Here is a 59,100-nt window from a genome sequence, read left to right on the forward strand (position 1 = left end):
AGGAAGTACAGGCGCTGGTGGGCTCTCTTGGCCATTGATGCCGTGTTGTGGCTCCAGGACAGGTCATCGGATATGTGCACTCCCAGGAACTTGGTGCTGCTCACTCTCTCCACTGCAGCACCGTCGATGGTTAGTGGAGCATGCTGGGGGCGCACTCTCCTGAAGTCCACAACAATCTCCTTCGTCTTCTCCACATTCAGACGGAGATTGTTGTCCTTGCACCACGTGGCCAGGCGGCTGACCTCGTCCCTGTAGGCTGTCTCCTCGTCGTTGTTGATGAGGCCCACCACAGTCGTGTCATCCGCAAACTTTATGAAGAGGTTGGAGCTGGGTGATGATGGTGAGCAGTCATGCGTGAGCAGAGTGAAGAGGAGGGGGCTCAGCACACACCCCTGGGGGGCCCCTGTGTTCAGCGTGATGGTGCTGGAAGTGTTGTCGCCAACTCTGACTGCCTGTGGTCTCCCCGTCAGGAAGTCCAGCAGCCAGTTGCACAGGGAGGTGCTGATCCCCAGTTTGCTCAGTTTATTGGTAAGCTGTTGGGGGATGATTGTGTTGAATGCTGAGCTGAAGTCGATGAACAGCATTCTGACGTAGGAGTCTCTGGTCTCCAGGTGGGTGAGCGCTGTGTGGAGAGCAGTGGAGATGGCATCATCGGTCGAGCGGTTGGGCCGATATGCAAATTGGAAGGGGTCATGGGTGGGGGGGAGGGCAGCCTTGATGTGGTTCATAACTAGCCGCTCGAAGCACTTCATGAGGATGGGAGTGAGTGCGACCGGGCGGTAGTCATTGTGGCAGGTGGGGGACGACTTCTTCGGGACCGGGATAATGGTGGTGGCTTTGAGGCACGTGGGCACAACAGCCTGGCTCAGGGAGGTGTTGAAGATGTCCGTGAATACATCTGTGAGCTCCACAGCGCAGTCTCTCAGAACACGGCCAGGAATGCCGTCGGGACCCGGGGCTTTTCGTGCGTTGGTCCCTCTGAGGGATCGCCTCACGCTGTCCTGGGACAGTGTCAGCACCTGTTCGCCGGGAGGTGGTGGGGTCTTCTGTGCTGGAGTGCTGTTGTCTGCCTCGAAGCGGGCGAAGAAGTCGTTCAGCTGGTTCAGCAGAGTGGTGGAGTTCTCGCAGGTCTGTGGAGTGGGCTTGTAGTCTGTGATGGTCTGTATCCCACGCCACAGGTTCCTGGTGTCACTGCTGTCTTTGAAGTGGTTGGCGATCCTCCTGGAGTGCTGTCTCTTGGCCATCCTGATGCCACGTGACAGGTTGGCCCTGGCTGTCCTCAGGCCCAGCTCATCGCCAGCTTTGTAGGCAGCGTTCCGAGCCCTGAGGAGCCTGTGGACTTCACCCGTCAGCCATGGCTTCTGGTTGGCCAGGATGGTGACAGATCTGGTGACAGTCACGTCATCCATGCACTTCCTCATGTAGGAGGTAACAGAGTCTGTGTACTCTTGGAGGTCGGTGTTGTTGTTGTAGGTGGCCGCTTGTCTGAACATGTTCCAGTCAGTGTTGGAGAAGCAGTCTTTGAGTGCCTCTGACGACCCATCAGGCCACACCCTTATCTGCTTCTTGACTGGTTTGACGACTTTGACAAGAGGCCTATATGCGGGCATTAACATGATAGTGGAGTGGTCCGAAGCTCCTAGGTGGGGGAGGGGGTAGGCTTTGTAGGCTCCTTTGTGTGTGGTGAAAACAAAAAAGTTAATGTGTCCATGGAGATGTGGAAAAACACTTTTCGGGTTGGCGTTAATGTGTACATTATTCTGAAAATAAAACAGAATACAAATTAAAAGTGTCTAAATAACGTTACATTGGAGAAGTGGAGAGAAAATGAGAGCTCTAATTGTCTCCCACAGAAGAGGTCATTGTACCGTGCCATCCCAGCATTTGCGAGGAATCGTGCAATCTGAGTTGGTGTTGGCGGCTCAATGTCACACCCGATATTTGAAGAGGAAAACAGCAAGTTAAGCAATTAGAACACATTGGTAGAAAAAATAAAACACACTGACTCGTAAATTAAAACAAAATAATCGTAATTAATGTTGTGATATTATCCTATTCTTATTATCACATATGTTTTATATTGTATTTTTTAAATTCATACTATGTACAGCGCCTTGAAGGGAAAAGCCGAAAGGAAAAGAAGTACTATGTACAGTTTTTAATGAAATATTTTTGTGCAGCTGTACACTTTAGTCTTCTGTCATTTCTTTGTACATGCAATACTACGTTTTTTTAGCCTCCACCCCTTTCAATTTTCCTGCTGTAGATTGCAAATTTCCTGACTGTGAGCTATTAAGGGCTTTCTGATTCTGATTATTATTATTATTATTATTATTATTATTATTATTATTATTATTATTAGTAGTAGTAGTAGTAGTAGTAGTAGCAGTAGTAGTAGTAGTAGTAGTAGTAGTAATAGTAGTAGTAGTAGTACTATTATTATTGTTACTATTGTTATTATTAGTAGTACGTAGTAGTAGTAGTAGCAGTGGTAGTAGTAGTAGTAGTAATAGTGTTTGTTTTAACGCCTGACACACATCGAGATTCTGCATTCCGATGCACGTCCCTGTGAAGTGTTAACCAACTCATTGGTAACAACTACCTGGATAAAACAAAAAAACTTTGATTCAGCAATAGATGATAATATATTAATTTTAGTAAATTCACTTTAATTTTACTAAAAACTAATAATAATAAAAACATATCTGAACTGTTGAGTAGTGCTGATTGGTTCATGAAATTCAACAGAGAACCATTTTTGTGCCTGAATCAATGAAATTGACATTGACGAACTGCGTTTCGTATTTCCTTGGGGAGTCTGTGGGATATAAAAACGTGGTTGATGAAGTGAAACATTTATGCATGAAACGGTAAGCATCAATACACATGTATCGCCAGTAGGAGGTACTAATGAGATCAAAAGTTGTTCGCCGTCACATTAGAGTCGCACCAGAAGAAGAAGTACGATAAGCCAGGCGGAAGCATCGCGAACACAAACAATTAATTACCTTTATCAAGTTATTCAATCAAGTCTTACAAACATTTCAACAGGAAGCAAAGGTGCAGTAGCAAATTGCTGTTTGCGTTTATAAGGACGACTTTTTGGGTCGTCCCCCGGAGAGCAACAGAAGTATCCGTCTGGTAAGCACACTAGTTTGCTAACATTAGATTGAGTACAATACCTAAGTGACAGACATTATAGTTTGCTTATTTGACGTGTTTTTTGGTTATTCGTTTGTCGTTTATAAAACGGACACGATTAGTCGCGTATCTGGAAAAGATAGACGCAATATTCTTAAAACGGACCAAACATCTGCCGCAAAATTTAAACAAGCTAATTTTAATAAACATCATTTTGCAATCGTGATTGTATGCTTAAATAAGCTCAAACATTCCCATGAACCGCTATTTTTGGTAAATGTATTATTTGAATGCCTTTATTTTTACTTTTGATTAATTTTATGGATGATATTATTTTCGTAGTCTTCCTGTCTGTATAATGAATCGTCGCTTGTTTGCATGCATTCTTGCTACTTGTGTGTGAACAAGACGACATACTATTGCGTCCGTCGAACATTACATGATGAACGAATCACGTTTTATTTTAATTGTATTGGTACTCGTCTTTTTATCTGCTCTTGTAAGTAGTACAGATTGCATGAATAGGTTGCACAGAATGGTGTCAGTGACCTTTTTTGAAAGTGGCAGCTGCTTGTGAGACTGGTTAATACCAAGCTATACCACTTTGAGACACACTTATGAAATATAACATTTGGTAAAATTGCTGTGAATTTTTGAGTGCAAAATTACAGCACAATAATTATAAACACATGTAGCGTTATCGGTAAAATAAATAATTTGCGATACTTATATAAATCGATTATCATTACAATTATGAAAGTATTTTAGTGGTGGTCCAAGTTGTCATGCATTTTATGCCTCTTTCGGGGTCACTCAAATGGGTACAAAGTCCAAACAAAGCATCGCTCGAACCCCCCATGATGTTAAAATGACTTGTTTGTGTCCAAGCACGAAACAGGAGCTTAGAATACACAATGTAAAAGATAGTTATTTAAAGTTAACTGGTTTGCATTCAAATTTGATCACTGCAGTAATCTCAATGGTCTGTTTCTATTTCTTGATCTATTCACATATTGGTGGTGTAGCTTCAGTTACCCAAGAGATAACAACACATCACTTTGTTCTGTTCAGATATTTTGACAATTGTTCAGAATGGATCCTGCTCTTCTGAGGGAGAGGGAGCTCTTCAAGAAGAGAGCATTATCCACGCCGGTTGTGGAGAAAAGACCAGCCGCATCAGATTCTGGATCACACAAGAAAAAGAAGCCCAAAATAGAAAAGGAAGGCTCATCGAGTTCTAAACTGAGTGCTGGTGAGTGAATCATAAGAAAGTACATCTGCTTGTATTGTGTTTTAAACTTTTAAAACTAGCAGTGTTAGTCTTTGCACTGTCCAGAGATAGTTAACAGCAATGTGAATGTCATGAATTTAATGTGTTTTTGACTTATGTTTCTGTGCAAAGGTGTGTGTAAAAGTAATTTAGACCACTTTTCAGTGAAGATTTGCATGTATCTTTTTATTGTCCATTGTATTCATCACTGCTTCTTCAACATCCTCTCAACTGTATGGCAGTTTTTCAAAGCCCTAAATGCTTTTCCTGCGCCGTGCTGCTTCTATACCACCTCGGTGTGCGGTTCTGATTCAATGGAAATCTCAGTCACCACATTGCTGCAATTGAGTGGCTCCACCATCGGTAGTTCTTGTTCTTCTTGTTCTTCTTCTTGTTCTTCTTCTTGTTGCTGCTTCTGCTGCTGTATTTTTTCTTTGGCAAAGCAGCCACAGTCCAGGTGCTCATAGAGCAGGGCCAAGGCAGCCAGAGAGAGCACGGTGAGGATGAACAGCAGGATGATCACGAAGCAGGCCACATTCCAGCCTTGGTGCATTGGGGCCTGGGAGAAAGGGATGGATTCTGGCTGCCATTGCAGATTGTTGGTGGTGTTCGTTGTTGTGATGTTAGCCATGGTTCCTGAATGAAAATAGAAGTGGAAAGAAAGTAGTTGTCCAGATTGCCTCTGGCTACAAGACAGGATTTGTAGATGGGCCCCATCGATCTATCAAGCGCAATATCAATCCAAAATTTGGAATTGTAATTTATTCATCAATTTCAATATTTCTGTTGCGGTTTTATAAAAGTGCTAACTTTGACTGGTCGCAACGTGGAACTGACGCTGAGATTTGATAGCATTAAAGCATTTTATAAATACATGCTGTATTTATGCTCGAGAAAGTAGATACACATGGACTTTGAATATTCTGGGGGTCCTGCAATTTAATCGAAAATGACAAAAACCCTGGCACTGGAGTGGCTGACTGATGCACTTGGTTTATTATTGTTTTGTATGTGCTGTTTTGTTTTTTTTACATTAGGTCTGACTCGTATGTGGCTCAACTAGGGAAACCACTAAAATCCGACATTAGCCTGCTTCATGCATCTGCATCATGAGCCCCACCCCAGTCCTCAAAAATGCTCTAAATCCATTTGTCTAAAGACACACATGGCAGTTGTCTCTCACTCATGCACCGCCTCCCATTGGCTCTGTACCTCACAGCTGTCTCTCCATCATTAATTTGTCAGAGAAGGCTTGAGTTTCCACCCCGACGTGCACGTTCATCCTCGGTAGCTTTGTTGAAGAGTCGGTGTTTATTTTCTCGTCTGTGTGTTTCCATCTTGGCTTAAATGTTTCAGTAGGGATGGCTGGCATTCATTCTTCCTCCATCTTTGCGCGTAGTTAAATATTACTCTGGGTATGAAACCTCGTTGTCTGAGAACACCCTGCACGCCACACATTCCATACCATGTTCATCTAAAAGCAACACCAAATTTAGAAAAACCCACCTCTTTATCTGGTGTTGCGATCACGCAAGTCAATGGATGCTCGCTCTTCCTTTCGCCGCCCCAGCTATGTCCTCTCCTCCGCTTCCTCCCTCCCTTTGCGTTCACCCCGCCTCTGAGCTCTCTTGCAGCACCCGCTGCCGCTCCTTGCAGAGCCTCATGGCTCAGAACCGTCTCCTCTCCCTCATTGGCTCTTTCCCCCTCGCTTTGTCTCTGACTCATTTGTTACCCGACCTGTCACAATTTCAGCGGCCTGCCATTGAGCGGCTTAACATTCGTAGTTGCTCCCGCCCTCTTTGTTCAGCAATCATGAATCACTGCATCTCTCTGCTCTGATTGGACCGTCTCTGCAGTCTGCATGGGCTGCGTTTTTTTTTCTCATTGGCCTCCCGGAACAAAATGAGAAGACGGCTAACACAGAATACATAATTCTATGAGTGAGCGAAAAGTGAACTATTGCATGATATAGGATCTTTCTTTTTTTTTTGAGAAATCACATTTGTTAAATCAAAGCGTCTGCTGGTTGCCATCAAATAGACACTGGTTTTGCATCCACTGCCCCTCCCCCATTTGAATTTTTTTAGCCTACCATTGAGCTTTAGTTAAAAATCAATTCAAGTACCACTAATATCTATCCACACTAAGATTCCAGATTTGATATCCTGTATTTTCCAGACTATAAGGTGCACCCCCAATGAATGGTGTATTTTTAAATAGTCAGATGTCACCATCATTTTCCTTCTTTTGAATATCAAACATGAACATAGAAATAGCTGAATAGTATGTGTGGTATTTTCTGCATTTTTATTAGCTCAAAAATATTCCAGCGTTTTACGAGTTTATCACCATACAATAATAATTTTCAGAGATGATCCATCCATCTCTTGAGGCACTAAATACAAAAACAAGCAGAAAATGCCACATCTTGCATTACTAATCTTAGTGCCAAAAACAGAAAATTATGGCACAGTCGAGGGGGAAAAAAGTATTGTTACGAGATTATTGAAATGAAACACCATTTTATATATCCCAGCATGGACCCTGCACTACTTCTTCTATATATAATTAACATTCCCTTCCCTATTTTCCTCACAGACTCTAGCAACGGTAATTTCAACATTAAGACAAGCTCTGGCTACAAGTTTGGTTGTCTTGCAAAGATAGTCAATTACATGAAGGTAAGATGGAAACTGTTTGACATCGATAGCGACTCGATATAAAAGTAATATTATATGCAACATACCCACTGACACAATATTAAGGTAAGATCCAGTGGAAAAATTTGCCAATAATTAAAATGCAGGTATATTATGCACAGTTTTGATTGATACTATCAGAGAGGTAATAATTTCAAGTATTCCTGAATTCATATTCCAGCCTTGTGAAAATTGTTTTTTTTCCCTCAATCAAACAAGTAAAAGCTTGATTTGCTGTTTGAGTCCTCTCTGATTTTGCATTTTAGGAACATTTTTCCCCTCTGGGGACACAAACAGCTTGGTTATCATGCTGTTGCCCCACAGAAGCATCCCATAACTTTTGCTTGCAATATGGACATTTTATTGAATTGAAAGTAGATCTGATTGGCCGGATTGAATCCGCCTCTATTTTGCATGTGATTCACATTTTTTGGGGGGTGGGCTGTAATCTTTTTATTTCACTGATCGATCAATGAAATAAATTCAAAGCCCGCTTTATTGTCAAATACGCTCTTTGTACGACATACAGCACAGATGAAAATTATGATTGCTGTACAAAACCTGAAGTTACAACACATGAATAGGTTCTTCATGGAAAATTTTCTGTGTTTTGGGAATTTTTTTATGTTTTGAAAGCAGCTGCATTGTTTCTAAAAAATACGTTTATGCTTCTGTAGTTTTAAATCTGTGATATGAGATGAATGTGTCCATCTTGGTTTTGGTACTGAACTGAATTTATTGTTCAATTATGTTTTCACAGACACGACATCAGAATGGCGACACTCACTTCCTAACATTAGATGAAATTCTGGATGAGACTAAACTACTCGACATCAGCATGAAACAAAAGCAGTGGCTCATGACTGAAGTTTGTATTTTCCAAATACCCAAAGTATTGTCGTTTATCACTTGTCTTTGCTGAGTCCTGCAAGTAAAAATACTAACACCTTTCTTTATGCTGATTCTTGGACCTTGTGCATTCCCTTCTCGCGGCAGGCTTTGGTCAGCAATCCAAAAATTGAAGTGAGGGATGGTACATATGGCTTCAAGCCCAAGTACAACCTGAAGGACAAAAAAGCTTTACTGAGGCTGCTGGACAAACATGACCAGCTGGGCCTGGGAGGAGTGCTGCTTGATGAAGTGGAGGAGGGGCTTCCCAACTCGGCTAAGGCCATCACGGTAATTCCAATCAAACTCCCCCTCATGATGGTAATTTCCTTGAACAGCAAATTGCATTTTTACCATGCTACACAGAAATGTCCTATTTTCAGGCATTGGGGGATCAGATCACATTTGTGACAAGACCAGATAAGAGGAAGGTTCTGTTCTACAATGATAAACACTGCCAATTTCTGGTGGATGAAGGTCAGTGGTTTTACATGTCACTTTGTGCAATCAATTTTTTTCATTGATTTCAGTAGTAACAATTCAAGAAACGTTTTGATCCGGTTTTCATATAATTGTCCTTTTGGATTCATACAGTTCCAAAATTAAACTTAAGGAGAATAACAGTTCATGCTTTTCATCCATCATTTTAAATGCTTTTTGAGCGCCTTGCATTGTTGCAGTCTCTTAATGTACTTGATTCGCTGGCTTTCAAAGAATCTACTTTTTTTCTCAGATGAAGCCCCCGTTCTACCACAGAATGGAAAACGGTTTTAACAATGACTATGTTCAGTACATGCAACGTATTTTGTTAAATTGTTAAAAATCTCTCATTGTAGAATTTCAAAAATTGTGGAGGAGTGTTCCAGTTGATTCCATGGCTGAAGAGAAGATTGAAGAGTACTTGAAAAAGCAAGGCATCACTTCCATGCAGGAATCAGGGCCAAAGAAAGTGGTCAGTATCCTCCTAGTTTTTAATCAGTTTGATCTCAAAATCCCACGTTACTCCTAAGTTACTGACGAAAATACGTATTGTTCTTTCAAAACTAAAAAAATGAAATTATATGCCTGAAATCTTTAATATTTGACAGAATAAAACAGTATAGATGGTCACTTTATGGAATATCGATTGGACTTTAACACTATAGGTAGACATTGTAATTTACTATTTGTGAAACTACAAACGCTACCCAACTTAAGAACAAGATACGTTCCGAACGGTCGTTTGTCAGGTAAATTTGTTTATATGTTGATTCAGTGCTATATTTTGTATGGAATGTGTATTTAAAGGGCAACCGACGTCACTTTTTTTTTTTTTTAATGACATCAGAAAAACGTTTTATAGCATCGAAAATACCCAAAACACGCAGTATATTTTTATTCAAATGCAAAACACCAATAAAAATGACTGCAATAAAAATGGCAACATTGGGGTAAAATCTCTTGCCCAAAAAAAGAGGCACAAAATGGCGACCTCCTGTGGCCACCTCCGTTTCCACAGGCTGATGAATTCCTTCCATGGAGTTTGGACTCCCTCTTCTGGCGGCTTTTGGGTGCAACCCAAGGTTTTCAAACAAAACAGTGCGGCAAAATACATTGACGTGATGGACGGACGCTACAATGCGTCTTTTTTACGGTCAGGAGGCGGTCCTTTACTGACGTCACGTATGCCATTTTGAGGCAACATTGGAGTGAAATGTCTCACCCAAAAAGAGGCACAAAATGGCCACCGAGCTGTTGTGAGGAATGAATCAGCCCGTTTCCACAGGCTAATAAATTCCTTCCATGGAGCTTGGACGCCCTCTTCTGGCGCAACACAACGTTTTCAGATAAAACAAGTACAGCAAAATACATTGACGTGATGGAAGGACTGCTACAAAGTGTCTTTTTTTCGGTCAGGGGCGTTCCTTTAGTGACGTCACACACGGACTCGTCACCAACTCAAAAACAAGACTTCCTGAATGTTCAGCGCGAGTCTTAAAACGTAAAATATAGCTATATGCAGTGGTAGAAGTCATTTGAAGCCATTTTACAAATTATGGACACAACTTGTCCGGAGACGTCGGTTGTCCTTTAAGGTTCATCTAAGTATGTTTAAGGCTTGTATAAGTTGGTTTGTACTGAAAAATAAACATTTAATAAAATATATGTACATGTTCAACTGGAGAGAATACTACACATGTGAGAGAGACGCACAGTATTTACATGTCCTTAATAAGATACATGAAATTTAACTTCACAATACAAAATGTCACTTATAGCATCTCTGTCCGAACATTTTTCAACATACCCGCAAAAATGTTCGTATGTACTGTTGTTCCTAACTTGAATGTTTGTAAGTAGAGGACTGTGGATTTGCAAGCATCTTGAATAGTTACTGTTGCTCCTGTTTGTCAACATCCACACAATAAACAGATTGGCTTCCAACATATTTAACACTGCCTGAGCCAATCGTCACTTTAGTAGTTCAAAAAAAAAATCAACCCAATCAAGGAATATCCATGGTTGGACAAACGGATTCAATTATTTAATAATTGAAGTAGCACCTCTCTTAATTTGACAGTCGGTGTTATCATGATTCAAATGATTATAAGACTGCACAAAAAATGACACCATTACTCAGAATGCCATGAGCCCATCACTGGAACTTGCAAAATTATCAAAGAATAATTTGAAGCCAACATTAAAAGATGCTGATTGGCCCCATTGGTTTTTTGGGAGGGCCCCAATCTAATCGGCCTGAAGCTGGAAAAGATAGATTTCTGAGTCCATCTGCCTCAAGAGGTTCAGCCAACCCCCTCTCCGCTGAAGCTTCAATTGCCTCTCATATTTTGCTGGAAATGAATGAACAACAAACATTTGTTGTAAACATCACTGCCAAGCATGCACTGACTGTTCTGATTTTCTTGCAGTTACCAGTTCAAAAGAGGAAGAAGCAATCTGGTCAGCGAAAGAGACACTTCAAGACCCATAACAACCACTTGGCAGGAGTACTGGAGGACTACGCAGATGGTGTGCCGGTCAAAAAGTGAAATCAAACACTTGGAATGCGCTCAGCTCAAATACTGTATTAGCTTATTCTGCTCCTTTTGCGCCCCTTGTGAATAGTGACTATTTCGTGGTATCCATTTTTGCTGTTGAGCCAGAAGGATGCTTGAAAACAGGATTTCAATCTTTTCAGATAAAGCCGTCATTGAAGGGGGCGAACACCACTTTACAAAGAAAAAAGGGTGAAATGTGTGTAAATAGCTTTTCATAATTATACTTTAAGACAAAAGTGTGTGTGTGGATAGATATTTTCAGAGATGTTTTTCAATGCGGTTATATACTTATAGTTCACTTTCAAGAAAAAAATATGTGATGCGTAACAGATGTCATTCCAGCATGGATCATATTTGATTTCAACATGAGCTAATATTTCAGTTGTTTTACTTTGCGGGGCCATTCCATCTTGCTTTTAATACATACATTAAATTTCTTTTTAAGGTCTCCTAAAATTTCTGGTGTGAAGCATTGTAGGATTTGTAGAATTAAATATGCACTCAGATATCTGACTGATTAGTCAACTATGTAGTTATAAATATAATATACTAATTGCTACTACTACTACTAATTTCTAATAATTAGGTCTCTCTTGCGTTTAAATATTGAATTACTGCCCTGCCTAATTTGGTTTAAATTGGGCAGAGAGCATCCATTTTATGTCCTCTCCAGAAACCTTCGCTGTTGGTAAAATCCAAAGTTTAGATTTATAATGAAAACAGTGCAAGTCAGACAAATAATCATCAGTATAAATCTTTGTTTAATTTATCAGATCATATTGTTTAGCACAGAGAGCGGTATAAAGGTTCAATGGTTTGTAGAATATACTAGCAAGGAAAAGTACTAATGGGAATATTGTTGAGAAATATGTACATATGTCATTTCATCTTGACCTACTTCATATTTTGCTATTAACAATTCCAACGTTGCTGGTTTAACTAGCAGCGTGGCTGGCTTTAATGGTTTTCTTCAAGTGATGGTAATTGGGCAAAATCTTCATTAAGAAATCTAGTTGAAGTGTTTGAGGCTGAAAGACAAAAGAAGAAATGTTTATGCAGGCTGATGATTTTTTTTTCTTTTTAACAACCTTTTTCAAAGCAATCCCGCCAACCCATCTGAAAATATGTGCACCCATATACCTGTGGTCTCTCAGTCTGCACCCGCCTCATACATCCAGAGCCATAAATAACTGTGTTCTCTGGTATGACCTCGCAGGTGTTCACCTGGCAGAAGGCGCCAATGATGCAGCCACTGGTTAGGATGACATTTCTACCTACATCAGCTAGACGATACAATAAAAGACACAGATTAATTTCGACAAGGTACAATTAAAAAAAATATATTTCCAATCAATGTATGGAAAATTCACCTTTTGATTCGATAACATTGTTGTCGCCAATTTTGAGGGCTTGTGACACTGCAGAATCGGTCAGGGCAAATGTGTAATGTTTGGACAGACAAAAAGCTTTACAAATGTCAATTGTTCAGAAAGATAATGCCAAAGATAAGGATACAACAGCCAACTTCAAATACATTATTGATGCCAATGGTCATTGTCTTTGGTTCCACGTCAACATCTGGTGTGATGTTTTCTGGATAACTATTAAAACAGAGAGTGTAAAATGGGTTTCTGCGATATATAAAAAAAGAAATAAAAACTACTGTAGGTTGTTTTCTAAATAATCCCCCCCCCCATTTCTTTATTCCCTAATTTGATACTGTTTTCAGAATGTTATATTGATAACTACATAGGTGACTAATCAGTCAGATGAAAAAGGGTTTTGACAGCAAGCTCCCCCAATAATCTCTGTCTTCCCCTTGATAAATGAAATATTCTCATCCTGATTCAAATTTGGTGCCAGTAAATGTTGCAATTAATTCAGATATAGATACAGTATATCGATGTGAGATATGGCTATCTGAATATTATTTGTAAATATCAAGCTACAGTTGGCGTAAGCTACAATTTGGTACAGGCACGAATGAGTGGACAGGGGGTGATTGCAGTTAGACAGATTTTTATTTTGTCTGTTTATTTTTTGTTTTGGTTTACATCAGTCGTGGCTGACATCCGGTGTCACCTGTTAATGATGACGGCTTGTTCCTCGATCAAATTGCCTTCTCCGATCACAATGGGCCCCGCTTCTGCAATAATTCGTGCTTTTGGGTGAACTACGGTCCTTGGGCCTGAGTAAGTGCAAGAGAATATAGTGTCATCGATACATCGTACCGATAATTGTTGCTACATTTTTATCAACCGTGAAGTTGCTTGTACGCCATACGTATCAATCTCTTACCTATAGTAACATCCCCTTTGATCTCACTTTCAATGCACACCACAGCCCCTGCTGCAATCTTAACACTGCAAAAAACATAACATACACGTTAGTGAAAACAGACGAACAACCGAGCGTTGTTAATAAACTATATACAGTGTAAACGCCCAACTTAGCTACACGTTAGCTACATATCGGTTTAGTCATGTTATTGTTTGACCCGAGCGCTAAATAAGGTATCCCGCGTCGTGTATTGGTAGGTTTTCCTCGCCCTTACCTTTTCTGTGAGTTTTGTTTATCTGCCATTGTGCGAGATTAAACGAGAAGTGGTCTATTCCTTGACACTCGACTGCACTCGATAATCGACTGGACAGCCTTACCATTGAACTTAAGGAGCATGCGCAAATTCTTCCCCTCCTAGGCATGAACCCGATTACCGAACCACTCTTGTGCAGTGGATGTGCTCATCACTGTTATATTTAGATGCACACAAGCTGCAACACCTCCTGACACGCAGTTTGATAATGTCAGTAAAATTTAGTCGATGTTATCCACACTACTACGTTTTAGATTGTCCTTGTGACTAATTAACAAACAGCAACGCGTATCGATAGTACGCAACACAAGCACGTAATGCAATGCCGATGTACTTTGACCCTTCTCACTTCCACTAATACCCAAAAACCGATAGAGTCGGAAGTGATATTTGTCTGCCATGGGAAGAAGGAAGATAAACAAAAATATTTGGGAGGCAACTTCAGTCTCCGCAGTTAAAAAGGTACACGAGAGTAAAATGGCAAAATCGAAGGATTATAGCATGTTTTGCTACCCAGTTCTTGCCTCACTAATAGCCATTTGTGTAGCACCACTGAAAGCTGAATTGTCATCCCGTAAGTATATTCGGAAGAATTAAAAGTCGCGTTGGCAATTGGAATGTCAGGGTTAGCACGCTAATAGCCAGTTAAATCATATCAGTGTCCGCGTGGTTTAAATATCCAATTCGTCTTCTTGATAGATCGTTTTATTTCACCAATTCGATATATTTACAAATTAAATACATCCAGATAACATGTTTAAATTGGCACAGTAATTGAGCCGCGTCTTTGCATTCACGTAATTCTTCAAAAGCGACCTTCAGACTTTTAAAATTCCCTCTCGGGGCTGTTTTAAATGAGCATGTGACCGTGCAGCCGTCACAAAGCCAGCCCACGAGCTCACATGCTTCTGTCTTGAAGGCATTCCAATGAACCGTGTCATGTATCTGTACTCATTTCCCCACCACCATTAAATTTCACAGCCGTTTCCTTTAATATATTAGTCAAAGAATGCTAATCGGAAGTCGCTTTGGCGTGGTAAGTTACAGTAAATTTCTATCTTACTTTGTTTTCAGTTTTAGAATATCAAAAAGGACTTTCTCTGAAATGTGAAGCACACAATTCCAATTGCACGCATTGTTAAATGTACTGGTTCGAATTAGATTTTATTGATATGATTCTTTGTGCTAATGAACACGAGGGTGTGGCCAGTTGCAGAAGACAAGGAGGAACTTCATCATCAGTGTATAATTGGGACTCACAAACGCATACATGTAAAGTGGATGTCATTACTCATGATGTGCTTCTGTGTCTCTCTCTACAGTTAGATCAATTCAGTCCAAACAACACTCAAAACTAAAAATGGATGAAGCTTTTTTGACAGTCATCAGTCAACTGGATACAGAGGTGGCAGTTTCCTGGGTGTCACAGCGATGCTATCAGGTACGTGTATATCCACATGCACTTAATTGTCCAAATCTGTACGTAATTTCTCTTCTGTTTTGGGTCTGTTAGTGCCTTTATCAACAGCTGGGGGTGGTACCTGCTGTGACAACCCCAGGCCAGCCGAGCTCGAAAGAGTTCATTGTGAGCACACAACATGAAATTACACTGCAAGTCAACACCACCAATGTCAGCCTCGATTTCTGCTCGTAAGTTGGAGAAACCACAATATTTGCTATTAATAGAACAGTAAATGGATTGGGAAAAAACAATAATCCAAGTAACAATAGCAATTATCTTGCTTGTTTTTCTATTGCTCAAGAGTAGGCGTAACATTCTTCATTCATTCCTCCTTATTCCATTCTTTGTACTTTTTTGCTGGGGAAAGCTTATTTATTATATCATTTGCCTCTTCACCATTTTTGCATGATGTCACAATCAAGTTTTCTTTCATTCGCAGCGTCCCGTTCCACTTTGGGGAGCAGGGCAACTATTCTCTATGGTTAAAAAATATGAATAACTCGGCATTCAACTGCTCAATTGTGACTAATGCGGACCCAGTAAATAGTTACATACGTAAGTCAGTATTCACTCAGACGATACTGTAAGCGTGATTTTAATTGTTCATGCAGTGTAACTCTTGTCCTAAAATCTGTACAGCCCTGTTAGTGGCATTCCTTATCTTTGCTGGGCTGGGATTATTGACCGCTTTGGGAAGAGCGATATTTGCGTAAGTCATGTCATGATATGTAAAAATAAATGGCTGAATTTAAATATATTTTAATGTGAAATGGAATTCATCACAAAGTATTTATCTCTTTAAAAGACTTGATTTAGTCCGGAGCTTCCTCTTCAGAATTAGGGGTAACATGGAGACAGAGAGGCTGATCAACTCTGTGAGTATTTAACCACATACTTGTGGTTTTTTACCTTCATTTCCGGCAGCATGATGTGTGTACTCGATTTTGGTCATGGAATTAGGTCACATGTTTTCAGTGCTGCTACTATCGCAATGTTTCTCTCCAGGAGCTGGGCTCCCCTGGCAGGATTGTGATGCCCGTGACCGACAACATTCTTCCACCCCCACCTAATCCCAGCAAGAGGCTGCGATCTCTTGACACATTGAGAGGGTAAAACTCGCTGTCTTATTTTGTGTCATGCTCCGCACTCGTCAACTCAATTGTTGTTGTGAACTTGTTTTTTTTACCTCTTGGCAATGTACCAGAATAGAGGTGTGCTTGGCAAAGGAATGTACCGACTGAATTATTTCATTAAACCAGAAGTGTTAATTATCAATAATTTGACTTGTGCTGTCATGTGAATCACTTCACAGGATCTCCTTGATTATTATGGTGTTTGTGAATTATGGAGGAGGGCGTTATTGGTTCTTCAGACATGAAAGCTGGAACGGTGAGGATTTGTTGCATTGTCTTTAAATACCCTCCAAAAACCGATCCTTAGGGACTCTTTGCTCTTTGTTTCATTGCAGGCCTAACTGTTGCCGATCTGGTCTTCCCTTGGTAAAGATTCAAGTTTCAACCGTCATTTTCATTTTTTTAAATACACTTAAAGGACAACCGACGTCTCCGGGCGTGTCCATAATTTGTAAAATGGCTTCAAATGACTTCTGCTCAGCGTATTTTACAAAGATTCCACCGCATATAGCTGTATTTTACGTTTTAAGACTCTTGCTGAATATTCCGTAAGTCTTGATTTTGAGTTTGTGACGAGTCCCTACGTGACGTCACTGAAGGAACGCCCCTGACCGAAAAAAAAGGACACATTGTAGCAGTCCTTCCATCACGTCAATGCTTGTTTGGTCTGAAAACCTCGTGTTGCACCAGAAAGAGCCAGAAGAGGGCGTCAAAGCTGCATGTAAGGAATTTATCCTGCCTGTGCAAACGGGCTGATTCATTCCTCACAGGAGCTCGGTGGCCATTTTCTGCCTCTTTTTGGGTGAGACATTTCCCCCTAATGTTGCCTCAAAATGGCACAGAATAAATTCTTTAATCGATTGTAAACAGGTATGCTTTCCTCTTCAGTACTATTTGAATCATATTCATAACTGGATGTGCATGTTCTCTGAATCTGAAGCCATTATTTTGATTCTCCAGCAATGCAAGACGTCTTTGCGTGACGTCACGAACAGGGGGCGGGACTTTCTGAAAATGCCCAATTCGCAGCTCAATTTTTTGCAGAATTTGGACACTTTAAGTCATTTTTATTGGTGTTTTGCATTTGAATAAAAATATCATGCTGCGTGTTTTGGGTATTTTAGATGCTATAAAACGTTTTTCTGATGTCAGTTAGGAAACAAAAGTGACGTCGGTTGTCCTTTAATGTTTTTGTTTGTCACTCACTTCTCTTTTCAGGTTTGTTTTCATCATGGGAACATCAATCGCACTTTCAATCAATTCCATGCTCCGTTCAGGCTCCAGACGTAGTTCGCTGCTGAAGAAAGTGGTGTGGAGAAGCCTGCAACTCTTTATTATTGGCGTCCTCATCATCAATCCCAACTACTGCCAGGGATTTTGTGAGTTGGATCTTGGGAGTGTTTTTGCTACTCGGCTGCGTTCACCTGTGTAAAAAAATTCTTCTCCGCCCCGCAGTGTCATGGGACAACTTGCGGATCCCGGGTGTGCTGCAACGCCTTGCCTGGTCATACTTTGTTGTAGCCTGCCTGGATCTGTTGGTGGCAAGGGCTCATCTTGACATCCTACCAACGGTTAGTCAAGTTTATACACACTTCAAAGTTACAAAGGTGTAAAATACATGCACCATATTTTCCGCTATATAAGGCGCACCGGAGTATAATGCGCACCCCCAATGAATGGTGTATTATTTTTTTTTTCCATATATAAGGCGCAGCGGGCCATAAGGCGCACCTTCAATGAATGAAAAAAAAAATCCAAATATAATATAGAAATATATAAAAGTTTTCCAAATACAAGGCACATCACGTTACAGTAAAGGTTGGGGTTACACACTTCTTCTACGGGGAGGAAATGGAGTCAGTGGCTGCTGACAGTCGTTGCAATACCTGTTGTGGCTCCATATTACTTCACTTATCAGGCGCACCTGCGTATAAGAAAGTTAGCTAGCTAGCTAATAGTTGTTTTAGGTTCATCCTGTCTACTTGATATCCAATTTAAAACAGATTCTTATCTTACAGACAGTGTCGGTGTTCAAAAACATGTCAGGTATTAGAACACCGACAATACACTGTCTGTAAGACAGTGTATTATAATTATAAGATAAGAATCTGTTTTAAATTAGCTAGCTAATAGATAGCTAGCTAGTTAGATAGCTAATAATAATAATAATACATTTCACTTATAAGTACCTTTAAAAACTCTCTCAAGAACACCCTACAGTCACAGGATATTTGTTCTGCGGGTGAGCAGCGGCAACCACAAGCGATAGTAATGACAGACTTAAATTGCTCGCATGCACATAGTTGTGGCTTTAGTGTGTCGGTTATAATTTAGTTTTTGTATTTTGTATGTTATTTATTGAATTCTATTTAGAATTATATTTTATTTATTATTTATATATATGCCTGTCTGTGACTATTAAAGTGTCCTCTCCGAGCTCCGAAAGGCACCTGAAATAAAATGTATTATTATCATTATTAATTCATTCGATCCCATTGACATATAAATATTTCTTTTATCTGTTTATTTATTTATTTGTTTATTTATTTATTAATTTATGTTTAGTTAGAGCTAGATAGAGCTAGCCGATCCTGTGACCTTGAGTGTTTTGAAAGCTGCTTATATATACAATGTATTATTATTATTATCATTATTATTATTATTAGTATTAGTATTATGCGCAGGGTCATCTTTTGAAGAAAATTTCAGCTTTTGGGTGCGCCTTATACACCTGAAAATACGGTAATTGCGTCCTGACTGCGGTAATGTTTCGTTGATATGTGTATGTGGAAATATGTCTTTTCCACAGGATGCGTGGTGGTACCCCTGCATTGATATATTGCTCTACTGGCCAGCCTGGATCTTTGTGCTCCTCTTAGAAATCTTTTGGCTCTGCCTTACTTTTCTACTTCCTGTACCTGGTTGCCCAACGTGAGTTAAAGATGGCGGGGTGTGTTTTTATGTACAGTTTGGCTCGTTGTGTGTGTCAGGTAGTTTTTATGTACAGTTTGGCTCGTTGTTTGTGTCATGTCATTTGTGGAAAGGATGGATCACTACTACTAAAACGATTGCTTTTGCCTGGTTGGTTTGTTATTGGCACACCTAAAATGTTGTGACCCAAAACTTTTACAAGTGAAGATTAAACCAAAAAATAACATAAGAGTGACTTCGCCAAATACATTTTTAGCAAAAATCGAGACCTGATTTCACTGAAAAAAATCAATGGCCAATCCGAAATTGACTGTACACACACCTTTCCCAAAATCTGACACATTTTTCGGGCTGCTGTAAAGAGCGGATACATGTTTTCAAAGCCAAACTTTGCTATGTTGAAAGGTTTTTCAATCGCATTTATATTGTTGTGAATTATACCCTCCCCTGTCCTTTCTTTGGGAACAGTGGCTATCTTGGTCCAGGTGGGATTGGGGACATGGGCATGTATGTAAACTGTACCGGCGGGGCAGCTGGTCTTGTTGACCGCTGGTTGCTCGGAGAAAACCACATCTATCAAACACCTTCTACAAGGGTGAGTGAGAGACAAGCACAACTGGCTTACTACAATGGGCACTTAGCTGACACTTGAAAATATTCTCAATGCAAACGTTGTGGACTAAAGTTATTTTTCCATCAAAGGTCATTTATGCCACTCACATGCCATATGATCCTGAGGGTGTTCTCGGCAGCATCAACTCCATCGTTATGGCTTTTTTGGGGTTACAGGTACAGTACATGTATTGTGATACTGCCATTTAAGCGAGAACTGCCCACAATGGTTTCTGACAAGAGAGGAATGCATATTTGACAAGTCACAAAGCCAAAGAAGGAAAAAAAAAATCACCCAGCGAAGGGTGTCTTGAATCTTTGCAAGGTAGAATTGAATACAAAGACCATCTTGTCCTCAGCTGCAAGTAATGGCTCCTCTAAAAAGACGACGCATCACACAGATACAGCTGAATAAATTGCTTCAGAACAAAACGTGCCTCTTTTGAGGAACATCCAGCTCAAGCACTAAAGAGGAACACACTAATGAGTGAAGTGTACACAATGTCTGATTTCCATTTGTTCATTTTCAGTAAATTGCTAGAATCCTCTCCCCACCCCACTCAATTAGTTTAGTTAATGTTGCACCTTTATTTTTCAGAACAAAAAGGAACCAAGAAATTTCACAAGAAACTACACTGCATAATGTTTTAACCATTGTCTGTTCTACTTTCTCAGGCAGGAAAGATCATTTTACATTACAGAGATCTTCATTCAAGTATTATATCGAGGTTCCTCGTTTGGGGTCTCTTTTTGGTGAGTACTTCGGCTTTTCTAATGTTAAACCCAGTTATTTTTTCAATAATGGCAGTATTTTAATATGATGGAACAGCAGTATTTTTTTAAATGGGCAACTATTATCATGTATTTTTCATGTAGCCCAATTTACAATTTTGCTTATGGAACACTGTTAACTACGCCCGCACAGTCATAACTTCGTAAAATATTGCAGTACTGCAATGCATATTGCGAACGTGGTTCTATCTACAGGACAAATTGATATAATCTAACAATATTTTGTGTCACACATAGGGCATCATATCAGCTGTTCTCACTAAGTGTTCCACAGACCACGGATACATACCTGTCAATAAGAATCTATGGTAATTATGATGTTCTTATGGTCTTTATTTATTTTTCTAACCAAAATACTTCAGTACAGCATCATCGTTATTTCTAGGTCTCTGTCCTATGTGACAACACTGGCCTGCTTTGCCTATGTACTGCTTGTTTTGGTCTACTACACCATAGATGTGAAAAAGTGGTGGTCTGGAGCACCATTCTTTTACCCAGGTGAGAACCGCACTCATTGTCATTTAGCAATGTAGAAAATACAAGCCACTTAATAGACTTTTCTAGCCAAAAATTGGGTACACTTGCAAGGTCTTATGGCATGTGTTGCGCAATTGCTGTGGCACACATTTTGTCACAGGAAATTGGAACCATAAAAATCACAAAGCAAAACCATTGCATAACTATCTTGTACCTATTTTATTTTATTTTATTTTATTTTATTTTATTTTTTAAACCAGGCATGAACTCCATCCTTGTGTATGTTGGCCATGAGGTGTTTGAGGACTACTTCCCCTTCCGCTGGCGCATGGCCAACACTCAGTCCCATGCTGAGCACCTCACCCAGAACCTGGTGGCTGTTTCTCTTTGGGTTCTCATCTCCTACGTGCTGTACAGGAAAAGGATATTCTGGAAAATCTAAGAGGTGCTATGATTTTGGACTCAGCTTTGCTGGCTTAATCTTCTAAAATACCTGGAATTGGAAACACGGACTCAACCACATCCGGGCTGTATTTGGAAAATCTCTATGACTGTTCTGTGCGCATGATCTTGTTTCTGAATGTTTTCCTATTTTGCTCACATTCATACAGTTCAAAGGACACAGAATGGTTTTCGACATGGCTTTATATCAGCTGAGCTTTGCTAAATATCTTGTGACTCAGGAAGTACTGGGACCAAAATTGATATATTGGGAAATTGATGATGGTCAGTTATTCTTTTTTTCCCTTTCGACTAATAACTGACTTTTAATCCCTGATTTTGCACAGCCTGCATGTATGAAAGTAGTCACCTGTAGCTGTATAGTCCCTTCTTAGGCCACTTGGACCCTGGTAACCTTCTTGTCGTCATCCGACTGCAAACATACACCCTCACATTTGATATTTTTTACTGTATTTAATGTAAAACTGAAATGGTTTGAATGTATAGTAATGAACCATTTGCTATTTCATACCTCAGTAATGCCGTAAATTCTCCACAAACGTTGAGGTAATTTTGGTATTCAAGCTCACTGCTTTGTCTGTTGGGTTTTACAGCCCTTTGCTTGACTGTTTTTTCCCCTCCTCAGGCACCCAAAAATAGTTGCCACAAAATAAATTAACTTTGGTGCTGACACACTTGATAAGTTAGTTTGTTTTTGGTTAGTCCATGAACAAAGGTTTTCGAAAATCGATCCAATTCATTCTGCCTGGACTGCTTTTTTTTGGCTAGGTGCTTTTGCCGAGTGCCTTCTTAAATATTGTTTGGTCATGCACAAATCCCATTGCTGTCAATTATATTACCTATTCATATATTTGATGTTTACAATGCATTTGGCACGTTTACATTAAACTGCATCTTATTTAAATGCATTTGATTTCTCATGTGCTTGCTGACTGAGTCATTTTTGCAAAATTAATGGAGGTCAGTTTTTGTAGAACATGTGAGCAATGCTGTTTTTATGAATATATATATATATATATATATATATATATATATATATATATATATATATATATATATATATATATATATATATATATATATATATAAATAAGCGTTTCAGATCACATCATTAATTAATAACTATTCCTTTTTAATTTGCGCATTTGACATTTACCCCCAAAAATCGAGAGCAGATGCACTTGTTTAAGTCAATGCCAAAAATCCGCATCACGGGGGACATGTTACTCTTATTACGATTGTTGGTTTCTGTTTTGAAACTCATTATAAACCTTTTCTGAATGGAAACAAACGGTTGGCGTTGTTTTGACCATGTCGACCCCCTGCCACATCCACATCTTTTCTATTATAAACTGTACAGTTTATTTTTCTTTAACTTTCATTTTTTTCTTGGTTTAACATTGGATTTGCTTATTTAGATTTTTTCACTGTTGTGACCGGTGAGCGTGTGTGATATCTAGCCGATGTCCTGTGTTAGAACACGTCTCCATTCTTGTTTCGTTGCTCAACACACCGTGGGAATGTAGACTGTAACGTCCTTGAAAGGAAAAAAAACAGATGTGTGAGTGATTCTTGATCTCGCGATAATACCGAGCACTGTCAGTGGGTGTCTATTGTGAGAATTTTCCTATTCACGCGCGACTTTACAACTTTCCCACGCCTGTTGTTTGGGCGGCTCGTCGCGGCTCCTGCCTCCCTCACTTTCTCACCATTAGTTGCCCTCCTGTCAACTCCCGAATTTGGATCGCACTCCTCCTCCTGCCTCTAATCTGGTTCTGTTAGCCCTGGTGGTATGGTGATCGTGGGCTCGGTGTGGGTTGCCCTCAGGAGGGGTCTCGCGATTATTCGGACAGGGAGGGGGGCGTTTTTTGGAAAATGGCGCCCGTTGTTACCGGGTAAGTGGTGATATTGTAGACTAAATGTTTGCTTGATCTATACTGGTGTATCACATCTTGGTTCGCGTAATTTTGAGAAGGTTCTGTGCTCCAGGGAGGTGCTCAAACAAAGTTCTTGCGGCAGTACCTGCTGCGTGTGTTCGTACAGTGTCAAATACAGTATGTCAACATAGCGAGAGACCCTAACGTGAATCGGGCATGCATGAATATTAATGAGGTTCCATGTGTGAAAAATATTTTCCCATTTACAGTACATTTTTAATACTATTCTTAACAAGTAACTTTTGCCATTCATATCGACTCAGTTATAGACATATATTTGAATAATGTCTTCATTTTTTGGTTACAATACTATGACTACATGATCATTCTTCTTGTCGCGTTCACCTTACATTATTTTTTAGGAAGTTTGGTGATCTGTGTCAACCCCAACGTTTAACAAGGTAAACTAAATGTAAAAAACATTTTATGATTGTTACTCTGTTAAACTCCAATTATGTGCAACCAGACCTCATAATACAGAGCGCCGTGTGTAATGTTTTGACTACCCCAAAGAGTTAACACGATCTTCTATTCAGGGAGGCAATGCGAATGTACTTAAAAGAAAAGGATGATCAAACAGTCCTTATTCTGCATGCAAAAGTGGCACAAAAGTCCTATGGCAATGAGAAAAGGTATGTGCGTGCCCGCGCGTGTGTGTGTACTTAGTTTCATAAAGAATGCTATGCTCGTCCCCATGTTTTTATTATTTATTTATATGGGTAGGTTTTTCTGCCCTCCACCATGCGTCTATCTGCTGGGAAGCGGCTGGAAAAAGAAGCTCGACACGATGCAAAAGGAAGGCTGCACAGAGCAGGAGGCTCAGCCCTGTGCTTTCATCGGGATTGGCAACAGTGAAGTGGAGATGCAGCAACTCAATTTGGAAGGGAAGGTGAGAACTCTTGTGCGAAAGAAGGTACTGTAGGTAGTCTGCCTACAATGTTAAGTACTACTACATTTATATACTCTAATGTACTACATATACATAATCATGAGATTCTATGCCACTGCATACTGCACAATAATAATAAACTTATATTGATGACTTTGTCTATTTTGCTTGCACTTTGGAAAGGCGGAAAAGATTTACGTTGATGACAATTGTAAAAAGAAGCAGAACCAAAACAAACTTCACAATTCAAAATTTCCTCACCGAGGGCTCAATGTCACCCTACGTTTCACTTCCACTGCAATAACTGGTGTTTTTATCCCCACACTAGAACTTCTGCGCTGCTAAGACCTTGTACATCAGTGACACAGACAAAAGGAAACATTTCATGTTGTCTGTGAGAATGCTGTATGCCAACAGCGCAACCATCGGAGCTTTCCTCAGTAAGAGAATCAAAGTCATATCAAAGCCTTCCAAGAAGAAGCAGTCCTTGAAAAATGCAGACTGTGAGTATGAACGTATACACAATATGCTCTTTTTGCAATTGATTCAATGGAGTACCTATTCGCGTCTTTGCTGCGATGTCCACAGTGTGTATTGCATCGGGAACAAAGGTAGCTTTATTTAACCGCCTGCGATCACAAACAGTCAGCACCAGATATCTACATGTGGAAGGAGGAAACTTTCATGCTAGTTCCTTGCAGTGGGGGGCCTTTTACATCCATCTCCGTGAGTCCTCCTTTCCAGTTCGAATTGTCTGTTCTGTCGAATTCTCTTTCTGTTCTCTACTTGCTGTTTTCCAGCTTTGTTTCATGTCATGATGTCATCATGATGCTTTTTCTCATTTTCTTCAGTGGATGACGATGAATCTGAAGGGGAGGAGTTTGCCGTGCGAGACGGTTACATTCATTACGGCCAGACAGTCAAACTGGTCTGCTCTGTAACTGGCATGGCACTGCCCAGATTGGTATGCATGTGACTTCACGTACACTCAATAGACAAAATAATTGGCTAACCTGGCCAACCTTCCGCGAGGCAAAATGGACGACAAATTATTTTTTTGAATGCGTATGCCTGGTTATATCCATGCGTTTGTAGAGAAGCGCATTTCTGAGGTCAAATCCGAGTCACTGTCTAAGGAAACAATCTCCATTATTGTGGTTCACAGTCTTCTATACCTTGACAAAAGCAAGGATTGTTCAAAATGAGAGATTTAAACAATTGTGTCTCTAATTTCTCCCTGATTTATTCATTTCCCAATAGTTTTGTCCATACAGTATTATTAGAATGTTGAATAACTGATCTTACCATTGCCGTGATGCGTGGAGCATTTGGAATGTTATTTTTCAGGCTAAGTTGGTCGCTATAATACAGCTGTGTGTATTTATTTTTAATGATTTATGTAAGATCTTTCTTGAACACTGAAGGTTTTCATTGTACAAAATGTTTTTGTAGGACAACAAATTAAATTTTGATAAAAAACAAAGAGGTCTAAGCTAATTAAGCAACATGAAGTTACGGGTTATACCTTATCTAACTTTTTTTGCCCATTCACTGAATTTAACGACATTTGATTGGAATTGGATTGGATTTACCTTTATCTGTCTCGCAGTGGAGAAATTTACATTTCACTGCAGCAAAGTTATTAAAGTAAGAGAAAAGGAATGAAAGAAGTAGAAAAACAAAGTCCAGGAGCTGCTGGAAAGGCAGACACTCTTGAACAAAAAAAATGATGATTATAGTACTGATGTGTCTGCTTAACGTGACCCCCCCCCCCCCCCCCCCCCGCCCTCTTATTTCTAAGGTCATCCGTAAAGTGGATAAGCAGGCAGCATTGTGGCATGCAGACGACCCGGTGTCCCAGCTCCATAAGTGTGCCTTTTACTTGAAAGACACGGAACGGATGTACCTCTGTCTTTCACAGGATCGAATAATTCAATACCAGGTAGGCGGCTGAAGCAAAGCACCTCAAGTTGGCCTGATTATGATATACAGGCATTTCCAACGATGAATAAAACGTTCAGTCTTCACTTGGTGGAATATTAGGCTGCTCAACAGTGCTTTGACGCCAACTGCAGGCAGTTTAGTAAAGTTTATAAATAAAGTGTGTCGCTATAGTGCCATCTTGTGGCAATTTGATGTTTTAGAAAGCTCAGAAACACAATGATATCATGGCTTACGAACGCCTGAGCTAAGGGACTTTTCACATTACAAACATTGAATTCTTGAGAATATAATCTTGGCATACGAATTGGTTTTCGGGAAACACACGGAGCGCCACAATGGCTGGTGGACTAGTTTTCGGCGGAAGTACACCAAACCACACGGCCCAACAGCGCCACCGTGGTTGCCGGACTATCATGGTATGTTATGGAGTGCACACTTGCTTTTTTGGGACCGAAAAAGACCCCACCACAGGGTAGTGTTAAACTAAAGAGGACACAAAAGAAAATTACGGTTGAGCAGAAGAATGAGATCATCGAAAAACACAAATGAGGTGTGCGTTTGTGTGACTTCCCAGTACCAGTATGCTAAGTCGACCATTGCTATATGTGGTTAAGGGTGTTTCTGTGTTGTCTAAGCAAAGGTCTCAGGCAATAGAAGAGGTTGAAAAACTTCTGTTGATTTGGGTTAACGAAAAGCAGCTAGTAGGGGGACAGTGTGTGAGGGTGTTATCGCCGAGAATGCACGGCAACTTCATCGTCAAGAGGCAACTACATCAACAACCATCACAAAGGTAAATAAAATGACTTTGTTATACGGTGCAGTTCATTTCTTTAATTACAATAGAAGAGCACATTTATTATACATGAAATTAGTATATTTTGTGAAGTTTTAAGGCTTATTTAGTAGAAAATTGTGTTTTATGGGGACCTGGAAATGGATTATTCTCATTTTTAATGGTTTCCTATGGGAAATTAATGTTTGGAAAACACACTTTTCGCCTTACACACACTTTCTGGGAACCAATTAAGTTCGTAAGCTGAGGTATCACTGTAGTACTTTTTTTGTAAACAGGTTTAAGAAAAGTGCAAAAGGTGAATTTGCGTGTACTACATCGTGAATAGACGAATAATATATAGTACTTTACACTGCTTTTTTTCCTTCGGCGTCCGCCTGAGTCCGAGCGTGTGTGTTGGGCGACCTCTTCTGGCCGTAACTGAGAGCGATTTTTCACAGCTGTATTCTTTACGTGTGTTTTCTTTAACCCACTATATAAAATATAAATCGATGATAATATGAAATATAAAACGATGACAACGACACTAAAAGGTAAGTATAACATTTATAAATGAACTGTACAGCAAACAGTTGTATACAGGGATAGTTATGCAGTAATAAAAACCGATAATATGAAATATAAAATGATGTAAACGACAGTAAAAGGAAACTATAACATTCATAAATGAACTGTACAGTAAACAGTTTTGTATACATTACTGGTACAGTTATACAGGAATAAACATTGATAACATGAAATATAAAATGATAAAAGTGACACTAAAAGTTATAGAATTTATAGATTAACTAAAAAGTTTGGTATATAATAATATTCAATAGAGATCGTTGCTTAAAAAGAACAAATTGACATATAATCCATATAATCCTGTCATGTAAACGTCATGTCAGTCATTTCGACTGGATTTCGAATTACGACTGTTTGACTTACGACCGTTTTGTCGGAACGGAACCCGGTCGTAACTCGGATGTTAGCTGTCTATGGAAAAAGTTAAAAAATACACCATTCATTGGAGTTCGCCTTATACTCTGGTGCGCCGTACACATCGGAAAATACGGTAGTTTGTCATATTTATATTGGAAATACTGTACCATTTAAAGCATTCACAGGACAGAGGGGCAGAAGGTAAGCATACCCTTTGATTAAATAACGAGTTGAGTTCACTTGACAGAAATAGCCTTCAGCCATATATCAACCTAAGTGTGAAATGATTTATGGCTTCAGGCTGCGCCATGCGTCAAAGAGGAAAACAAGGAGATCATTAATGACGGCGCCTGCTGGACCATCATCAGCACAGACAAAGCGGAGTATACGTTCTATGAGGGCATGGGACCTGTTTCCACGTCAGTCACTCCAGTACCTGTCGTGGAGAGCCTGCAGGTGCGCAGACATACACACACAAACACAAAAAATAATATAATGTATCTATTATGGATTTATATTAAAGGATAATTTGCTTTTTGTTGCCTTGAAGTAATCTTTTTTTGATGGTTGTGTCATTTCAGTTAAATGGCGGAGGTGATGTGGCCATGTTAGAGCTGACTGGGCATAATTTCTCCCCGCAATTAACGGTGTGGTTTGGAGATGTGGAGGCAGATACCATATATAGGTATGTTAGTTTTAGGTACAAATTGACCATACTTACAAAAAAAGTTAGTGATATGCGTTCAGGTTTTGTCTCAATGACAAGGGGAGGGGTGGTGACAATAAGGCGCTGGTCAGACCTATGGCGAAGTTTTTTTCTTTCCACGAGGGGGGAGCATTTCCTTTTTTTCCATGTTAGCACCTTGTCGCTTCAGCTGTTGTTAAAAAGCTATATAAACCAATATGTATGTTTTGCATTTTACGGGTAACGTCCGACTTACGACCGGTTCGACTTACGACCATGACCTCCAGACCCTATTTTTAACATTTTAATTCTACGCTTGGCACCGCAACGCACTAGCAGGCCGGCAATGCGTATGACAATTTTGGCCAGCCAGCCAGCATCTCAGCCTCGCACAGCAATGGTGATGGCACCAGAGGGGGGAGTCTGCGAGTCATTCAGTTTCCAAGTCTCTATTCAACATTTTGAATGTATTTCGACTTACGACCATTTGGTCGGAACGGAACTCGGTCGTAAGTCGGATGTTACCTGTATTTTGGACAGCCGCCCTCATTTCCAACTCATATAACTCCAGACCCATATAATTTAGGAATTCACTCTATGTTATTTTCCCTTCCACAAGGAGGCAGTATTCCCCTTTTTGTGTGATGTTAGCGCTTTGTTCCAGCTTCAGCTGTTATAAATTTAAACCAATATTTATGTATTGTGTTGCTTTTTATACAGCCGTCCTCATTTCAAGCTCAGATAACTCCAGACCCATATAACTTAGGAATTTAGTCCTTTTTTCTGATGAAACAAGAGAGTGTACGGTTTCTAACGCTGTATTGAATGTTTATGTAGTGCTAAAACTCAATATTCTGTGGGTCCTGGAATTCAAGTGACAATGACAAAAACCCTGGCACCGGAGTAGACATTTTTTGCACATCTGGCAGTGAATGAGTTAATATCTAAACATGTATGTGTCTCTGTGTGTGTGTGGTCTTGAATCCGGACATTTTTGTGATATTCATGTCTCTTTCAAGATGCGGCGAGATCATCCTCTGTGTGGTGCCGGATATTTCGGCTTTCAGAGAGGGCTGGCGCTGGGTCAGGCAACCAGTGCAAGTCCCGGTCACACTGGTCCGTAACGACGGAATCATATATGCCACCTCCCTCACCTTCACCTACACTTCAGAACCCGGACCCCGTCCTCACTGCAGTGTTGCTGAGGCCATATTGAGGACTCACGCCAGCTCTTCATCAACAGCATCAGCATCCCAGACTTCTTCATCTTCACCTTCCTCCTCACTGGACGCGCTCACTAATGGCCAGGTGGTTTACCATAGTTGTGACTCAGGCATGCTATCGGGGTCATCTGCCCTCTCCATGTTGTCATCGTGATAGTCATAGCCAGCGTGTTATTTTTAAATATGCATAATGACCAAACCCATTTGGCGTTTCTGAGGAGGACCTTTGAAAACGCTTGAAGGGAAGTGCAAGTTTTTGGGTCCATCTAGTGGACTATTTTGGACTCACTCTTTGAGGCAGGATTCAAGGCAAAGGCATTTTAGCTGTTTAAAAACCACAAAGACAAATGATATCGCTCATTGCTGTGTGCAAGGAATAATTGCGATGGCAGTTTTTGTATAGAAATAGAGTACAGTCCAAAATATTTGACTTTTTGTATTCCTGCTTTATTTTACAAGCTTTTTCAGAGGTTCAGTTTACATACCATTCAACACAGAAATGTCACTCTTTTAAATCTTACAGAAATGTAATTTTGATTACATTATTTAGCAACACGAGCAGGACAATATACCATATTTTCTGGTGTATAAGGCACACACCCAATTAACTTGTTCACTGCCAGACGTGCAAAAATGTATCCACTCCAGTGCCAGGGTTTTTGTCATTGTCACTCGAATTCCAGGACCCACAAAATATTGAGTTTTAGGACTACATAAACATTCAATGCATCGTAAGACTCTATTCTTTCATCAGGGAAAAAAAGAGTTAATTCCTAAATTATATGGGCCTGGAGTTATATCATCTTGAAATGAGGGTGGCTGTCAAAAATACAATGCAATACATACATATTGGTTGATATTGCGCTTTAACAACAGCTGAAGCTGAAACAAAGCCCTAACATGGAAAAAAGGGAAATGCTGCCCCCTTGTGGAAAAGAAAAACATAGCCTGAGGCCATGGCCAACACTTTATCATCACCCAAGCATGGAAAAACAAAACCTGAACAAATTTGGGAATGGCGCTCTACGTCATATTTTCAGTTCCTGAATTCGTGAATGGCAGTGAATGAGTTAAAAATCCTGTGTGGATCTGACACAGTTTTAATGTACCTGCATTTTTATTAATAGTGTATTTTCAACCTTTTTCCACATCGTACTATAAGACCCACCTACAATGAATGACATTTTTTAATATGTTTTCCATATATAAGGCACACCACATCATAAGGTGCTACAGTAGTGGCTGGTGTTGCGTTTTATATACAGTATTCCAGCATGGACCGCGCAGCACTTTCTTTACAGTGGAAAACGGAGTCGGTGGCTGCTGACAGGAGTTGTAGCTGTTGTAGCTCTTCACATATAAGGCACACCGCCGTATAAGGCGCGGGGTCATCTTTTGAAGAAAATGAAGGCTTTTGGGCGTGCATTATACACCGGAAAATACAGTACGTATTTGAAAATCTCTTTGTATGATTCAGTCACTGCACATTCTAAACAATAATAAACATTGTTACATTGAAACCTCTGTGGTAATTCAACGAAAGCGATCACGGATGCGATCATTCATTAGTGAGTCCTGATACCGAAAGGCTGCATAGTGTAAAGTACAAGCTGTGGGTGATCATTTAGTTTTGTTCTGCAATGAAAGCCATTCATTGTCATGATAATCGTACTTTTCCGCAGAAATCGGCCGATCATGATTTAGCGGTCGATCGACCTACTGGCGCATCATTAAATTTAACAAATCTCTTGTTGTTATTACTCATTGGATTTGTGTTCCTATTCAAGAACCTTAGCACACCCTACTGAGCTCAATGCTGCAGGGCCCCTATTGGGCATGGCTACAGGTCAATGTTGTGCCACTATATTTAAACCGGGAAGACATTGCTGGAATGAAACCGTATACTTTGTTAGGGTACTGTTAGTGCGGCTGTGAGACTGTTTGCGTCCTTTTGCGCTATTAATGTACCTGCTTAATCATTTAAACTCGTTTGTGGAGCATGTCTGCTGAATTTAATTTCTCTCTCTCACACACACAGCACTAATAGCTATTCCTGTTCTGATCTCAAGCAAAAGTTTAAAATAGGAACTTTTTATGCCACATACATCCGCACTATAATTCGAAAGCAAATCAAAGACAGGTAATAAGTATACGGCAGTGACCGGAACAACTGTGTACGACATTTCTTTTCATCCGCGACACATTTGGGATGGGGGTTGGCGTATGAGGAAACCTAATAATGTGATGAGACCCTGCTACTGGACTGAGACGGAGAGAGAGAAAGAGTCAGAGGGGCGTATTGAAGTCTTCCCACGACTGTGAAAGAGGATTGAAGGATTGGATTTGTGTTATCATACAAAATTGATCCCAAGTGAACACGAGGAAACAGGATTAAAGACATCACATGTTCATCTTCAACCACTGGATTTTTTTCTCGTTTTTGTGATTTCCATTTAGGTCTTTAAAATGGAACAATTTCTGGATTCACCCTCATCAGCTTTTTAATATGATCTATGGAATAGAACTGATTTTTCTGGAATTCCAATAGGCGACGGTTTAGGCACTGTGCAGTTGCCCTCGATACCTGAACGTTTTGTTCATCCCTCAGTCCGCCTTTCTTTTATTTATTTTTTTATCAGGAGTTTCTCAACTTTCGACATGCTTCCTTTTGACCTGTTTTTATTCCTCATTTTCCCTGCTGCTCTTTTGGTCGCTGCTCAAAATGCCGGTGATATATCAAGCAACAGTTTTCTGAGTGGGGGTACAGGTTTCAATCCAGGGGGTAAGTCGACTGAATGAATCACACCGTAATTCCCGTAAAACATCACTAACACAGTACTCTGTTATGTTGTTGTTTCGATAGCAGTAATTCCTGACCTTTATTGAGCCGAGTTTGAAAAATCACCACCAAACTAAATTGCTCAAAAAAGTGGATGCTTATGACAGTTTCTGCAAATTTCCCCATTGTGGGACGAATAAAGGTTTTCTGATTCACCTTTTTTTCCCTGTCATTACATTATTTTTTCAGTCACCATATTTTCCGGTCTATAAGGCACACCCAAGCCTTGATTTACTTGAAAAGATGACCCTGTGCCGTATACGCAGGTGTGCCTTATATGTGAAATATTGAGCGACAACAGGTCTCACAACTATGCTGTCAGCAGCGAGCGATTCCATTTCCCCTTGTAGAAGTCGTGCGTACCCTCAGGCTCTACTCTAGCGCCTTATAATGTGGTGTGCCTTATATTTGGAAAACGTAAATATTTATATATTATATTTTGAAAATATTTTCCATTCAGGTGCGCCTTAAACCACGGTGCGGCTTATACATTGGAAAATACGGGTTTGGTTATTTCTGTCACTATACGTTGCTGACATAGATGGACAGCAACACATTATCTGTTAATAAATAATTGTCTCGCCAATTAAGTCAAAGTTCAAAAGTTAAGCAGAAACCAAGGGAGCATGTTTTGGTCGTGTTATATGTTGATGAACAGATGGAAAGATGATTTAGCAAATAATACCTTATATAACCTCATGTCATTGAGCATTAAGGTTGATGTTTTATTTATTATTTTATATTTTATTCAAAGTACAGACAACGGTAGTATTTTGTCACATGGCATATCAGGAGACCTTTTGACTGTGTCTCTCTCGCAGACCAAAGCACATAGATATCTGAGTCACGGACTTGTAAAAACAATAATCTGCTGTTTATTTTCCACTGTAATATTTTAGTCATCTGTATTCAGATGCTAATTTCAGAACATGCAGTGCCACGCCGGTCCAAGACGGTTTATTTTGATAAGTTGAATGATTCTCCAGATACACATTCAGCAAGTATTTTCTAGAATTCCAGTACAATGACAGACAAACTGTCTCCCTGTTACAACATCATATTTTCTTCACTTCTGTTCCGGACTTTATTTAAATTCTACAGGATTTGATTTTGACAAATAAATACTGTACCATATTTTTAGAAACAGAAAGCCTTTTATAGTCCCACAATGGGGACAGTTGCAATCTAAATACAGCAGCAAAATTGAAACAGATATAAACAAAGTATTCAATGCATCATAAAAATAAAATAAAATACCGTAGTTTCCGGAATAACAGCCGCGACTTTTGTCACAAGCAGTTTAACCCTGCGGTTTATGCAACGATGCGGCCAATTTATGCATTTTTTCTCGTGGCCGCCATAGGGCGCTCGAGTACTAAAGGTAAGAGTGAGACACGGCGAATATATGTGCCGAGGAAGACGCAAGTTAATGTAACTATGTAACTACGCGTGTGAATCGTGCATTTAAAGGATAACCGACGTCACTTTGTTTTTTAACGGACACCACAAAAACGTTTTATAGCATCTAAAATACCCAAAACACGGAGTATGATGTTTTTAGTCAAATGCAAAACACCGATAAAAATTGAGCTGCAAATTGGACATTTTCATATACACACATAAGTGTATATGCGTATTCTTTATAAACGTGCGGCTTATAGACAGGTGCGGTTTATGTATGTCCAAAATGTTTTGTCATTTAAAAAATGTACTGGGTGAGGCTTATAATCAGGTGCGCTTTTTAGTCCGGAAATTACTGTAAACAAAATAGTAGAACGGAAAGGGATTTAAAAAGAGTTAGCGGCTGCACAGAGGGTGCCATGATGGGGGAAACTTTCACAACAGGTGCAGCTGTAACAAAGCACTTCACCTAATAGTCAACACAAAGCAAAATAATAATCACAACAGGAACATAAAAACATGGACAGTTGTGCAATCTTAACGACTTTCCCCATGTACTCTATGATGTTTGATTACAAGACGAACACTTTATTACATGATATGATACAGTATTTACCGTACAAAACAATGAACAACCTTACTTGGCGGTGTATTTTAGGTGGTACTCAAGTGATCTGAACTATAAGCGCAACAAAGTCGGATCTATTACGTGCATAAAATTATAACAAATATCAACAAAAGTCAATCATCTTTTTTTGTGTTTTTTTTTTTTTTACAAAATAAAAGAAAACTCAATCTGTTGGAGAAACACCAACAGAGCAATCATCTAAACAATGCGGTCTGTCAATTTGAGAAAATATTTCAATGAAAAGCAAGTTACAATTGCAAAACGCAAACATTATTGCAATGTTGTTTTCAAACAAAAGAACCAGTCACTTTAAATCTGTTTTTTTTTTTTTACTTTGCACATGCAATACAAAACACAAAGAACACTATGTCCTGCCAGTCCAAAACACAGCAGGAATATGTTCAAACTTCCGAATGAAGCAATCAATTGTGGATTAACTGAAAACATGTCGTACGCTGTACAGTAACCATGTAATTTATTTGTGTTTTGGACCCGTGTAGACCCATGCATGGTGGTGTCGCCACCGTGTATAAGTGAAGCCGACCGTTACAGCCTGGAGGCTCTGCAAAGCATCCATCAGATGATGGATGATGACAAGGATGGAGGGATTGAGGTGGAGGAGAGTGTGGAGGTATGTTGTTTTCTCATCAGAATCAGAAAATCTCATCCTTCCTGAAATAATTTCATATTGTCACTAAGTTGCAAGAGACACAAGCGATTAAAATCAATGATGAAAAATTAATGATGACAGGTGCTTTGGCTGAAAAAAAAAATGCTACTTTAAGGATAGCAACAGTCTAATTTGACTTTTGGCTCTTTGACAAATATACTAATATGATTTGCCCTCATACATTTGACACTCTTAAAATATTACAACACACCAACCCAGTCATCTAAATATATTTGTTTAAATTTCATATTGCACTTTGGACATTCGTGTCTGTGACTTTAGCGATTGGCCTTTCACCTTCCAGGATGGACTTTCAAGTTATGTTATACACAGCCTCGGGTTACAGTTGCCGTAGAGACGTCAAGAGAGTGACATAAGCTCCTCAGAGCTCACTCCCGAGATGTCTTCGGTCATCAAAGGGAAGCCTTCATCTTTATCCAAGGCTACATTTCAAGACACTATGCAGACAAGTTTCCGTATCTATTTTAAATACATCATCAAAGGATGCCACACGAGGTCACCCGGAGCAAACATGTCCGAGGTGAGGGAACAGATAAAACCCCTATGATGAGACAAATTACATAAGCCTCTTTGAGAAGGGTAAGACTCCCCTTCCACTTGCCCTCTGTGGGTAGCACTGAGGGGGTGTGGGCATGCAAGTCACCCAAGTTGGTGAGAGCATAGAAGCATGTGGGTGATGGAATCGGTTCGGACTGCTGTTGTTGCTCCTCCGCATTGTGACGATCGAGACAAGGTGGCTCTCGCAGGAATAGCCCAGGACTTCAAGATGGCGCCGCATGAGTGGCTGCGTTTACAGCAGTCCCTGTAATTTGTTTTTGCTGCTGTGAAATATACATTTCTCAATTGTGAGACCAATAAAGGCTCATCTAATCTAAAAAGAGGTTATTCATGCTATGTCAATGTCAATATGTGCACATTATCCAACTACCAAAGCAGGATTCAAAGCGTGCTGTCATAATATTGCATATCAATCGGAAACAGAAATTGCATTTATATGAAGCATGGAAAGCAAAGGTGTTGGTCCATATATGCAGCTGAAGTTCAGGAACTTGAAAATGCTTCTTCAGCCAAGTCTAAATGTACGCTGACAATTGGAGGCACGTTGCTTCCATGGCTCCACTCCTCAATCTATACTTAGAGTAGAATGCTAAAAATAATCCTTTCCAGTCAAACCTGGACACACAGTTGGGGATCAGGCGCATGTTACATACCCGGTATGAAAATAAAATGTAAAATGTATTTTTTTTTTTGCGGGATGTAAATTAGGGTATTTTTGACAAAAAAAGAAAACAATGGAATTGAAGCTGATAATTTATGACGCTGTCTATATTTTGCCAAGTCTAAAAAAGATTCATATGTAAATATGTAACTAAACAGAGAAACAAAATAAATAAGTAAATACATAAGTACACAATCAAACACATACATAATTAAAGTGCAATATAAATCAATATGTATTGTATAGTTTAAATAAATAAATAAATAAACAAATAAAGGCATAATAAATAATATAAAAGCATAATAAATAAATAACCTAATTAATAAGTAAATAAATGAATACATAAACAAACAAATGAACAAATAAATAATTAAATAAAGCGCTATATAAATCAATATGTATTGTATAGTATAAATAAATAAATAAAAGCATAATAAATGACATAATACATACATACATACATACATACATACATACATACATACATACATACATACATACATACATACATACATGAGCAGAAAACATAAGGCAAAGGAACAATACAACTGATTATTTGATCAGAATAGTATGTATTTGGGATATAAACTGTCCTGTGAATTATTTTTTTTCCCGAAGGTGTTTCCAACCTGTTGTTGCTAACCCCAAACATTTTCTTAAAATCTTGCAGTTCATCATTGAAGACATGAAGCAACAGCAGACCAACAAACATAGCCACCTGCACCGAGAAGACCAGCACATTACAGTGGAGGAACTTTGGAAAGGCTGGAAGTCATCTGAAGGTATTTGTCCAGTCGATAAAATGTGTACAAACATTTGATACATTCCCAAGTCTTACATGTTTTCTCACTTCCCAGTTCATAATTGGACTCAAGACGACGTTATCCGCTGGCTAAGGGAGTTTGTCGAATTGCCGCAGTATGAAAAGAACTTTAAAGATTTCAAAGTCAATGGAAACACACTCCCGAGGTGATCATATTCTGTGTTCAAGCAAATGTCAGAAAACACACATTTATCTTTATTAAAACAACATCAGTATCGCTCTGTCTATTCCATAGAATTGCAGCCAATGAGCCTTCATTCCTTAGTGGCCAGCTGAGAGTTCAGGATCAGCGAGACAAACAAAAGCTCAACATCAAAGCTCTTGATGTTGTTCTATTTGGACCACCGACACGTAAGGAACATGGAGGAAGGCTTTTAACTCTTTCAACACAAGTTTCCTCGAAATGTCAAGGACAGCTCATGACAGTAACAATGCTCGGATTGATTTTTTTTTTACTCTCAGAGAGCTCCAGAGATTCTGTGCGTCATAAATGATCAATGCCTGTATCAATAAAGCCCCTAGTTTCAGTTTTCAAAATGATATTCACATTCACGGTTCATTAAGTGCAAGATAACACTTCATTTCAGCTGCTATTGATTATGACGACATTGCAAAGAAGCAATCAACCACTTAGAAATGAAATGTATTATTATTATTATCCACGATACATGAAAAATACATCATTTTTAATCATAACAATTTTTTCCCCCACACAGGCCCCCCTCACAATTATATGAAAGATCTACTGCTCATTGTGTCAGTGGTGATGGGAGTTGGGGGTTGCTGGTTTGCTCAGATCGAGAACAAAAGCAGCAAGATCCATATAAACAAGATGATGAAGGATTTGGAAAGTCTGCAGCGAGCTGAACAAAGCCTCCTTGATATGCAAGAACAGTAAGAGCAAATTGTCAAAGTCTTCGTCTGCGTAGGCTCTCAGTCGTACAGGAATGGTCCATCGAGGAAAGGTTTCTTCAGCCGCCATCTCTACTTCTTTGAAGGCGTCGGACATAACACTCCTCATCCGAAGAGCTTCGTCAGCAAAATAAAGTTGTGCTGGTAACTCTGGCCCTGTATATATCCTTAATGGGCATATGTGGTGGTGCCAGACCTCTGCCCTGATAGGTCCCTGCTCTACGGTTGTGGGGAGCAGTGGACTACTCCCTGAAGCTAATCTGATTAGTTCTTTTGGTCTGTCTGATTACCTCTAATCTTCTACGCCTGGCTGACGAAGCTCTTCGGATGAGGAACGGAATGTCCGACACCTTCAAAAGAAGTACAGAGGACGGCTGAAGATACCATCTCAAAGTCTCCCTCGCCAGGAATTGACGTTATCACCGTACAATTTGCCTCCCATTCAGGCTGGAACGAGCCCAGGAGGAGAAACGTAATGTGGCGGAAGAGAAACAAAACTTGGAGGAGAAGATGAGGGATGAGATCATGGGGGCACAGGAGGAGGCTCATCGCCTGCAAGAGTTGAGGCAAGGTGCCGTCAGTGAACTAAGTCGCCTCCGATATGCAGAAGAAGAACTTGTGCAGGTACCTCGCATGCATTCATAGCTGATAAGTAATCATTTCAAAACTGGGAAATGTTGTGGCCTCAGGTCCGTGGAGCACTAAGGCAGGCGGAAAAGGACATGCACGCTACCTGGACTACCTCAGAAGTCCTCCAGCAGTGGCTCCAGTTGACGCATGAAGTTGAGGTCCAGTACTACAATGTCAAGAAACACAATGCTGAATTACAGCTCGCCACTGCTAAAGAAGAGGTGAAACATGGAACTTCTGGGGCTGGGGTCACAAAATTCAAACGACAACCATGTCTCTTCAAATTAGGACATGTTGTGAGACAAACTGTAGTAGCCGCATCGCCTGCTTACAAAGCCTCCAAACAGATCCTGACCGAGAAGGAAGTTGCCCCGGTTTCACAGTCTCCTGACACAGCTTAGCTAGCTCTACGTGATAACATTTTATTTCCTTCTCCGCAAAACTCAAAACAGTAATCGGTGGAGCAGGTTCTAAGGCCTGAACCACTTCGGTCATGACAACCGAACTATGGAGGATCAAACAAAAATAAATAAATAAATAAATAAATAAATAGTACATAAATAAATAGTACATAAATACAAAGTACATAGATAAAAAGTACATAAATAAATCAACCAAAGGATGGATGGATGAATGAAAAATGAATAAATAAATAAATAAATAAAAAGTACATAAATAAAAAGTTCATTAATAAAAAGTACATAAATAAATCAACGGAAGGATGAATGATGAATGAATGAATGAATAAATAAATAAATAAATAAATAAATACATAAAAAGTACCTAAATAAATCAACGGAACGATGGATGGATGAATGAATAAATAAATAAATAAATAAATAAATAAATAAATAAATAAATAAATAAATAAATAAATACATACATAAATACATAAATAAATACAAAGTACCTAAATAAATCAACGGAAGGATGGATGGATGGATGGATGAATGAAAAATAAATGAATAAATAAATAAACAAACAAATGAACTAATGAGTAAATAAATAAATAAATACTGTACATAAATCAATGAGTGACAATAAATAAATAAACATGCACATAAATAAATACATCAATAAATAAAAATAAATAAGTACATAAATAAGTACATAAATAAATACGTAAATATGAACAAACGGACATAAGTACATAAGTACATAAATACATAAGTACATAAATACATAAATACATAAATACATACATCAATCGCAAATTTCCCCATTGTGGGACGATTAAAGGCTTTCTGATTCTGATTAATACATTCTAAGTTGATTGCTATTTATTTGTGACACCGATGCCGGAACCTTTCTGACATTCATCTGACAAATATAGCAACTAATAGTGACTCGGCATTTCAATCTGAATATCTGCTTGCATAATTTTCTTCAGGCAGAAAAGATTAAGAAGAAGAGAAGTTCAGTATTCGGGACACTCCATGTTGCCCACAGTTCATCTTTGGATCAGGTTGACCACAAGATTCTTGAGGCTAAGTGAGTCGCATAATAACTAGAGTTAGGTTTGACTTTGAGTCTCCGAAAGTCAACACGGAGATAAATGAAGCACAAATGCCTATTTCTCTCCTAAAGGAATGCCTTGTCGGACGTAACTGCGTGCCTACGGGAGCGTCTTCATCGCTGGCAGCACATAGAGCGCATCTGTGGCTTCCCCATCATCAGGAATCCTGGGCTTACCAACCTCACCACTATGCTCTACTCAGACTCACTTGCTGCAGGTTTTCCTCGAGTCCCTCAGCCATCTCACTTATGGCGGAGCTCGCTTCACGGGTCAATGGAAGACCTGTTGGAAGAGTCTTCCCCGGCTCTGCTGTCTCAAATTCCAGGTGAGGTCCTGCCGGTTTAGTCTTTGTTATTCAGCGATTACGCCAAGTGACTTGGTGGTTAATTTGAGCCAACACTGACTCTGGGGTTCAAACCTTTCAAATAAAGAGTTAAAGCAGATTCTGTAACCTCAAGAGTATGTTAGCTTGTTTGCTAGGTATTTTTTGTTGTTACACCTCAATGTTTTGGCACAAGTTAAATACAAAGATTGCCCATTGGACATCCATCCATCTATTTTCTGAACCGCTTTATCCTCATAAGTGTTACAATTCGCTTTGCTGATTAGCTTTCACGTTGTTTTACTAAAGTTCCAGGTGTACCACTGAAGAATTCCCCTCAACCTCGAACATCGACCATCCACCGGTCACGTCGTCACGGCGTCACTCAACCTCCAACCACTCTAATCTCGGCAGACCCGGACCTTCTCATCCCAATTCGAACTCCCTATGCTTGTTTCGATGAGGATGACGGAGTCTTTCGCAAAGCCGTAATGAAACAGTAAGTTTCTGGTACTTTCATATTCCTGTAAAATGTTTTAAAATATTTGATTCAAATTGTCATTATTCTCCTGTTCCTTCTTTCACTTTTCAATAGAGAGTCTCAAGAAAGGTTCTCCGATTCCGACCATTCCACTTCACCTCCTCATAGCAAAATGTACCCTTGTTCCCCTGCCGATGGCTCCTATCGAAAACTCTTTCGTGACGAAACAGAACCACTCGTCGAAAGGTCAACGACAAAGGCTGCGAGGAAAGAAGTGGAGGCCGATGTTGAATCTCCCATTCGAAAAATTTCACTGGAAGAATTTGAACCTCTTGTAGATGTTTCGTGCCGGAAGATGATGAAAGATAAAGTTCTGGACTGTTCTTTGGAAAATCATTTGATGATGATGTCAAAAGATGGATCGATTATTGAGGCACCATTAAGGAGGCGATCCAGAGGTGGGAGTGAAAGTGCATCGCATTCTGTAATTAGAAAGGTATCGTCCAGCGAATCAGATGCAGAATTTCCACCTTGCAAAATTGAAATCTCGGAGGACGAAAGAGACAATTTATCAAGGAGTCTACCAAAAGATCGAGGGGATTTTCCACTTGAATTCAGCAAGATTGAAGTGGAGGCGTCCGAATTTGGACAAAAGAAGTTATCAAGAGCGATGATGGGGGCTTCGGTAGACACAGCCTCAAGAAAGCTCCTGGAGGCTCCGTTTGATTTAGTCGCCAGAAGGATTACGAGAGATTCAATGGGAATGTCCTTGGATGGAAGTCCTTGTCGAAAGCCTGGGGGGACGGCAAAAGACAAAATGGCTGAGGTATCTGTAATACCCTCAAGGAAAATCTCAAAAGAGAGAGATTTTACAGACACCGTTTCCATACAGGCTGTCCCCAGAGAGGAAACAGAGCGACAAACATCTTCAACAGAGACGCTTGAATTAGATTCAGAAAACTCAATAAGTTGGAAGCAATGCAAAGCGGAATGTGATATACCTCTAGGAAGGAGACTACCTCAATTGTCAAGAGATGAGCAGCTTTTAGAAGAAAATAATCCCTTCGAGTCACCCACGGAAGCACATCGTCATCAAATAGTGAGGGACGAGTCGGAGGAGTCTGAATTGAACTTTGGACCTGGTAAAACTGAGCAACCAGACTTTACCGCAACCTCCGACGTGCCACGGAATTCATCTGCAGATACTGATGATGGAATCCTCGAGAAGTCTTGCAACTCCTTGGCAGCAATTCCAACAAGCCTTTCTGCTTTAACTCCCAACGTTCCCCAGAGCTTCCCCAAAATTCAGGCAGCGTCCGAGCCACTGGTGGCGCCAGCAAGAGGAACCTACCAATCCAGTCCGGCCTGGACTGAAGCGAAAGATGACAGAAACAGGGATAAAGAGAAGAGTAAGAAGTCCTTGAAGTTGAAAAATCTTTTTAAAAAGAAAAATGAGTCAATGACAGACAACGTACAAAGCGGTCTCCAGAAACTTTGACAATGGTATCGAGCACATTTTTGATTTATTCCCTCTGATATGCAATCATCCAGGAAAGGTTTCATTTGTACCCTTTCATGAACAGAGGTTACTAAAAACGGACAGCTTATCATATTAGTAAGTTATAGGGTTGTATGAAATAATTGATGTATTCGTGAAGCAATCATTTTTTTGGATATTCTTCACAAAACATCAAAGTGATGTTATTCTCAAAGTAGTGGCCCAATGTTTGAAACAAATGTCATTAGGTGCTTATTTGAAAAGGTTTCTTCAGCCATCATCTGTACTTCTTTGAAGGTGTCAGACGTTTCGAAGCGAAACGTTTAAGAAGCGAAACGTCCGACACCTTCAAAGAAGTACAGATGACAGCTGAAGAAACCTTTTCACTAACTTCACCTAATCACTTTGAAAGCCTCTTTATTTATTTATTTATTTATTTATTTATTTATTTATTTATTTATTTATTTATTTATTAGAAATAATAATGATACATTTCATTTATTCATTTATTTATTTTCATTTTATTTATTGTTTAATTCTTTAATTTATTTTTTATTGTATTTATTTATTGTTTAATTCATTCATTTATTTTTTATTTATCAAACTGATGTTATTCTATTGTCTCAAAGTAATAATAATAATAATAATAATAATAATAATAATAATAATACGTTTTATTTCTAAACGCCTTTCAAAACTCTCAAGGATGCTTTACAGTCACGGGATAAGAACTTTTTTTTTTTTTTTGCGGGTGAGCAGCGGCAGCCATTCGCACCAGCATTCACTCTACCCAGAAGTAACACAGCAGCAAAGTTATGAAAGGAAGAGGAAAGGAAAGAAAGACGTAGAAAAACCAAATACTATCTATCTATCTATCTATCTATCTATCTATCTATCTATCTATCTATCTATCTATCTATCTATCTATCTATCTATCTATCTATCTATCTATCTATCTATTTATTTGTTTTATTCTTATTTGTTATTTTATGTGTTGTTTAATGTATTAATTCGTTTATTAATTAACTTATTTGTTTGTTTGTTTGTTTGTTTATTAGTTTTTATTTGCCCTTTCGGTAAATTTACAGTTTACATGTGGATAATTTTGACATTGGTTGGTTGTTTAATTTTCGCCTAATTTCCTGCCTAATTTTGCCTAATTTCATGAATTGGAGATCAACACTCAGGGTCAACACAAATTAATGTTTAACATCAAAATTAACATAACTTTGCTGCTGTGAAATGTAAATTTCTCCACTGCGAGACGAATAAAGGTACATCCAATCCAATCCAAAATTAACAAATGTGATCACACAGAAGTCTTATAAGAAGGAATCATAGCATACATAAATGTGAATATCGCAAGGCACCCTTAGAATGATTGACAGATGCATGTGCAAATATATCAATCATTCATTCATAAATCTCTTACACTTTTACTTCATCACATTTTTTGTCTGATAATTAGTTTTGTACAGGATGGCTAATGTGTTGAATTTTCAGAAAAACATTGCATATTTGCTGACCATATTTTTCGCATAATCAGTTTGTTTCCAAGCATTATGAGCACTTTTCATGTGTTGTATCTGAAAAATAAAATGAAAAGCTTATAACCACTGTCACCAACACTGTGTAGTAAATACATTTTTGTCATCACAATGACATTTGTTTTTCCACATCAGATGAGCATTAAAAACTGGTATGTTTCAGTGAAACTTGATGTCATTGATGGATCACTGTGACGCTCGTTTACAAACTCAATCAATTTGAGCAATTTCTTAATGTGTGTACCAGTTAATAGAACTTCTCACTACCATGTTTAATTGGTGAATATTTTTTTATTTTTTTTAGATAAAATGTACTTCTTTATTTGAGGCCTACATTTCTGACAGACCTGTAGAAAGCCAATGCTGGATTATCTAATGCCGATTCCGCACATTTCCTTAAAAATAAATCATTAAGCATTATGAATGCTCTACATTTTGCCCACTTCTGCATTTTATTCCAATCCGTTTTGAGTGACGGCGCTGTGTTGCAATGTTATACAATAACAACATTATACAACAAATACAACACGACACGATGCACAAAATTAACAGTTGAATTATTTTAGTATTTGTTCTTCATCTTTTTTGTAATTAAACAAGAATTAAAGGGAGGTATGAATGTACAGTTCAGGGCTTGACAAGTACTTCATCGTTTCTCCACCAAGGGTCAGGAGTGCTTCATCGAGGCCTGTTTATGCTTCGTGGTTGGTAGAGAAAATGCGATTTTGCCCGACTTTCTTTCCTGGATGACTTTCAAGCTCAAAACAATAAATACCAATTATTGTACATGGTAAATAGGACAATAAAGTGTTTCATTGCACGGTTACTTTTTAAATTGTGAGCAAGATCGCACTGGTTAATAGTAAAGTTTAAAGGACAACCGACGTCACTGTTTTGTTTTTTAACTGACACCAGAAAAACCGTTTTATAGCATCTAAAATACCCAAAACACGCAGTATGACATTTTTAGTCAAATGCAAAACACCAATAAAAATGACTTAAAGTGTCCAAAATCTGCAAAAAATTGAGCTGCGAATTGGGCATTTTCATAAAAGTCCCGCCCCCAGTTCGTGACGTCACTCCAAGACGTCTTGCATTGCCAGTGAATCAAAACATTGGCTTCAGTTTCGGAGAATATGCTTTCTTGTTACACATCCAGTTATGAATATTATTCAAATAGTTCTGAAGAGGAAAGCATTCGATTCGATTCAATTCGAAAGCATACATGTTTGCAATCAATTAAAGAATTTATTTGTGCCATTTTGAGGCAACATTGAGGGAAAATCTCTCACCCAAAAAAAGAGGCACAAATTGCTGACATCCTGTGGCCACCTCCGTTTACACAGGCTGATAAATTCCTTATATGGCTCTTGGACGCCCTCTTCTGGCCTTCTGGCGGCTTTTGGGTGCAACACGAGGTCCCCAGACCAAACAAGTACATCAAAATACATTGACGTGATGGAAGGACCGCTACAATGCGTCTTTTTTACGGTAAAGGGCGGTGCTTTCGTGACGTCTCGTACGGACTCGTCACCAACTCAAAAACAAGACTTCCGGAATATTCAGTGCGAGTCTTAAAACATAAAATAGAGCTATATGCGGTGGAATCTTTCTAAGCTCAGTATAAGTCATTTGAAGCCATTTTACAAATTATGGACACAACTTGTCCGGGGACGTCGGTTGTCCTTTAAGTATATATATGAGATTTTTTTTCCCAGGCCTCGTTTATAACGCGCACCCAAACTTTGAGTTCTTTTTTGGGTAGAACATTTTGTGCGTTATACTGGAATAAATACAGTATTCGCCAAGCCGCCAAAGCAAGAGCTGGCAATAATAATAATAATAATAATAATAATAATAATAATAAATTTCATTTTTAAGCACCTTTCAAAACTCTCAAGGTCACTTTACAGTCACATGATCAGTTTTTCTGTGGCTGAGCAGAGGCATTCAAGCCGGACAGTAACTAACCTTGAAGTGGACTTCAATTTATGATGAGGAAAAAAGGTTCGGTGCTTTTTGCAGAAAATATGCTAAACCTGTTTTTTTTTTCTGGGAAAATAGAAGCATGCTCTTGGTTGAGTGTTTTGCTGCTCTTCAAGGACACACACACATCCAATCATATCCATGAAAATACAACATATTAAACCCAAATAATGAGCTCTCCTTGAGCATATTCTGCGTGTTTTTCAGCCTCAGCAGAGCTGAATCACACAATGATTCATTCTAAAATGTAACAATTTAGAATTTGTAGCCCACGAAAACCACATTGCTCTCACAACAGCATTACCTCAACGCATCAAATTGTATTTGCTGTGATCCATTGCATTTTGACTTATTTCACCTGGCTTTACGAGAAAGCACTTTAACTCCAACTCAATTCCAAAGAGGGAGCTAAACAGAAATTACGCATGACTGAGTGGAGCCTGGAGAGCCATTGAATGCAAAAGCTAAACCGTGCTGAAAAATTTGAACGTCAGCAATGCAAGGCGGGCTCGCAAAGGGGCCGTTTTGTGTGCAAATTGACGAGTCGCCAACTGTAATGTGATTTTGTCCTATATCTACTGTATATCTTTTGTATATTATTTTTATTAAATGAAGTGGAGCCTGCTCAGTTTGATATTTTCAGGAGTAAAAAGTTCCCATTTGGGCATTAGCGATTTAGATAACCTCATTATTATTTTTTTTGTTCAGCTTGCGAACGTCACAAGGAACAAGTTGACAACAGTCTTGAGTCAACAGCAAGTGACAAAACGCAGTGAGAGAGGTGTTAATTGGAAATGTAAAAATAATGGAGTGATCACATTCATTCCACACACAAAAAAAAACCCTCTTTTAGTTCAAAATTAAAACAGTTCGAAAAGTATCCCGTAAGAAAAGGACATTAGCTCCTAGATTCACTTGAAAAAAAGGCCCACAATTTTAGATAAATGTTGATTCGCAAAACTGTTCTACAAATAAAAATAAACCCTCATCATCATTATCTTCATGACTATTGCTGGTGCTTTGGGATTAAATGACAATTCGGGTGATAACCAGGAGAGTTTGAGAGCACGCCAGTGAGTGTGGGTGAACAATTTGATAGCTGCCAGCTTTGGAATATCCTTCTAAATGGAGTAGAAACAGATGTGGAGTTGTCTTTTGTGATTAATTGTCAGACATACCCTGCACATATTTTCATACAAAGCACATCTCGGAGCGTCAGAGCAGCCATCAGTGACGATAATAGAGAATTGTGCAGAAAGTCTGCACGAGTATGTGAAGATGGCGGTTGCTTATAGTTGTTTAACAGAAATAAAAATGGCTTTAATTTTAGTTCTTCAACAAGGAGAGCCTTAATGCAGCCCAATGGTCCTGAAGATGGAGGGGGGGATTGAAATGAAAAGCCTTTTGCTTTGTGCTCATAGGCACTTTTCTGTTAATTGTGTTTCATATATGCAAGCGCTGAGCTGCATCACCGCTGATGAATTCATCTCTGGCGAAATGCATCACCTGGAGTTCATGTGCGCGTTTTGTCTGCGTGTGGGAAAGTTGAATTGATGTTAATGCGCTCAATGACATGTCCAAGGTCAGTCGGTGCTTCTGTTTCGAATGAGAATGTTTCGAAGAGTCTGCTCCGCAGCTGCTTTTGCAGGGATCTCGTCACTAGATGGCGATGCGGGGCTTGAAGGGAGCAAGTGTGGTGGTTGGATTCATCATGAGATATCATTGTCTGCCCTTCAATGTATGTATGTATGTATGTATGTATGTATGTATGTATGTATGTATGTATGTATGTATGTATTAATGTATGTATGTGTCTACGTATCTATGTATGTATGTATGTATGTATGTATGTATGTATGTATGTATGTATGTATGTATGTATGTATGTATGTATGTATGTATGTATGTATTAATGTATGTATGTGTCTACGTATCTATGTATGTATGTATGTATGTATGTATGTATGTATGTATGTATGTATGTATGTATGTATCTATGTATGTATCTATGTATCTATATATGTATCTATGTATCTATGTACGTGTGTGTGTACGTACGTACGTATGTACGTATGTATGTACGTACGTACATACCAGTGACGTGCAGTCAGGGGAGGCAGGTGAGGCTGTGCCTCACCTGTCAACATGGAAATATGAAATGAAAAAATAAATTAAAAAGTTATATTTATTTAGTGATTTGTACTTTAAAGTTCTTTTCCATTTAACTTCACCATTTTTTGATTTTTTTTTCAAAATCGCTGAATTTTCACATTTACCGTTCAAATATTAAGTAGAGACGAGCGGCGAGGCAACAGCCGGCTGAGCCTCACCATGGATTGCGCAATGACTATGCTAACTGTGCTGGCTTTCTCTGCAGTGAGACCGCATTGCTGTCCCTCTGCATATCGCTATTATAGTGCTCAAATACTTTTAGTAAATGAACTAAATTTCTATAGTTTAGCTAGTGTATATAATGTAGAGTCACTTTACATTATAAACACTGTACTATAGAGTCTATTTTATTTTATTTTTTATCAAAACTGTGTGCATAGGTGAGGCACACAGTTCTCCTGCCTCATGACAGGGGGCGCTGGTGATTACAGATTCTTCTTGCGCCTCCTCGGCTGCAGAATAATAGAATTAGTGAGAGCAAGCTACAGTAAAGAGTTAGCAAGTTAAGTGCAACCATGCAGTCATTGTTTTTCGTTTTGCTTGGCCTTATTTTCAGAATGGAGGATTACATATCTAAATTGAAAGAAATAGAGATACTTTTAAAACTGAAGAAAGCTAAGGAAGGCTTCCACAAAGAAGGTATAGATGCCTTTCTTCAGAAGGAGCGGCACATGAACTTCATTTATAAATAAAGGTAACACGATAATAACGTTTTTTTAATTCTGTTTTCTATACTATAGTTTATATAAAGAATGCTGACATGACATTTTAAACAAAACACGTTAACTGTTGCTAATCAAATGGTGAAGACGTCAGTGCGTCACCAGCCATGAACCTCACTGCACGTTACTGGTTAGCATGTGTCTTTATTATAATTTTTTACGTGGCCATGGCTCCTTTCAAGGGTTGCCAAGGTGATAGTGAAGGTTTCGCAATCAGCCTCGGTCAAACTTTTTTTTTTTTTTTTTTACGTCTTCAAATTGCAAAACAGATGAAGCCTAAAACGTCACCACTCAATTTAAAGTTGAAATGACGTTTAACTGTAAAGTACAGAGAACAGCATTTGATCTTTCGTCGTCCAATTATCTTCTTCGGTTGCCTGGCAGACATTTGTACAACCACTAAAAAAAACAAAAAAAAAAATGCTATAATTGCATTGCATGGAAGAATAATAATGACTATAAGGTAGGAAATGACAAATGTGTTCATATGTGTGGAGCTCATTATTCATAGATTGCAGGTATGCGTCTATCACTTTCTTTCCGCAGCCAAATTAACTGCAGCATACACATCCAGATGGCCAATATATGTTTACGTATTCATTGTCAATTATTGAGTAGCACAACACAATATAGGTCCAGACAAATGTGACATTGACAATATGCTTCCTATATGCCGTACGCAAACTAAAAATAACCCTGTTATTCATTTCATGGCTGTTTTTCCTTCCAGTCTACTCAAACAAAATGTCTGACGCGTTTTCTACATGCAACCCACAAGAGTTTTTCCATGTCCTTGTGCGATCCAAACAAACTCATTACGCTGTTGCTTTACGGTCGAGGTTGTTGACATGCCTCAGAATCATCCCAAGTTGTTACGTGTCATTGAGTAACATCTGTGAATGTTTTGGTATGTTGCTGGAATGCTTTCTGCAACTGCAAAAAAGTTGCAATGCCATCACATTTGGAAAAACATTATGTTGGCTGCGTGTCTTGCACTTTTTTTTAATCCAGAGAAACCCATTCTTTCTTACAAAGGAGTATGTTAAGCCCGCACTTGAAAAGAATCAGAATCAGAAGCAGAATCGTCTTTATTGCCAAGTATGTAGAACACACAAGGAATTTGTTTCCGGTAGAACACGCTGCACTAGTATCATCATCAAAAAATTGCAAAGGGGCACTATACAATGACATCATTGTGTTTTGAGAGAATGAAACTGTACTGTGTATATTTGAAAGTAAGAATAAAGTCACTGATGATGAAAATTCACATATACATATTCCTTTTGTATATCAAGATAAGGACTGTCATGTATTTGACACGTATTTCCGGGTAGCAAAAGCTCAAGTCATGTCCAATTGCACAGTCAATAAACAAAGCCTCATTTAGCTAAGACGAGGCGCTCAGGAGAATACGGCAGGCAAACGCATCAATTATTATTTTTGCCTTCCTCCTTTCCCACCGCAGTTTGAATGTGTGAAGTGCTGGTTGAGGACAAAAAAACAAACATAAAAGGTTGAAAATGGCTATTATTTACATTTGAAAAAGGTAAGGTAAATAAATAAATAAATAAATAAAAACATAAATAAAAAAAATAAATAAATAAAACATAAATAAATAAATAAATAAATACACAAAACACACATATGAATAAATAAATAAATAAATAAATAAATAAACAGAACTACAGAAATACATAAATAAACAAAACTAAATAAATAAATACAGTAAAGTCTCGTTATATCGATATTCAAGGGAGTCCGAAAAAATATCGATATAATCGGGACTATCGATATATCCGACCCTGTTTGCATGTAATTTTCTCCGTGCGTGCATAGAAATAGTATCGATATAACCGGGACTATCGATATATCCGATATCGATATAATGAGACTTTACTGTAAATACATACATAAACAAATAAATAAACACACAAATAAACACACAAATACACAAATAAACACACAATAAATAAATAAATAAATAAATAAATAAATAAATAAACATTTGCATGTTTCACCCTCATAAATGTATGGCTTTTTCTCCAAAGCATGCTAGTAATTTTTCTTTTGAGGGAATTTCTCATTTTAAGTGTGATTTAAAGGAGAACTTGTAAAACTGTGCTATAAGATTGATACTCGAAGGTTGATTAATAACGAAAGATAATCACTCAGCTATTACAGTCTTAATGGAAAAATTAAGTACTGCACTACAGTGCATGGGCGGGAGTTTTTTAAAAATGTCATTTAGTTTTTGGGGGCGTGCAGTAAATCGAAAGTAGTTGTTCAATGACATATTTCCACTCAATTAGCGAAATAGTGAGCGAAGGGGTGGGCCTCAAGCGTCTTTTTAAATTGTCTTGAGTAGCCACTGAACCTCAAGGATCAACAAGAAACCTATTTAAATATGAGACATCTTTGTGTACATCGTCACCGATTAATCACAATTTTAAAAGGGGACTTTAGCCACAATCTAGTTTGCTACATTGAATTAATTAGTCCTCAAGGACAAAGGAAGTGCTTTTTCAAGCGTTATTGGGAATGCTATGGTAATGCAGAGCAATGGGAGGAGGGCTCGGGGGCACCTGCACAGTCTCATGACATCCAATACAAGACCATGACAAAATTCTCCCAAATAAGAAGTATCTTACGGTCCATTGAAACCATTGTTGAACATTTTGACTATTATTCAAACAGGTATATTTTGCGCAAAGTGCAAATTAAAATGAAACTATGCATTAGTTTCTTCATCTGGACCTGGGAGCCTTCAACATTGCGGAGGGGGGGGGGGGGGGGGGGGGGGGGGGGGGGGCTATGAATACTTCAAAATAGCAGTCAGTGTAAGTGCTAAATCTTCAGGTGTCTGTGAGGTAGCAATAACTGTCTCAAAAAGCCTACTAGAACAACGAAGTCATTTTAGGTTGGGGCAGCCGGGATTTCAAATATTAAAAGGTGTGTTTTATGACTTATAAATATTCAGCACGTCTGATGATTATCATGTATGTAAAGTTTTTTGTTATAATTTTGTCATGTTCCGAGATACATATTGATTGTGAAATGCTGTAAATGGTATTTTAGGATAGATATTTGCTTTTTCATTTTCAGGAATATCAAAGTTGTAGCATTGTTTTAAACACTTTGTAATTCCCATTTCAAAATCTTGAATATAATTAAAAAGTGATCATTTCATTGGGCCATGCTGATTTGCATTTTTTTTAATCTGACAGTTAGAGGTTCAATAAATCAATGAAGTGGCCATTGAAGGCCAAGCCCTGACACATACCATCTGCTTCTGCTTCCACCAGTCACAAATGTTCGATTTTCATGTTTTTGGTGTAAAAAAAAACACATGATTAATTTTCCCAAAGGTATTTAGAAGAGTAAATTAATGAAATAACTTCGTGACAGTGTACCTGCATGGGGGCGATCTATGTCAGTGAGTCTTCAAATCCTGTGGTTGGGGGTAAGTGGCAATTTGCAATGAATCATAATACACTACTGCCACTGACATGAATAAAGGAGAATACATTAAACGTCATTTGTAATTTTTCTTTGAATCGCAATACGGGGTAGCATGGTGGGAGCATCTGAGTTTGTGGAGAATATGGCCGCGTTTGACTCAGTGACGTTTTTGTTATCTGTCTGTGTTTTTGTATTCGTTCTAATTAGACTGCACAGGTGTAGTTATTGTCGACAAAAGGCCAACAGACGAAGCAAAAACAGAAAGAACAAAGGCCTGCTCGTCACGCCGTGACTTCCTATCAAGGTCAATTTGTGAAGCTTTATCGTAATTGCCTCGAGTGCACGATACCGCACAGCAAGCCGATATTTTCTTATCGGGAAGACGAAGCAGCTCTGAAGTTGTGTTTGTCATTGTGCTGCAGTAGACACATTAATGAGGGTGTATGCCCATTAATAACCTTGATTAAATATATATATATATATATATATATATATATACAGTAAAGCCTCGTTATATCGATATTCAAGGGAGTCCGAAAAAATATCGATATAACCGGGACTATCAATATATCCGACCCTGTTTGCATGTAATTTTCTCCGTGCGTGCATAGAAATAGTATCGATATAACCGGGACTATCGATATATCCGATATCGATATAACGAGACTTTACTGTATATATATATATATATATATATATATATATATATATATATATATATATATATATATATATATATATATATGTGTGTGTGTACACAGTATATATGTACACACTATGCATGTGCATATATCCTGTGACTGTAAAGTGACCTTGACAGTTTGGAAAGGCGCTTATAAATGACATTTATTATTATTATTATTATTATTATTATTGATTATTATTATTATTATTATATGTTATTATTGTTATATGCATGATATAGCAGAATTTCAAAAGAATCAAAGCTAAGCATGGCAGAAGAAATAAACAACTAAAAAAAAAAGTCTAAACATTATATACAAAGTTACTCAGCATATCTGGGAAAAATAAAGGAAAAAAAACATGAATCGGAGAACTGTGACTAACAGACGAGAGCAGAATCCAAAGAGACCAGATAACCTAGTACAAGCAAATTGGGGAGAAAACGAGGAACAACTAGACAACACACATGTGGCTGAGTGAGCTGATTCGAAGACACAAGGTACCGGGTTGACTAAACAGGCGGGAGGAGTGGGGTTGTTTTTGGGTGGATGTGGGGGTGGGGGGGGGGGGGGGCAATGAGATTTATGAGACATGAACCACAAAGAAACAAGATTCAACAAGTGATAAATCCAAGTAGACACAAAATAATGTCACCCACGCCCACAATCATAAAGCTTCGGGTAAATATGTTTTTTCTTCTTTTCGGCAACGGTCATACAAGTAGGTAAATAAAACAATAAACTCACATGGTAAAGAACGCTTGCTGTCATACAAACTGGCTTACAAACACTGCTGGCTTACAAACACTTTAGCTAACGAACCTTTTGCCTTACGAACATTAAATTCGCGAGAATATAATCTTGGCATACGAACTATTTGTCGGGAAACACACGGAGCGCCACAACGGCTGGCGGACTACTTTTCGGCGGATGAACACCAAACCACACGGTCGAACAGCGCGATCGTGACTGGTGGACTAGTTTTCCACAGCTACTTTCAGTGCACTCGGTGCAGATGTGGTTTGTTATCGAGTGGATAATTCTTCTTTTTTTGGGACCGAAAAAGGCCCCACCACAGGCTAGTGTTCAGCCGAAGAGGACACAAAACAAAATTACGGTCGAGCAGAAGAAGGAGATCATTGAGAAACACGAACATGGTGTGCGTTTGTGACTTAGCGTCCCAGTACCAGTATGCTAAGTTGACCATTGCTACGTGTGGCTAAGGGTGTTTCTGTGTTGTCTAAGCAAAGGTCTCAGGCAATAGAAATGGTTGAAAAACTTCTGTTGATTTGGATTAACGAAAAGCAGCTAGCAGGGGACAGTGTGAGAGGGTATTATCGCGGAAAAAGCACGGCAACTTCACTCGCATATCATCAAGAGGCAACTACATCAAAGACCATCAAAAAGGTAAATAAAACGACTTTATTATAAAGTACCATTTATTTCTTTAATTACAATACAATAGCACATTTATTATACATAAAATAAGGTATATGTTGTGTAGTTTTAAGGCTATTTTGTAGAAATTTATGTTTATAGGGACCTGGAAACGGATTATTCTCATTTTTAATGGTTTCCTATGGGAAATTAATATTGGGAAGACAGACTTTTCGCCTTACACACACTTTCTGGGAACCAATTAAGTACGTAAGCCGAGCTATCACTGTACACTGATTTAATTGAGCACATCCAAACAGGCCGTTTTTGCATTCTATGCATAATCACTGATTGACTGTCAAGTCATAACCGGTGCAATCTATCACTGACATCATTGACCGACTCCGTGAAATAAGACATTACAGCAAACACGTCGTTCACTCCAGGGTCGTTTTTGCTGTCATCGTGTCTATGACCCTGAAAGCTAATCTGCAATATTTATAGCCTTGCCAAGGGTTCTCGTGAGCAAAATGACCGAGAGGTGGAACTCTGTGCCCTCGACTACCCAATCACAAAAGTCAGAGCGTTTATTGCTTTTTTTAAAATATTTATTTTTCACCGGTAAGAAGTCCATCCTGTGACAATACGTCTGTGGCGTTCATTACATTTTGAGCTCCTGATGATTTAAAACAGTATTTAACCTGATGTTTCTGCTGGCAGCTACTTTGGAAAGTCGACCCAAAAGCTCTGTGATTTCACTTTACAAGTTCAGCTTTAACCATTTCATATTTTGTGATGTGAACAGCTAAAAGGTGAGGCAGATCACAATCGGTGGCTAATGGATCGTTAGGTGTTACATTCTAATCTGCATGGTTTTGTTAATTTATGCATCAAGTTTCTTCATGATAATTTCTTTTGCCTACTGTATATTGCACTCGAAAAGCTAGACTTTTTCTTTTGGCTGAGTAAATTGTTTTAATGCCAGATTCAAATGAATGTACAATACAGTACGTTTTGCGCATCCATCCATTCATTTTCCAGAGCACTTTATCCTCATTAGGGTCGCAGGGGGTGGTGGAGCCTATCCTAGCTGTCTTCGGGCACTTAGCAGGGAAACCCTGAATTGGTGTCTAGCCAATCGCAAGGCACACTGAGACAAACAACCATTTGCTCTCACACTCACACCTAAAGATACAGTAAAGTCTCGTTATATCGATATCGGATATATCGATAGTCCCGGTTATATCGATACTATTTCTATGCACGCACGGAGAAAATTACATGCAAACAGGGTCGGATATATCGATAGTCCCGGTTATATCGATATTTTTTCGGACTCCCTTGAATATCGATATAACGAGACTTTACTGTAATTGGGAGTTTTCAATCAGCCTTCCATGCATGTTTTTGGAATGTGTGAGGAAACCGGAGGACCCTGAGTAAACCCATGTGGGCCTGGAGAGAACATGCAAATTCCACACAGGGAGGCCAAACCGGGCCTTGAACTCATAACCTCTGCACTGTGAAGTCGGCATGCTCACCACTCGACTCCCGAGCACATTTTGGAAATGGAAAGTTGACCACATTTTTTAAAAAGCACATTTTGCGCCTTCAAGTTTGGAGGTCTCAGTTAAAAAATAAAAATAAAACAAACCTTTTTTTCACCATGCCCGGCGCGGTCAATCAGTTTCAAACAGATTTGACCAAACGAAACACACTAATTCTCACAACGACACATCTGCGTGTTTCACAGCGCTAACAAAACACTTTCCTATCCATTAACCTTATTAATCTTTTTTAATCATTTGAGTGTTCTTACCCATTAATATCAGCGTGAATGAGTCGCATGTCGACCTGATGGAGATGAACAGTCAGTAGGTTGAGTCACGCTGACGTTGAGTGCAGACTCACGAGCTAAACACCATCCCATTAGCGGCACGCAGGTGACTCGTTCTCAATTACTGACCGATACAAGATAATCACGCAGGGTGACATTTTAGAGAGAGGCTAAACAAGGAGCGTGAGTGCGTGCGCACGCACAGACACACAAACACACACTCATATGGCAAAGATTAGGAGAAGTGGAGCAGATTAAATGACGCGAGCGAGACAAGTAGGGATGCGTAAAATGAGCGAGAGAAGATGGCTTTCCCCTCCACCTACTGTGATTGTAACCATTGAAAGAACAAGTCTGAGGCTAGATGGTCAGCAAACGACAATACACATAAAACCACATGCGCGCGCACACACACACACACACACACACACACACACACACACACACACACACACACACACACACACACACACACACACACACACACACGCACACAAACATTCCGAGCAAAATTCAAAGTAGAGTGATAAACAAGTTCTTTCATTTCCTGCATTTGACACAATGTTGTCTTTCACGATACTCTATTCTTTGAGTACAATGGAAATGAAGCATTTTTGTTTGAGAAAGGCCAAATGATGAAAGGATTTTCACAGGTGTCAAATTCCAGGTCCAGAAAGTGCAAACCCTGCCACCGTCTGGCTTTCACCATGGGGGCCTCTACTCAACCGGCAGGTAAACGAGCTGTCTGCCGGTTGAGTTGAACCATCTGTGGCTGGACTCCTATTTGTATGTCACTGTGGAGACATACTAATGATGTCTGGAAGAGCTGTGCCGAAGACTTCGCATGGATACAGCTCAGCTTTCATCGCTGACATCATGCTAATGTAGACCGAAGATTTGCCAAACAGGACAAAATCAAGACACAATCAGCTAACATTCATTTATGTGATTGTTTTCATCTCCTATTTGCATGAGGCACCTAAATGTAGCCAAATGCGTTTGAAACAGACCATCACAACAAAACAAAAAAAAACACAGTCGGCGACTCTTCACTGCACATTAGCAATTGGGCACTGCACATCTAATGATGTACTGGAATGGAAAAACGAGGACCCGTTAGACAGACAGACAGACAGACAGACAGACAGACAGACAGACAGACAGACAGACAGACAGACAGACAGACAGACAGACAGACAGACAGACAGACAGACAGATAGATAGATAGATAGATAGATAGATAGATAGATAGATAGATAGATAGATAGATAGATAGATAGATAGATAGATAGATAGATAGATAGATAGATAGATAGATAGATAGATAGAATCGCCCTAAAACACCTAGAAAGTTAATGAGGAAGTCAAATTGGTTATCTAAAATACTGCAAATAAAAATGTCAAAGACAGTATTAAAAATCCAATTACTTTGTTGATGAATGTATCCTTCGCCATGTAATTATGCAAAAACAGATGAAAGATGCAGTAAGATGGCAAGGAGGAGGAAAATAAAGGCACAAAAACATCTCTTGTCATCTGCACTTGTGTCGTTTCCTCATGTGACTGTTTGGAGCCGCTGGCTAAAGGGCTTGTGTTCAATCACACTTTCCTCTGAGAGAGAAATTAGAGTGGAGCCGCACCGCACACACGTAGGCAAACGCACACTCCAACACTGCCTTCAGCACAACAACTCATCTGCATCTCCGCACACACACACACACACACACACACACACACACACACACACACACACACACAAAATTGTCTCGAACCAAAGAATGCCCCCCCCCTAAAGAATGGCTGATGCCAAGGGGCATGTCCAACATGAATACCATCTCATAACCGTTTCTCAACGATGCTAATTCAATTAGTGAGGAGGATGGTCAGTGCACCGCAGCACGTGGCGGGTCAGAAGTTGTGCCAGAAACCTCAGGCCAGGTTACACTGTGAAGAAGGGTGGGGGGGGGGTTACATTACATTCTCTGTTACCTGCATGTCATAACAAGAAGAGACAAGGTCCAACCTGTGGGGCTAACCTATCTTTGCCGGCTCACTTACAATACACCGAAAGGGCTTGGATCACCGCGCACACACTTACACATATCACACATGAGTCGCGGTCACAAGTATGCCTCATTTACAAAAAGGATATGTTTTGGTAAGACGACATGGATGCTTCTATCTTGAACATGTTACGATTCCATTAAGATGTGCCAAGTAGACATCACAAGTAGGAAAATAGGTTCTTTGTTCACATCCAATAATTAGAGATTTGTGTTAAGAAGCTATCAGGACATCCCGGCGAACCATTTGCTATTTGACTAAATATAACGTATTTATTCGAGTATAACGCGCACACGTGTATAACATGCACCCCTAATTTTAAATTAAAAATCTAAACAAAATTTTGTTTCACTTTTTCTCGGCTCAGACTAACAGGTAACAGTATATCAATTAAAATATG

At 39.2% G+C, this 59,100-nt stretch overlaps 6 protein-coding genes across 11 annotated transcripts; 4 read left to right on the plus strand and 2 right to left on the minus strand.

The window, feature by feature from the left end:
• The first annotated feature begins 2,939 nt into the window (after positions 1-2,939).
• gtf2e2 (general transcription factor IIE, polypeptide 2, beta) lies at positions 2,940-11,468 on the plus strand. Of its 2 annotated transcripts, none has more exons than XM_089006295.1 (8): positions 2,940-3,141; positions 4,213-4,393; positions 7,010-7,092; positions 7,871-8,002; positions 8,107-8,289; positions 8,382-8,475; positions 8,835-8,950; positions 10,908-11,468. In XM_089006295.1, exons 2-8 carry the CDS (start codon positions 4,234-4,236, stop codon positions 11,025-11,027), a joined length of 888 nt encoding a protein of 295 aa, XP_088862421.1. In that variant the 5' UTR covers positions 2,940-3,141; positions 4,213-4,233; the 3' UTR covers positions 11,028-11,468. The 2 variants fall into 2 exon arrangements, with proteins under 2 accessions (XP_088862421.1, XP_088862422.1); XM_089006296.1 differs by having other exon boundaries at positions 2,943-3,141; positions 7,871-7,978; positions 10,908-11,464.
• On the minus strand, positions 4,559-6,081 carry smim18 (small integral membrane protein 18). Of its 2 annotated transcripts, XM_089006572.1 has the most exons (3): positions 5,918-6,081; positions 5,624-5,854; positions 4,559-5,047 (listed from the first exon to the last, which is right to left on the minus strand). In XM_089006572.1, exon 3 carries the CDS (start codon positions 5,040-5,042, stop codon positions 4,695-4,697), a length of 348 nt encoding a protein of 115 aa, XP_088862698.1. In that variant the 5' UTR covers positions 5,043-5,047; positions 5,624-5,854; positions 5,918-6,081; the 3' UTR covers positions 4,559-4,694. The 2 variants fall into 2 exon arrangements, with proteins under 2 accessions (XP_088862698.1, XP_088862697.1); XM_089006571.1 differs by lacking the exon at positions 5,624-5,854 and having other exon boundaries at positions 4,560-5,047; positions 5,918-6,076.
• Positions 11,469-11,777: 309 nt separating the features above from the next.
• On the minus strand, positions 11,778-13,812 carry dctn6 (dynactin subunit 6). The gene is made up of 7 exons (XM_089006297.1): positions 13,591-13,812; positions 13,335-13,399; positions 13,119-13,224; positions 12,552-12,637; positions 12,407-12,454; positions 12,177-12,319; positions 11,778-12,064 (listed from the first exon to the last, which is right to left on the minus strand). The coding sequence occupies exons 1-7, from the start codon at positions 13,617-13,619 to the stop codon at positions 11,972-11,974; spliced, it is 570 nt and encodes a 189-aa protein (XP_088862423.1). The 5' UTR covers positions 13,620-13,812; the 3' UTR covers positions 11,778-11,971.
• Positions 13,110-22,418, plus strand: hgsnat (heparan-alpha-glucosaminide N-acetyltransferase). 4 transcript variants are annotated; one of them, XM_089006292.1, is made up of 18 exons: positions 13,110-13,228; positions 14,952-15,070; positions 15,143-15,279; positions 15,531-15,646; positions 15,731-15,800; positions 15,897-15,966; positions 16,097-16,200; positions 16,404-16,480; positions 16,560-16,590; positions 17,443-17,603; positions 17,680-17,795; positions 19,034-19,155; positions 19,624-19,750; positions 19,858-19,944; positions 20,443-20,520; positions 20,797-20,867; positions 20,945-21,057; positions 21,297-22,418. In XM_089006292.1, exons 2-18 carry the CDS (start codon positions 14,990-14,992, stop codon positions 21,476-21,478), a joined length of 1,743 nt encoding a protein of 580 aa, XP_088862418.1. In that variant the 5' UTR covers positions 13,110-13,228; positions 14,952-14,989; the 3' UTR covers positions 21,479-22,418. The 4 variants fall into 4 exon arrangements, with proteins under 4 accessions (XP_088862418.1, XP_088862419.1, XP_088862416.1 ...); XM_089006293.1 differs by lacking the exon at positions 13,110-13,228 and adding an exon at positions 13,963-14,091; XM_089006290.1 differs by lacking the exon at positions 13,110-13,228 and adding an exon at positions 14,009-14,203.
• A 741-nt stretch (positions 22,419-23,159) lies between these two features.
• LOC148892793 (recombining binding protein suppressor of hairless-like) lies at positions 23,160-31,379 on the plus strand. The gene is made up of 11 exons (XM_089006097.1): positions 23,160-23,393; positions 23,798-23,836; positions 23,972-24,067; positions 24,159-24,324; positions 24,653-24,827; positions 24,913-25,050; positions 25,176-25,288; positions 26,126-26,266; positions 28,286-28,441; positions 28,567-28,670; positions 29,690-31,379. Exons 1-11 carry the CDS (start codon positions 23,374-23,376, stop codon positions 30,045-30,047), a joined length of 1,506 nt encoding a protein of 501 aa, XP_088862223.1. The 5' UTR covers positions 23,160-23,373; the 3' UTR covers positions 30,048-31,379.
• Positions 31,380-31,581: 202 nt separating this feature from the next.
• Positions 31,582-43,181, plus strand: LOC148892794 (stromal interaction molecule 2-like). Its single transcript, XM_089006096.1, has 12 exons — positions 31,582-32,675; positions 35,262-35,392; positions 37,342-37,453; positions 37,529-37,640; positions 37,730-37,845; positions 38,211-38,388; positions 38,853-39,030; positions 39,096-39,257; positions 40,427-40,527; positions 40,624-40,877; positions 41,184-41,373; positions 41,470-43,181. Exons 1-12 carry the CDS (start codon positions 32,552-32,554, stop codon positions 42,851-42,853), a joined length of 3,042 nt encoding a protein of 1,013 aa, XP_088862222.1. The 5' UTR covers positions 31,582-32,551; the 3' UTR covers positions 42,854-43,181.
• Positions 43,182-59,100: the final 15,919 nt, after the last annotated feature.

This window comes from Hippocampus bargibanti, linkage group LG10 (assembly GCF_051943395.1).
Source record: "Hippocampus bargibanti isolate YZ-2025 linkage group LG10, ASM5194339v1, whole genome shotgun sequence".
Lineage (NCBI taxonomy): Eukaryota > Metazoa > Chordata > Actinopteri > Syngnathiformes > Syngnathidae > Hippocampus > Hippocampus bargibanti.

Bases quoted from the DNA above. Each gene is read 5' to 3' on its own strand.
- LOC148892794 (XM_089006096.1), top strand. From the start codon at position 32,552: ATGCTTCCTTTTGACCTGTTTTTATTCCTCATTTTCCCTGCTGCTCTT. The intron at 38,389-38,852 runs GTAAGAGCAAAT...CCTCCCATTCAG, and splicing joins CTCCTTGATATGCAAGAACA to GCTGGAACGAGCCCAGGAGG. The intron at 39,031-39,095 runs GTACCTCGCATG...TTGTGGCCTCAG, and splicing joins CAGAAGAAGAACTTGTGCAG to GTCCGTGGAGCACTAAGGCA.
- dctn6 (XM_089006297.1), bottom strand. From the start codon at position 13,619: ATGGCAGATAAACAAAACTCACAGAAAAG. The intron at 12,455-12,551 runs GTATCCTTATCT...CCGATTCTGCAG, and splicing joins TGTATTTGAAGTTGGCTGTT to TGTCACAAGCCCTCAAAATT. The intron at 12,320-12,406 runs GTGAATTTTCCA...TGTATCGTCTAG, and splicing joins CAATGTTATCGAATCAAAAG to CTGATGTAGGTAGAAATGTC.
- hgsnat (XM_089006290.1), top strand. From the start codon at position 14,029: ATGGGAAGAAGGAAGATAAACAAAAATATTTGGGAGGCAACTTCAGTC. The intron at 15,280-15,530 runs GTAAGTTGGAGA...TTTCATTCGCAG, and splicing joins GTCAGCCTCGATTTCTGCTC to CGTCCCGTTCCACTTTGGGG. The intron at 19,945-20,442 runs GTACAGTACATG...CTACTTTCTCAG, and splicing joins TGGCTTTTTTGGGGTTACAG to GCAGGAAAGATCATTTTACA.
- gtf2e2 (XM_089006295.1), top strand. From the start codon at position 4,234: ATGGATCCTGCTCTTCTGAGGGAGAGGGAGCTCTTCAAGAAGAGAGCA. The intron at 7,093-7,870 runs GTAAGATGGAAA...ATGTTTTCACAG, and splicing joins AGATAGTCAATTACATGAAG to ACACGACATCAGAATGGCGA. The intron at 8,003-8,106 runs GTATTGTCGTTT...TTCTCGCGGCAG, and splicing joins GTATTTTCCAAATACCCAAA to GCTTTGGTCAGCAATCCAAA.
- smim18 (XM_089006572.1), bottom strand. From the start codon at position 5,042: ATGGCTAACATCACAACAACGAACACCACCAACAATCTGCAATGGCAG.
- LOC148892793 (XM_089006097.1), top strand. From the start codon at position 23,374: ATGGCGCCCGTTGTTACCGG. The intron at 23,837-23,971 runs GTAAACTAAATG...TCTTCTATTCAG, and splicing joins CAACCCCAACGTTTAACAAG to GGAGGCAATGCGAATGTACT. The intron at 24,828-24,912 runs GTGAGTATGAAC...CGATGTCCACAG, and splicing joins GTCCTTGAAAAATGCAGACT to TGTGTATTGCATCGGGAACA.